General features: G+C 47.3%; 5 protein-coding genes across 11 annotated transcripts; 2 read left to right on the forward strand and 3 right to left on the reverse strand.

Moving 5' to 3' along the window:
- The first annotated feature begins 35,095 nt into the window (after positions 1-35,095).
- On the forward strand, positions 35,096-43,112 carry LOC123122547 (F-box/LRR-repeat protein At3g59190). Of its 3 annotated transcripts, none has more exons than XM_044542748.1 (5): positions 35,096-36,198; positions 36,278-36,412; positions 38,592-38,768; positions 41,562-41,695; positions 42,085-43,104. In XM_044542748.1, exon 1 carries the CDS (start codon positions 35,203-35,205, stop codon positions 35,809-35,811), a length of 609 nt encoding a protein of 202 aa, XP_044398683.1. In that variant the 5' UTR covers positions 35,096-35,202; the 3' UTR covers positions 35,812-36,198; positions 36,278-36,412; positions 38,592-38,768; positions 41,562-41,695; positions 42,085-43,104. The 3 variants fall into 3 exon arrangements, 2 of the variants coding, with proteins under 2 accessions (XP_044398683.1, XP_044398682.1); XR_006460261.1 differs by having other exon boundaries at positions 35,873-36,198; positions 36,278-37,672; positions 42,085-43,108; XM_044542747.1 differs by lacking the exons at positions 35,096-36,198; positions 36,278-36,412; positions 38,592-38,768 and adding an exon at positions 39,950-41,489 and having other exon boundaries at positions 42,085-43,112.
- A 765-nt stretch (positions 43,113-43,877) lies between these two features.
- LOC123120867 (uncharacterized) lies at positions 43,878-46,477 on the reverse strand. Its single transcript, XM_044540846.1, has 3 exons — positions 46,244-46,477; positions 45,029-45,433; positions 43,878-44,936 (listed from the first exon to the last, which is right to left on the reverse strand). Exons 2-3 carry the CDS (start codon positions 45,428-45,430, stop codon positions 43,878-43,880), a joined length of 1,461 nt encoding a protein of 486 aa, XP_044396781.1. The 5' UTR covers positions 45,431-45,433; positions 46,244-46,477.
- Positions 46,478-50,785: 4,308 nt separating this feature from the next.
- Positions 50,786-55,251, reverse strand: LOC123125407 (protein PIN-LIKES 7-like). 2 transcript variants are annotated; one of them, XM_044545905.1, is made up of 10 exons: positions 55,198-55,251; positions 54,909-55,053; positions 54,717-54,796; positions 52,401-52,525; positions 52,117-52,241; positions 51,860-52,027; positions 51,674-51,793; positions 51,484-51,584; positions 51,305-51,357; positions 50,786-51,232 (listed from the first exon to the last, which is right to left on the reverse strand). In XM_044545905.1, the coding sequence occupies exons 2-10, from the start codon at positions 55,041-55,043 to the stop codon at positions 50,922-50,924; spliced, it is 1,218 nt and encodes a 405-aa protein (XP_044401840.1). In that variant the 5' UTR covers positions 55,044-55,053; positions 55,198-55,251; the 3' UTR covers positions 50,786-50,921. The 2 variants fall into 2 exon arrangements, with proteins under 2 accessions (XP_044401840.1, XP_044401839.1); XM_044545904.1 differs by having other exon boundaries at positions 51,674-52,027.
- An 8,224-nt stretch (positions 55,252-63,475) lies between these two features.
- LOC123122548 (uncharacterized) lies at positions 63,476-65,932 on the forward strand. Its single transcript, XM_044542749.1, has 3 exons — positions 63,476-64,589; positions 64,661-64,795; positions 65,185-65,932. Exons 1-3 carry the CDS (start codon positions 63,681-63,683, stop codon positions 65,539-65,541), a joined length of 1,401 nt encoding a protein of 466 aa, XP_044398684.1. The 5' UTR covers positions 63,476-63,680; the 3' UTR covers positions 65,542-65,932.
- Positions 65,913-69,528, reverse strand: LOC123122549 (protein PIN-LIKES 7). 4 transcript variants are annotated; one of them, XM_044542751.1, is made up of 11 exons: positions 69,342-69,478; positions 69,159-69,253; positions 68,204-68,415; positions 68,014-68,093; positions 67,675-67,799; positions 67,453-67,577; positions 67,159-67,362; positions 66,954-67,073; positions 66,757-66,857; positions 66,577-66,629; positions 65,913-66,464 (listed from the first exon to the last, which is right to left on the reverse strand). In XM_044542751.1, the coding sequence occupies exons 3-11, from the start codon at positions 68,336-68,338 to the stop codon at positions 66,154-66,156; spliced, it is 1,254 nt and encodes a 417-aa protein (XP_044398686.1). In that variant the 5' UTR covers positions 68,339-68,415; positions 69,159-69,253; positions 69,342-69,478; the 3' UTR covers positions 65,913-66,153. The 4 variants fall into 4 exon arrangements, with proteins under 4 accessions (XP_044398686.1, XP_044398688.1, XP_044398685.1 ...); XM_044542753.1 differs by lacking the exon at positions 69,159-69,253 and having other exon boundaries at positions 69,342-69,528; XM_044542750.1 differs by lacking the exon at positions 69,342-69,478 and having other exon boundaries at positions 69,159-69,317.
- Positions 69,529-69,978: the final 450 nt, after the last annotated feature.

Below are 69,978 nucleotides of genomic sequence, written 5' to 3' on the forward strand. Positions count from 1 at the left end.
TGAGATACAAATGGAGTACGTACAAGAAGAGAAGAGGCATCTCTTAGTTGTTTGGATTAATTGTTGCGTTTAGAGACAGAAATCAGGGCTTTGATTGGAGGAATGACCGGTCAAGTTTCTCCTTCTCCTCCAATCTGCTTGCACCTTGGTCCCGCTGCACCTTCTAACGTGACTTATTACACCTAGACGGAGGGAGTCGTACGAGATACGGTGGCACACTGACTTAGGTCGAATACAAGTGCCCAAAATTGTGTGCATGTTATAATAAGGATTCACTTAAAATAGTACGTGAGCGAACAGAGGGATCAATTGGACAGTGTTCCCGAGCAGTAGCGAGATGTGTGAGGTAAGATACACCGCTGGCGCTTTTAATTTTTCTTATTAATTTGTTTGTTTCACCCTCTGACTGGTGGGACCCAACGTACTACGTGGAGAGAGGTAAGGTGACTAAGGCTGCATTATTTCTGCACCACTGTGGATAGTCTTACCACCAAAGCCACATGACACGATTATGATTTAAATCCCAATGACTCCCACACACACAAAAAACACGGCATGCTTGTCACACGAATGCAGGAATGTATAAAAGGTTATTTTCCTCTCGTTGAACATAACGGGAGGGTTGTGTAGCTGGTTAGCCTGTTCGCTCATCAAACTTGAGGTCTCGGGTTCGATAACTACACTTGAGCATAATTCGTGCCAGGAGGATTCTTTGACTGGTCAAAATGGATGGATACGGAGCTATACGATCTCGTAGTGACCGTATAATCACCTCATCACGTATAAGCTGCAGCCTCGGCGCTTGTTTTCTAGGGTTTGCACTCTTCACACTCTCTCCAGTATATATATACACGCTGGAGCCTCAGCGCTTGTAGTTGCTCTCTTCACACTCTCTCACCCTCTCCAGATCTAAACAAGACTTCGTTGGCCTCTCTCTCTCCCCTCACTGCTGGTCTGCTTGTAGTTGCTCTCTTCACACTCTCTCACCCTCTCCAGATCTAAACAAGACTTCGCTGGCCTCTCTCTCTCCCCTCACTGCTGGTCAAAGAGCCGTCCGCCGGGAAGGGAAGGAGGCTTAACGCTGTCGCCGTCGGCGAGGGAGGGAATCCACTACCGGCGCAGCTGTTCACTTTCACCCAGCGGCGGCGCGGGAGGGCCTCCGACCCCTTCTTCTTCGCCGCCGTACATAGTGTGGGTCGAACGGCCTCCGGTCGCCCACCGAACCACACCCCAAGAACCTTAAGGTATAATTTACTTATTCCACATGCATTGCTCTAGCTGCATGTGGGCTTTTTCCGCTTCTGCACTCGAATCTAGGTGTTGGATCAAACAGGAAAGTAGTGGGGAAAGTTGTATACCATGAATCTAGGACGTGGTTCAAAGAGGAAAGGAATGGGGGAAAGTAGTGGGAAAAGTTGTATAGCATGAATCTAGGACGTGGTTCAAAAAGGAAAGGAAGGGGGAAAGTAGTGGGGAAAGTTGTATCGCATGAATCTAAGACGTGGTTCAAAGAGGACAGGAATGGGGGAAAGTAGTGGGGAAAGTTGTATAGCATAAATCTAGGACGTGGTTCACAGAGGAAAGGAAGTGGGGAAAGTACTAGTACAGACTGGCTATCCAGCACCTACGTTGGTCGAAAAGGGAAAACAATGACAAACGCAGTACGCACATCTGTAACGAACTGATCTTTTGTTTTGGGGGACAAGGCTGTAGAGTTTGAGCAGGACTAGATTTGCTGCGCTCACATAGGGAAAGGTGTCTAAAGATAACAAAACTGGGACCAACACAAATATGCTCCTTGGTTGTTTGTTCTTTGTTGCAACAGACTGTGCATCACCCCAGTACATCGGTAGATGCACATGGTGCTGGTGCGTCCACTGTCCCGTGCAACTCTTTAGCTGTTGTTAATCTAAGGCCCTGTTTGGTTAAAAACTCCCTAGTCCCTACCTGCTTGGTTCCAGGGACTAAACATGGACTAGAGGTTATTAAATGACATGCTAAAAGACCATGTTACCCCTAGTAGTGAACTAATAGAGACAAGGTGCGATGCGTGGCAGGGGCAACTGTTGGAAAAAGTCCCAAAAAGACTCCCTCGGGGTCTTCTTTCTTTAGTCCCAAATGCCCACTTTTAGTCCCTAAAAGTCCCTCCTGTTTGGTTTAGATGGGACTGACACGGAGTTTTTTTAGTCCCTCCACCAAAATGTCCCTGTAAACAAACACCCTCTAATAATGCCGCTGGAAAATTGATGCAATGCCACAGTTAAAAGCAAATTACATGTTTAACGAATTTTATTGTTAATATAATCTCTCTGTTAATATTAATCAATGCCACCGTTTGAGAAATGCTACTGTCTTGCTTTCTTTCCCATTTAGATAAGGTAGATGCTTCTTTTTGTTGGCTTCTGTGTCATCCACCGTTATTGACCACTAGTTGTTTCCTTTGCACCTCTGTGTAAACAGGGTTATCTACTTCACCTCGTTGCCATTGTGACCTTTTGTTGCACTGCACAAAACACTTTTGTTTTAAGAGTGTTTTGTGCAGTTCAACCAAAATGTCACACCGACAACGTTGCTTGATTGCTTGATCTTAGTGGAACTGCACAAGAGGAGATCTTACTTCCTATCCGTGTTGGCAAATTTGGTTCAGATCTTCTTCTTGTGAGTTGTTTGAATTCCGCGTCATGAGAGGTCAGTACTAGCCTTCTTTCACATGATTCTGCAGTGTGCTTTCATATGTTGTGCTACTTGTACGGTAATGTTGCTTGATTTTAGTGAACTGCACAAATGGAGACAAGACTTCCAATCTGTATGTGCACCGTAATATCCCATTGAGGTAAGATAAGGGTATTTCACAACTGTTGGCCTGTATTTTGCCACTTTCATCAGAAAATTAATGTCATTGTTTAGTGCTATACTTGTGCAACCTAATTGACATGCCAAATCTTACATTGAAGGCGAAGCTTGTCTGTTATTGAACCAAGTGATGAAGGGGAAGAACAAGCGGAAGAAAAACAAAAATCAACTCCTGGTGCTGTAATGAAGCACTGGAACTGTGATGACACAAGTAATGATATAGTTTTGCATCTTAATTTATTGCTATGGCTGGAACGAGCAATTGTTTTGCCACTGATTTGATGCCACTCTTAATGTAATACGTAATTATCTCTACTTGTGCAAACAGGGATCTTCTTTGAAGATACCATATATTTTAGTGGAACTGCACAAGAAGATGTTGGAAACATTAATCTAATCGAGGAGTATATAGTAAGCATGGCCACCACAGTAGATAGCAACAGATGGTTCCGGAGAAGTGCTTCATCTGTATGCTCTACACAATAAGCCTCCTGACAAAGGTTGGTACTCGCCCACTGATTTCATCCATATGATTGAGCTTTGTCATCTCTATTGGTGTTGTGCTACTGTTTAGATGCTGTCATCAAAAAGTGGTATTGTCCTTGAGAAGTGCTTCATCTGTGCTGTTTTAAATATTTCCTTTCCTTTTTTTCGAGCAAACAGGGATGCTAGCATTTAGTTATCCTCTTGTCTTTGCACAACAGGATCATCCTCCTCTGAAGAAGAATATGGAGTACGTGAAGTGACTAGTTCCGATTATGCCAGGATGAAGAAGCCCTGTCTATCTTCTCATCAGAAGGAGCAGTTGAAGGATGGTTACATTACCCCCCACAAGACCAAACTAACTTCAGCTCAGAAGGACTGACAAATCTCCATTTTCTTGCTGTGATGCGCGAGTACAATGTTGTTCTAGGATTCTTTCCGGTGAGTTCCATTTTTGTAAAAGTGTGCTCTACATGGACCATGTAGGTGCCTGTTTAAACTGTCAATTCATAGTACAGTTTGCTTTATACTAATCACTTTTTTTGTATTTGTGCAAACAGGGGTGCTCAGCTTGATTTCAATGGGAACTGCACAAAATGTTCATGAATACATCGAATCATTCATTTCCACCACAAGAAAGGAGGTGCCGATAAGTTCAAGGCGTTGCAACATATAAGGGCGAAATCATACAAGCTACGCGCGAATTTGGTTGATTTTGGTGGAACTGCACAAAAAGAACAGCTGGTTTATTTAGCACGAGGTGCCATGTCAATGTCCGAACTGATGGCAAACCCTGCCCATTCCACAATCGTAGGCATTTGATATTTTGGAATGGGAAAACCTTGTCAAATTTTGCTCATTGATTTTAGCAAGAAGACATGCGTTTGATATTTTCGAATGGGACGCCCTTTGCTGTCAGCAGCGTCGATCCATTTTTTCTTTATTCTTTAGTTGTGAAGTAAATATTGGCTCTGACATGTGAATCGCTGAGATGCATAATCATCGATTGTTTTGAATGTTCTCTATGACATGTGAATCGCTGTGATTGCAATGTACAGGAACGCTAAAAAGCTGCTCAAACTCTTTGTACTCCTTCTGTTCCTTTTTACTTCGCACATTGTCCGGTAGCATACAACTGAAGTGCTCAAGTTCTCTAGCAAATGACTGTATCTCATGAGCTTGCTCAACCACGGAGCGCTCTTCAATCAGCCTGTAATCATAGAATTGCTCCATGATGTACAGCTCAGTGCCAGCAACCGGAGGGTAGCAGCGGTGGCCTTACTTGGACCCGAGCGGCGGCGACCTACCGTGTTCTACTCTTCCTCGTTTTCTGTGTGGCGCGGCCTCGTTGGCAGCGGGGCGGGGCCTCGGCGGAGCCGGCGATGTCCTCTGTCTCGTTGCCGGCGGGCGGCGCCTCGGCGGAGCGGGGGAAAATCCTCCCCCTCGTTGCCGGCAGGGTGGGGCCTCGGCGGAGCCGGCGGTGTCCTCTGCCTCGTTGTTGGCGCCGCGGGGCCTCGGCGGAGCAGGGCCTCGTCGACGCCAGCGGAGCGGGGACTCGTCGGAGCCGGCATTGTCCTCTGCCTCGTCCTCGGTCTCGCCAAACAGCGCCTCGGCCGCTTCATCGCCCTCTTTGTAGGCGGCCGCAGCCTCCGCCACCCGCATGCGGTACCGCCAGCGCTCGAGGCGGCCCTCGCGGGCGGAGCGGTACGAGTCGAGCAGCGCCTCCTGCTCCGCCCGCTCCGCGGCGATCTGCTCCTCCGCCTGCAGGTGCTCCTGGAGGAGATGGTGGTTGTAGGCGGCGTCGGCCTGCGCCTCCCGGAACTGCTCCTCACGCTTCTGCCTCACCGTGTCCATATATTGGGCACGGGCCTCGCCGATGGTCATGGTGCAATGCACCGGCGAGGATGGCGCGGAGGAGGGGGTTGGCGCCGGATCGTCGACTACCATGTTCTCCATTGGGACGTCGTCGTCCTCCGGCTGCCTGCCGGCCAGCCAGTCGGCAGCAATGGCTGCCATCTCCTTGTGGTCCGTCGTCCGCCCGTCCCGAAGAGCGCTGGAGCGCGAGGAAGCCATGGTGGGCAGTAGTGGTGTGGACAGGAGAATAGGAACGGATGCGGATGACTGCGGCTATGGCCGGCGCAGCAGTTTATATAGCAATGGTGGGCGGCGGAGGGACGGACGTGTGGCGCCGGAGTAGCCGCCTCGGCAACCGCGTATCATTAATGTGGGCGGCAGAAGGACGGACGGACGGCACTTGTGTCGTTTGAAGGCGGAGCAATCGCATGCACCGGGAAGCGGGGCGGGCGGCGCTGACCGTTTCGGGCGGAAAGCGCGCGCGGGCGAGGGAGGCGGTCTGGGTGGGCCAGGGCAGTCAGACTCGTGCTTGGCAGCGGGTCGGTCCAGCAGCCGGACATGCTGGCTCGCCAGCTACCTCGCCGAGCTGAGCGACGACAATCAGACGATGGACGTAGCTTCCGACCAGGAGCCGGCGCCACTGTCCAAGCCGGTTCATGCCGTGTTCACCATAGAGCAGGTGCGGCCGCACTTCGACGCCCTAATGGCGGAAGAGCTACCAGCGCAGGAGGACCTGTGCTGCAACCTCCGTCTCCTCAACGAGCACCGGTGAACAAGCGAACGACAATGCCGTCGCGGACATGTGGCCCTATGATCCTGGCTTCCCGAATGAGCAGCGGGCGCTGTATCAGACCATCCGTAGGGCCCGCGAGGCCCTCTCCGTCGTCCTTCGAGTTGTTGCGCTCGCCGTGGCGCCGCCGTCTCGCGTTGTCAACATGGTCAACGGACATGAGGATGAGGAGATGACTTTACTTGGAGAGGATGACAGCAAGTGCCTCCTTATTAGTATATAAAACTATAATTTTTTTGCTTCCTCCTGGTTTCCTGACATCACGGTCCCACACCATTGTGAACCTATGTAGTCAATAAACGAGAGAATTGCACAAGAAGCGGCCGACAGCTGGGACCAAGCAGCTCGAGCAGTATTTGTGTTTTTGAGGTGTGAGCACTGCAGAGTTTTTCTTGAGCGATGTTTAGCCCAGATATTAATTTTTCTCCTCTGAACAACAACGAAAACATCGCTGCAGCTATTAACTGGGCGGGCTGTGGCCCGTCTAGCCCAGGCCAGATATCCAGCCCAGATATTAATTTTTTTCAAGCTGAAAATGGCTAGCCCAGCTATACTTTTTTTAGGAATACCCAGGCAAGGTCAAGTTGTTATTCTCCGCCCCGCTGGGCTGCAAATCTTTCCTAGGAGGGATGCATTAGGCTTAACAAGAAAATGGGCTTTAAGAAATAATAAATGGGATGTAATTATAAAAACTGGGCAGTAACTATAAAAAATGCACCAAACACGTAATTACTTTATAAAATATTATTTTTGGATATTGAAAATTTTAATTTCATTAATTGTTGCGTGCGCAATGTTTCGTTGGATTTTTACGTAATATAAATTTATATTGAAATTGTATTTAATCTGACTAGAAATTTCGGGATAAAAATATTTCGGATCCCATCAAAATGTGGGAAATTTTATTGAATTCTGTTTTGAACGGTTGGTTGAAATGGGCTGTACTTTTAACAAACTGTAAATGGGCTGTAGTAAATTCCATTAGAATTCAAAAATTGGCTGCACATTCTTACAAATCACAAATGGGCTATAAGTTCTCTGCCACACACTTGTGGCCTTACTAAGTTGACGCGTCCCCTAAAAAAAAGAGTTGACGCGTATGCAAGGCTTTGTCAACTTATAGTCAACACACGGTTCTAGCAGCAGTGGCCGTTGGATGTCCATCCAACGGATGCCGTGCTTCTTCTTCAATCTCGGATATTCTAGCTTCACCCGCCCAAAAAATGATTCCTCCCCCTGACATCTGGGGCGCACCGTTTCGGAAGCTGACCTGTGGGCCTACTAAGTTGACGGGGACGGAGTGCTTTGTCAACTTAGTCAATATGAACGATTCTAGCTCCAGTGACCGTACGATGTCCATCCAACGGCCGTAGTGCTTCTTCAACCTCTGGTCTTGTTGCTCCAGCCGCCCAAAGCAGCGCCGGTCGTGCCGCATGCTCCTGCCTCCCGTGGCCGGCTGTGCTGCCGCGGAGGCCTCACCGCCCCCTACTATTCCCACCGCTGGCCAGGCCCTGCGCGACGGCAGCCTCACACCGCAGCCGAACCAGTGAACCCTCGTACTCCTCTCCGCGCGGGCTTCCACTGCCGCGTCTTCCCCGGCTCCGCGTCGTCCCCTTCCTAGGCCTCGCAGTCGTCCACCGCCCTTGTGCTCTCGGCGCGGCGTGGTCAACGTGGTCAAGGAACGACTTCCATCGGAAGAGTACTGTACGTGGAGAGGCTGACAGCTGGGTCCACGGCGGCCGCAAGGAAGTGCCTCCTTATTACGCGCAAAATAATTATTCCTCCACATAACAGCAGGGACCGACCGGATGGGCAACTGTATTTCGCGAAAAAAACGTTTCCCCCTAACTGCTGGGACCTACCAGCTACATCTTCGCACGCAAGGAAGTGCGTCCGGACAAAAAAACGATTCGCCCCCCTGACTGCTGGGACCCACCAGCTACATCTTCGCACGCAAGGAAGTGCCTGACAGTCGGGACCCACCTGGTCGAAGCGTACGTAGTGTTGTCATTCTGGTCGCGAACGTGTACGTACATACTGGTCGATGTAGAGGCGCGCACGTGTCGTAGTAGAGGCGCGCACGTAGCATGTACACGTACGTACAGCGGCCAGTGTGCAAGAAAGAAAATACGGCCACGTACGTACATACGGGCAGGGTCTCGAACGCCTACTCGCGCATACGTATGGCCAGGGCTCGTGTACATGGCTGGGTCGGAACGAAGAAACAGCGTCGTCGTCGTGTTCATGGGGAGCCAACCGGCTGGGTCGGAACGGAATGCGTCGTCTGTTCATCGGGAGGGCTTGGACGGAACAGCCGATGGAAACGAGGCCTGGCGTACCGCAGAACGGAGGAAACGGCCTTGTGTTCGACCGGCCACGTTCGAAACGGGATCCTGTTCATCGGGAGGGGTCTGGCGTACCGCAAAACGGAGGAAGCGGACCTCCTACGGTCGAAACGGGGGTCTTGTTGATCGGGAGGGGTGTGGCATACCGCAAAATGGAGGAAACGGTCTTGTGTTGGAGCGCTACGGTCGAAACGGGGGTCCTGTTCATCGGGAGGGGTGTGGCGTACCGCAAAACGGGACTCCACGGGATACTGTTCATCTCCACCGTCGACCCCCTCCAGCCTCCACGGGCTACTGTTCATCCACCGTCGACCTCCTCCAGCCTCCACCTGCGACTGTTCATCCACGGGCTCCTGTTCATCCAGCCTCCACCGCGCGCTACTCCACCGGCTACTGTTCAACCAGCCCTCTCCACGGGCTCCTGTTCAACCACCCCTCCACGGACTACTATTCATCCAGCCCTCCACCGTCTACTGTTCATCCTGCCCTCCACGGGGTGGTCCTGTTCATCCTGCCCTCCACGGGGTCCTGTTCATCCAGCCCCAACCGGCTCGAACGATCGGGGTCCTGTTCATCCACCCCCACCGGGAACTATTCATCCAAACCCCCCAGCAACGCTCACTGTTCATCCAGAGGCAACGCCACGGGGTCCTGTTCATCCACCCCCACCGGGAACTGTTCATCCAAACCCCCCCAGCAACACTCACTGTTCATCCAGAGGCAGCATCGATCGGCTTCAGTTAGCAGCAGTAGCGAAGGGATCGCTCGATCGGGTTCAGTTAACATCCATCGATCGATCGCTCGGGTTCAGTAACGCGTAGCCTGCAGTGCAATCGCTCGGGTTCAGTTAGAGCCCAACGCCTCGCTCGGGTTCAGTTAGAGCCCAACGCCTCGCACACACGCGCGTACGTATGAGAGAAACACGCGTCGCTCGGCCCCCGACCACCCACCGTAACCGTGGACTCCTCGATATTTTCCGCGCCCTCGCTTCTACCACTATTTTTTCCGTCATGGACGGCCCAAAGAATGTCATGCAGCTGCGTCTCCAGCCCGCCCAGGATGAAAAGCCCATTTTCTGTCATGATTTTTTGTCATAGAAGTAGGACCCCACCACATCTATGATGATACCGTGTTTTGTCACAATTATTGTCATAGAAGTGTCATAAATATGACAGAAAAAATTTCGTTCGGCCCAAAATGTCACGGATGTCTCTTTTTTTGTAGTGAAGTTATCAAAGCAAAGTATTATGCGCATGCTCCTAGGGGGATAGATTGGTAGGAAAAGACCATCGCTCGTCCTCGACCGCCACTCATAAGGAAGACAATCAATAAATAAATCATGCTTCGACTTCATCACATAACGGTTCACCATACGTGCATGCTACGGGAATCACAAACTTTAACACAAGTATTTCTCCAATTCACAACTACTCAACTAGCATGACTCTAATATCACCATCTTCATATCTCAGAACAATTATCAAGCATCAAACTTCTCATAGTATTCAACACACTCATAAGAATGTTTTTTACTGATCTTGGATGCCTATCATAATTAAAGCAAATTACCATGCTGTTTTGTAGGACCCTCAAAATAATATAAGTGAAGCATGATAGAACAATAGTTTCTATAAAACAAATCCACCACCGTGCTCTAAAAGATATAAGTGAAGCACTAGAGCAAAAACTATATAGCTCAAAAGATATAAGTGAAGCACATAGAGTATTCTAATAAATTCCGAATCATGTGTGTCTCTCTCAAAAGGTGTTTACAGCAAGGATGATTGTGGTAAACTAAAAAGCAAAGACTCAAATCATACAAGACGCTCCAAGCAAAACACATATCATGTGGTGAATAAAAATATAGCTCCAAGTAAACTTACCGATGGACGAAGACGAAAGAGGGGATGCCTTCCGGGGCATCCCCAAGCTTTGGCTTTTTGGTGTCCTTAGATTATCTTGGGGTGCCATGGGCATCCCCAAGCTTAGGCTCTTTCCACTCCTTGTTCTATAATCCATCAAATCTTTTACCCAAAACTTGAAAACTTCACAACACAAAACTCAACAGAAAATCTCGTGAGCTCCGTTAGCGAAAGAAAACAAAACACCACTTCAAGGTACTGTATTGAACTCATTCTTTATTTATATTGGTGTTAAACCTACTATATTCCAACTTCTCTATGGTTTATAAACTCTTTTACTAGCCATAGATTCATCAAAATAAGCAAACAACACACGAAAAACAGAATCTGTCAAAAACAGAACAGTCTGTAGTAATCTGTAACTAATGCAAACTTCTGGAACTCAGAAAAATATACCAAAATAGGACGACCTAGAAAATTTGTTTATTGATATACTGCAATTGGAATCAGTATTTTATCACGTTCTGGTGATTTTAAACAATTGTTTTCATGAACAGAAAGTTTCTGGAATTTTCAGCAAGATCAAATAAGTATCATCCAAGAAGATCCTATAGGTTTAACTTGGCACAAACACTAATTAAAACATAAAAAAATCTAACCAGAGGCTAGATCACGTATTTATTCCTAAATAGAAGCAAAAAGCAAAAAACTAAAATAAAATTGGGTTGCCACCCAACAAGCACTATCGTTTAACGCCCCTAGCTGGGCACAAAAGCAAGGATAGATCTAGGTATTGCCATCTTTGGTAGGCAATCCATAAGTAGCTCTCATAATAGATTTATAAGGTAATTTTATTTTCTTTCTAGGGAAGTGTTCCATGTCTTTCCTTAACGGAAATTGGAATCTAATATTCCCTTCCTTCATATCAATAATTGCACCAATCGTTCTAAGGAAAGGTCTACCAAGAATAATAGGACATAAAGGATTGCAATCTATATCAAGAACAATAAAATCTACGGGCACATAGTTCCTATTTGCAACAATAAGAACATCAGTAATTCTTCCCATAGGTTTCTTAATAGTGGAATCCGCAAGGTGCAAGTTTAAAGAGCAATCATCAAATTCGCGGAAACCTAACAAATCACACAAAGTTTTTGGAATCATGGAAACACTAGGACCCAAATCACACAAAGCATAGCATTCATGATCTTTTATTTTAATTTTAATAGTAGGTTCCCACTCATCATAAAGTTTTCTAGGGATAGAAACTTCCAACTCAAGTTTTTCTTCATAAGATTGCATTAAAGCATCAACGATATGTTTGGTAAAAGCTTTATTTTGGCTATAAGCATGAGGAGAATTTAGCACGGATTGCAACAAGGAAATACAATCTATCAAAAAGCAATTATCATAATTAAATTCCTTGAAATCCAAAATAGTGGGTTCATTAATATCTAAAGTTTTAATATCTTGAATCCCACTTTTACCAATTTTTGCATCAAGATCTAAAAACTCCGAATTTTTGGGACGCCTCCTAGGTAAAGGTGACTCATCTCCAGTCCCATCATTATCAAGATTCATATTGCAAAACAAAGATTTAATAGGAGACACACCAATAACGTTTAGATCTTCATCTTTATTTTCATAGAAACTAGAAGAACACGCTTTCACTATGCAATCTTTCTTAGCACGCGTCCTAGCGGTTCTTTCTTTGCACTCATCAATGGAAATTCTCATGGCTTTGAGAGACTCATTGATATCATGCTTAGGTGGAATATATCTAAGTTTCAAAGAATCAACATCAATTGAAATTCTATCAACGTTCCTAGCCAATTCATCAACCTTAAGCAATTTTTCTTCAAGCAAAGCATTGAAATTCTTTTGCGAATTCATAAACTCATTAACACTAGTCTCAAATTCAGAGGGCATCTTATTAAAATTTCCATAAGAATTGTTGTAGGAATTACCATAATTATTAGAGGAATCACTAGGGAACGGCCTAGGATTAAAGTTTCCTCTATACGCGTTGTTACCAAAATTATTCCTACCAACAAAATTCTCATCCATAGATTCATTATTATTATCACTCAAAGTGGACAAAGGCATATCATTAGGATCAAAAGAAACACTTTTAGTAGCAAATAATTTCATAAGTTCATCCATCTTTCCACTCAAAACATTAATTTCTTCTATCGCATGCACTTTTTTCTTAGTAGATCTTTCGGTGTGCCATTGAGAATAATTAACCATAATATTATCTAGGAGTTTAGTAGCTTCTCCTAAGGTGAATTCCATAAAAGTGCCTCCCGCGGCCGAATCTAAAAGATTTCTAGAAGCAAAATTCAATCCGGCATAAAAAATTTGTATAATCATCCAAAGATTCAAAACCATGTGTAGGGCAATTACGTATCATTAATTTCATCCTCTCCCAGCTTGTGCAACATGTTCATGATCAAGTTGCTTAAAATTCATGATATCATTTCTAAGAGAGATGATCTTAGCGGGAGGAAAATACTTAGAGATAAAAACATCTTTGCACTTATTCCATGAATCAATACTATTTTTAGGCAAAGACGAAAACCAAACTTTAGCACGATCTCTAAGCGAAAAAGGAAATAGCTTCAATTTAACAATATCATTGTCCACATCTTTCTTCTTTTGCATATCACACAAATCAACGAAGCTATTCAGATGGGTAGCGGCATCTTCACTAGGAAGGTCGGCGAATTGATCTTTCATGACAAGATTCAACAAAGCAGCATTAATTTCACAAGATTCAGCATCGGTAAGAGGAGCAATTGGAGTGCTAAGAAAATAATTGTTGTTGGTATTGGTAAAGTCACACAATTTAGTATTATCTTGAGCCATCGTGACAAGCAAGCAATCCAACACACGAGCAAACAAGAAGCAAGTGAAAAAGAGGCGAACGGAAAAGAGAGGGCGAATAAAACGGCAAGGGTGAAGTGGGGGAGAGGAAAACAAGAGGCAAATGGCAAATAATGTAGTGCGAGGGATAAGCGTTTGTGATGGGTACTTGGTATGTCTTGACTTGACTTGAATCTCCCCGACAACGGCCCAGAAATCCTTCTTGCTACCTCTTGGGCACTGTGTTGGTTTTCCCTTGAAGAGGAAAGGGTGATGTAGTAAAGTAGCGTAAGTATTTCCCTCAGTTTTTGAGAACCAAGGTATCAATCCAATAGGAGATCACGCACAAGTCCCACGCACCTACACAAACAAATAAGAACCTCACAACCAACGCGATAAAGGGGTTGTCAATCCCTTCACGGTCACTTACGAGAGTGAGATCTGATAGATATGATAAGATAATATTTTTGGTATTTTTATGATAAAGATGCAAAGTAAAATAAACGGCAACAAAAATAGCTAAGTTTTGGAAGATTAATATGATGGAAAATAGACCCGGGGGCCATAGGTTTCACTAGTGGCCTCTCTCAAGAGCATAAGTATTACGGTGGGTAAACGAATTACTGTCGAGCAATTGATAGAATTGAGCATAGTTATGAGAATATCTAGGTATGATCATGTATATAGTCATCACGTCCGCGACAAATAGATCGAAACAATTCTGCATCTACTACTATTACTCCACGCATCGACCGCTATCCAGCATGCATCTAGAGTATTAAGTTCATAAGAACAGAGTAATGCTTTAAGTAAGATGACATGATGTAGAGGGATAAACTCATGCAATATGATATAAGCCCCATCTTTTTATCCTCGATGGCAACAATACAATACGTGCCTTGCTGCCCCTGCTGTCACTAGGAAAGGACACCGCAAGATTGAACCCAAAGCTAAGCACTTCTCCCATTGCAAGAAAGATCAATCTAGTAGGCCAAACCAAACTGATAATTTGAAGAGACTTGCAAAGATAACCAATCATACATAAAAGAATTCAGAGGAGATTCAAATATTAATCATAGATAATCTTGATCATAAACCCACAATTCATCGGATCTCGACAAACACACCGCAAAGGAAGATTACATCGAATAGATCTCCAAGAAGATCGAGGAGAACATTGCATTGCGATCCAAAGAGAGAGAAAAAGCCATCTAGCTAATAACTATGGGCCCGAAGGTTTGAGGTAAACTACTCACACATCATCGGAGAGGCTATGGTGTTGATGTAGAAGCCCTCGGTGATCAATGCCCCCTCCGGCGGAGCGCCGGAAAAGGCCCCAAGATGGGATCTCACGAGTACAGAAGGTTGCGGTGGTGGAAATAGGGTTTTTGCTCCGTATCTGATGTTTCCAGGGTATATAGGTATATATAGGAGGAAGAAGTACATTGGTGGAGCAACGTGGGCCCCACGAGGGTGGAGGGCACGCCTGGGGGGGTAGGCGCGCCCCCTGCCTCATGGTCTCCTCGTTGATTGCTTTACATAGACTCCAAGTCCTCTGGATCACGTTTCTTCCGAAAATCACGTTCCCGAAGGTTTCATTCCGTTTGGACTCCGTTTGATATCCTTTTCCTTCGAAACGCTGAAATAGGCAAAAAACAGCAATTCGGGCTGGGCCTTCGGTTAATAGGTTAGTCCCAAAAATAATATAAAAGTGTATAGTAAAGCCCATTAAACATCCAAAACAGAATATAATATAGCATGGAACAATCAAAAATTATAGATACGTTGGAGACGTATCAACCATCCCCGTTGAATAGCGGAAAATAGAATCGAGGTGGTGGTGGGAATCAGTGGTAGTTTCAGTCCCCAAAGAATGAACTCTCCCCGGTAGAAACCAAGAAGTGTACGTACCCGTGACCGGAGGCGCCCGCGAGGTGTGCTCCCCTGGTGCCAGCCCCCGGTGAGTTGTTGTCCTACTGTGGCCAATGGGCCCACGACCGTCGCCACCAGGAGCTGGTAGGGGCTCCCCCACCCGAGGAAAGGACGCGTCCATCACATGGCCTGGGATCGGCGGCTGGTCCGCCAGTCGGATCGGCGGTGGTTGGAGAAGCAGGGGCGCTTGGTGCTGCGGCTGCGCCTGCGGAAGAAGCGACGCTTGCAAAGGGCCCGACGGCGGAGGAGCGTGCAACGGCACGGATGAGTCTGCCACCTTGCCCTTGTCCAGCAGCTGCGCGCGCAGATCTTCGACCGAGCGCTCGATCGTCGGCCTCCACCCTTGGAACTCGAGGAAGACTGGATGGATGTCGTCGATCTTCACAATCATCGCCGCGATCACCGCCGTCAGGTTGGCCAGCGCCTTGCTGTGCTCCTCCATAGTACTGGCCTTGTTGTGTCTCGTCTGGATGATCGAGGGAAATTGCCCCGCCAGGTTCGATCGATCAGTGGAGTGGGTGGGAGAAGGCTCTGATTACCAAATGTTATGGTCCCTGTTCAATCTAGTACAAGATAGTCCTCTGAATTACACAAATCTGGAGTAGCTAGGGTTCTAGGCCAAGAGGAATTGGGGGAAAGGGAAAGAGATAGCCGCCGCCGTCAAAGCCGTATAGATTCTGCCTGCCTTCCTCCCGTGGCTAGCACCCCTAAGTAGGGATAGGTCACCCACTTGTGGGCTGGGTGGCACTCGCTGGGCCTTCTCACCCTCTTGCCTGGTTCCTGGGCCTTGCTTCCTGATGGGCTCTCCGTAGTTGTACCAGGGTGGGCCGTAACAGATTGACGCTATTTCCTACATGTTCGTAGCATCATCTAATTAAGTACTCCCAAAATGTGCCACCTCAAAATGTCTGATTGTGTTTACCTACCTATTTGAACTCAAAAAAATGGAAGGTTGCATTTAAAACATCTTCAAATGAGTGGAACGCCCAAAGAAGACCACTATAGAAATGGAAGGAGAGGGTGAGAGCAGTTCGAATGTTAACCAAATACACAAAGTATCCTTGTAAGGGCATCTCTAACCGATCCCCTAAAAATAAAAGAGGATCCAGTGGAGTAAACCTTTCGTGGAGTCTTTTTACTTCACTAAGTTTTGGCCGGACCGAGTCGATCCCCTAAATATAACGGAGTAAAAAAATATTCATTTGCATTTAGTTTTTGGGCACCGAAACAAATTTCATTGCTTCTTTATTTCATTGAACGACATTTTGATACATTGGAGTACATAATTCACCAATTCTTTGCTATGAGAACGAAACCAAAGAAAACAAGAACCACAATTAGACACTTGAAAAGATACCGAACTTCCTTAACTGCTCCCACTAGTTGGATTAATAATATATCTTCATTGTTGATTCTTGGCTTCTCGAGGTTGAACACTTCTTTCTTCTTCGATTCCGACAAATTCGATGTTGCTTCGCATCTAGTTTCATCTCTCGTTTCTATTCTAGAAAAAAGAAACTAACAGCTTTCTATAACTATGTGAAAAATTTGAAATGGCTATGGTTGTCATTTAAATTTTGATACACACATTTGCACACCCAAGCTTCACTAGAAGAGGGGCGAATAGTGAATCAGTTTAGTCTCTGTCAGTGTCAGGCTCTCAGTCGTTCTCTCCTTGGGCACCTGCTATTGGGGATCGTAGCAGAAATTAAAATTTTCTACGCATCACCAAGTTCAATCTATGGAGCTTACTAGCAACGAGAGGGGAGGAGTGCATCTACATACCCTTGTAGATCGCGAGCGGAAGCGTTCAAGAGAACGGGGTTGATGGAGTCGTACTCGTCGTGATCCAAATCACCGATGATCCAAGCGCCGAACGGACGGCACCTCCGCGTTCAACACACGTACGGTTGGGAGAAACGTCTCCTCCTTCTTGATCCAGCAAGGGGGGAGGAGAGGTTGATGGAGATCCAGCAGCACGACGGCGTGGTGGTGGAAGCAGCGGGGATCTCGGCAGGGCTTCGCCAAGCTCAGCGAGAGGGAGAGGTGTTACGGGGAAGAGGGAGGCACCAGGGGCTTGGGTGCGCAGCCCTCCCTCCCCCCTCTTTATATAGGGGCCCTGGGGGGCGCCGGCCCCTAGAGATCCAATCTCAAGGGGGGCGGCGGCCAAGGGGAAACTTGCCCCCCAAGTCAGGTGGGGCGCCCCCACCCCCAGGGTTTCCAACCCTAGGCGCAGGGGAAGGCCCATGGGGGGCGCACCAGCCCACCAGGGGCTGGTTCCCTTCCCACTTCAGCCCATGGGGCCCTCCGGGATAGGTCGCCCCACCCGGTGGACCCCCGGGACCCTTCCAGTGGTCCCGATACAATACCGGTGACACCCGAAACTTTCCCGGTGGCCGAAACTGGACTTCCTATATACAAATCTTTACCTCCAGACCATTCCGGAACTCCTCGTGATGTCCGGGATCTCATCCGGGACTCCGAACAACTTTCGGGTTACCGCATACTAATATCTCTACAACCCTAGCGTTACCGAACCTTAAGTGTGTAGACCCTACGGGTTCGGGAGACACGCAGACATGACCGAGACGACCCTCCGGTCAATAACCAACAGCGGGATCTGGATACCCATGTTGGCTCCTGTTGGAAATATGCCCTAGAGGCAATAATAAATTGGTTATTATTATATTTCCTTGTTCGTGATAATCGTTTATTATCCATGCTAGAATTGTATTGATAGGAAACTCAGATACATGTGTGGATACATAGACAACACCATGTCCCTAGTAAGCCTCTAGTTGACTAGCTCGTTGATCAATAGATGGTTACGGTTTCCTGACCATGAACATTGGATGTCGTTGATAACGGGATCACATCATTAGGAGAATGATATGATGGACAAGACCCAATCCTAAGCATAGCACAAAAGATCGTGTAGTTCGTTTGCTAGAGCTTTTCCAATGTCAAGTATCATTTCCTTAGACCATGAGATCGTGCAACTCCCGGATACCGTACGAGTGCTTTGGGTGTACCAAACGTCACAACGTAACTGGGTGACTATAAAGGTGCACTACGGGTATCTCCGAAAGTGTCTGTTGGGTTGGCACGGATCGAGACTGGGATTTGTCACTCCGTATGACGGAGAGGTATCTCTGGGCCCACTCGGTAATGCATCATCATAATGAGCTCAATGTGACTAAGGAGTTAGCCACGGGATCATGCATTATGGTACGAGTAAAGTGACTTGCCAGTAACGAGATTGAACAAGGTATTGGGATACCGACGATCGAATCTCGGGCAAGTAACGTACCGATTGACAAAGGGGATTGTATACGGGATTGATTGAATCCTCGACATCGTTGTTCATCCGATGAGATCATCGTGGAACATGTGGGAGCCAACATGAGTATCCAGATCCCGATGTTGTTTATTGACCGGAGAGGCGTCTCGGTCATGTCTGCATGTCTCCCGAACCCGTAGGGTCTACACACTTAAGGTTCAGTGACGCTAGGGTTATAGAGATATTAGTATGCGGAAACCCGAAAGTTGTTCGGAGTCCCGGATGAGATCCCGGACGTCACGAGGAGTTCCGGAATGGTCCGGAGGTGAAGAATTATATATAGGAAGTCAAGTTTCGGCCACCGGGAAAGTTTCGGGGGTCACCGATATTGTACCGGGACCACCGGAAGGGTCCCGGGGGTCCACCGGGTGGGTCCACCTATCCCGGAGGGCCCCATGGGCTGAAGTGGGAAGGGAACCAGCCCCTAGTGGGCTGGGGCACCCCCCATGGGCCTCCCCCTGCGCCTAGGGTTGGAAACCCTAGGGGTGGGGGGTGCCCCACCTGACTTGGGGGGTAAGTTTCCCCCTGGCCGCCGCCGCCCCTTTGTAGATGGGATCCAGGGCCGGCGCCCCCCCCCAGGGGGCCTATATATAGTGGGGGGAAGGGAGGGCAGCAACATGACAGCCGCTGGCGCCTCCCTCTCCCCCTGCAACACCTCTCCCTCTCGCAGAAGCTTGGCGAAGCCCTGCCGAGATCCCCGCTACTTCCACCACCACGCCGTCGTGCTGCTGGATCTCCATCAACCTCTCCTTCCCCCTTGCTGGATCAAGAAGGAGGAGACGTCGCTGCTCCGTACGTGTGTTGAACGCGGAGGTGTCGTCCGTTCGGCACTCGGTCATCGGTGATTTGGATCACGGCGAGTACGACTCCATCAACCCCGTTCATTGGAACGCTTCCGCTCGCGATCTACAAGGGTATGTAGATGCACTCCTTTCCCCTCGTTGCTAGTATACTCCATAGATGGATCTTGGTGATGCGTAGAAAAAATTTTAAATTCTACTACGATCCCCAACAGTGGCATCATGAGCCAGGCCTATGCGTAGTTACTATGCACGAGTAGAACACAAAGCAGTTGTGGGCGTAGATGTTGCCAATTCTTCTTGCCGTTACTAGTCTTATCTTGATTCGGCGGCATCGTGGGATGAAGCGGCCCGGACCGACCTTACACGTACTCTTACGTGAGCCAGGTTCCACCGACTGACATGCACTAGTTGCATAAGGTGGCTAGCGGGTGTCTGTCTCTCCCACTTTAGTCGGATCGGATTCGATGAAAAGGGTCCTTATGAAGGGTAAATAGAAATTGGCATATCACGTTGTGGCTTTTGCGTAGGTAAGAAACGTTCTTGCTAGAATCCCATAGCAGCCACGTAAAACATGCAACAACAATTAGAGGACGTCTAACTTGTTTTTGCAGGGTATGCTATGTGATGTGATATGGCCAAAAGGATGTGATGAATGATATATGTGATGTATGAGATTGATCATGTTCTTGTAATAGGAATCACGACTTGCATGTCGATGAGTATGACAACCGGCAGGAGCCATAGGAGTTGTCTTAATTTATTGTATGACCTGCGTGTCAATGAAAACGCCATGTAATTACTTTACTTTATTGCTAACCGTTAGCCATAGTAGTAGAAGTAATAGTTGGCGAGACAACTTCATGAAGACACAATGATGGAGATCATGATGATGGAGATCATGGTGTCATGCCGGTGACGAAGGTGATCATGCCGCGCCTCGAAGATGGAGATCAAAGGCGCAGGATGATATTGGTCATATCACGTCACTTTATGATTTGCATGTGATGTTTATCATGTTTACATCTTATTTGCTTAGAACGACGGTAGCATAAATAAGATGATCCCTCACTAAAATTTCAAGAGACGTGTTCCCCCTAACTGTGCACCATTGCGAAGGTTCGTTGTTTCGAAGCACCACGTGATGATCGGGTGTGATAGATTCTAACGTTCGAATACAACGGGTGTTGACGAGCCTAGCATGTACAGACATGGCCTCGGAACACATGCGAAACACTTAGGTTGACTTGACGAGCCTAGCATGTACAGACATGGCCTCGGAACACAAGAGACCGAAAGGTCGAACATGAGTCGTATAGTAGATACGATCAACATGGAGATGTTCACTGATGATGACTAGTCCGTCTCACGTGATGATCGGACACGGCCTAGTTTGACTCGGATCATGTATCACTTAGATAACTAGAGGGATGTCTATCTGAGTGGGAGTTCATTAATCAGATGAACTTAATTATCATGAACATAGTCAAAAGGTCTTTGCAAATTATGTCATAGCTTGCGCTTTAGTTCTACTGGTTAAGATATGTTCCTAGAGAAAATTTAGTTGAAAGTTGATAGTAGCAATTATGCGGACTGGGTCCGTAAACTGAGGATTGTCCTCATTGCTGCACAAAAGGCTTATGTCCTTAATGCACCGCTCGGTGTGCTGAACCTCAGCGTCGTCTGTAGATGTTGCGGAACATCTGACATACACGTTTTGTTGACTACGTGATAGTTCAGTGCGTAATGCTAACAGTTTAGAATTGTGGCACCAAAGACGGTTTTTTTGAAACGTCGCAGAACATATGAGATGTTCCAAAGACTGAAATTGGGATTTCAGACTAGTGCCCACGTCAAGAGGTATGAGACCTCTGACAAGTTTCTTAAGCCTGCAGACTAAGGGAGAAAAGCTCAATCGTTGAGCATGTGCTCAGATTGTCTGAGTGCCACAATCGCTTGAATCGAGTGGGAGTTAATCTTCCAGATGAGATAGTGATGGTTCTCCATAGTCACTACCACCAAGCTATTAGAGCTTCGTGATGAACTATAACATATCAGGGATAGATGATGATCCTTGAGCAACTCGCGATGTTTGACACCGCAAAAGTAGAAATCAAGAAGGAGCATCAATTGTTGATGGTTAGTAAAACCACTAGTTTCTAGAAGGACAAGGGCAAAAGGGATACTTCATGAAACAGCAAATCATTTGCTGCTCTAGTGGAAAATCCCAAGGTTGAACCCAAACCCGAGACTAAGTGCTTCTGTAATGAGGGGAACGGTCACTGAAGCAGAACCACCCTAGATACTTGGTAGATGAGAAGGCAGGCAAGGTCGACAGAAGTATATTGGATATACATTATATGAATGTGTACTTTACTAGTACTCCGAGCAGCACCAGGGTATTAGATACCGGTTCGGTTGCTAAGTGTTAGTAACTCGAAATAAAAGCTGCGGAATAAACGGAGACTAGCTAAAGCTGAGATGACGATATGTGTTGGAAGTGTTTCCAAGGTTGATGTGATCAAGCATCGCATGCTCCCTCTACCATCGAGATTGGTGTTAAACCTAAATAATTGTTATTTGGTGTTGAGCATAAACATGATTGCATTATGTTTATCGCAATACGGTTATTCACTTAAGGAGAATAATGGTTACTCTGTTTATTTGAATAATACCTTCAATGGTCTTGCACCTAAAATGAATCTCGATCGCAGTGATACACATGTTCATGCCAAAAGATATAAAATAGTAATGATAGTACCACATACTTGTGGCACTGCCATTTGAGTCATATTGGTATAGAACGCATGAAGAAGCTCCATGTAGATGGATCTTTGGACTCACTCGTTTTTGAAAAGATTGAGACATGCGAACCATGTCTATTGGTATATATGCATGAAGAAACTCCATGCAGATGGATCGTTTGGACTCACCTGATTTTGAATCACTTGAAACATGCAAATCATACCACATGGGCAAGATGACTGAAAGACCTCGTTTTCAGTAAGATGGAACAAGAGAGCAACTTGTTGGAAGTAATACATTTGATGTGTGCAGTCCAATGAGTGCTGAGGCACGCAGTGGATATCGATATGTTCTTACTTCACAGATGATTTGAGTAGATGCTGAGAATATTTACTTGATGAAAAACAAGTCTGAATTATTGAAAGGTTCAAGTAATTTCAGAGTGAAGTTGAAGATCGTCGTGACAAGAGGATAAAATGTCTATGATATGATCATAGAGATATCTGAGTTACGAGTTTGGCACACAGTTGAGACATTGTGGAAAGTGTTTCACAATTAATACCGCCTGGAACACCACAGTGTGATGGTGTGTCCGAACATCATAACTGCACCCTATTGGATATGGTGCATACCATGATGTCTCTTATGGAATTACCACTATCGTTTATGGTTTAGGCATTAGAGACAACCGCATTCACTTTAAAAGGGGGCACCACGCAATTCCGTTGAGACGACACCGTTTAGAGAAACCTAAGTAGTCGTTTCTTAAAAGTTTGGGGCTGCGATGCTTATGTGAAAAAGTTTCAAGCTGATAAGCTTGAACCCAAAGCGGATAAATGCATCTTCATAGAAAACCCAAAACAGTTGGGTATACCTCCTATTTCAGATCTGGAATCAAAAGTAATTGCTTCTAGAAACGAGTCCTTTCTCGAGGAAAAGTTTCTCTCGAAAGAATTAAGTGGGAGGATGGTGGAGACTTGATGAGGTTATTGAACCATAACTTCAACTGGTGTGTAGCAGGGCACAAGAAGTTGTTCCTGTGGCACCTACACCAATTGAAGTGGAAGCTTATGATAGTGATCATGAAACTTCGGATCAAGTCACTACCAAACCTCGTAGGACGACGAGGATGCGTACTACTTCAGAGTAATGCGTAATCCTGTCTTGGAAGTCATGTTGTTGGACAACGATGAACCTATGAGCTGTGGAGAAGCGATGGTGGGCCCGGATTCCGACGAATGGCTCGAGGCCATGAAATCCGAGATAGAATCCATGTATCAGAACAAAGCATGGACTTTGGTGAACTTGCCCGATGATCGGCAAGCCATTGAGATAAATGGATCTTTAAGAAGAAGACGGACGTGGACGGTAATGTTACCGTCTATGAAGCTCGACTTGTGGCAAAGAGTATTTTCACAAGTTCAAGGAGTTGACTACGATGAGATTTTCTCATCCGTAGCGATGCTTAAGTCCGTCGGAATCATGTTAGCATTAGCTGCATTTATGAAATCTGGCAGATGGATGTCAAAACAAGTTTCCTTACCAGTTTTCGTAAGGAAAGGTTGTATGTGATACAATCAGAAAGGTTTTGTCGATCCTAAGGATGCTAAAAGGTATGCTAGCTCCAGCGATCCTTCCATGGACTAGAGCAAGCATCTCGGAGTCAGAATATACGCTTTGATGGAGTGATCAAAGTTTTTGGGTTTATACAAAGTTTGTTAGAAACTTGTATTTACAATAAAGTGAGTGGGAGCGCTACAACATTTCTGATAAGTATATGTGAATGACATATTGTTGATCCGAAATGATGTAAAATTTCTGGAAAGCATAAAGGGTTGTTTGAAAGGAGTTTTTCAAAGGAAGACCTGGATAAAGCTGCTTACAGATTGGGCATCAAGATCTATAGAGATAGATCAAGACGTCTGATGATTCTTTCAAAGAACGCACACCTTGACATGATTTTGAAAGAGTTCAAAATAGATCAGCAAAGAAGTAGTTCTTGGCTGTGTTACAAGGTGTGAGTATTGAGTAAGACTCTAGACCTGACCACAGCAGAAGAGAGAGAAAGGACGAAGGTCGTCCCCTATGCTTTAGACGTAGGCTCTACAGTATGCTATGCTGTGTACCGCACATGAAGTGTGCCTTGCCATGAGTTGGTCAAGGGGTATAATAGTGATCCGGGAATGGATCACATGACAGCGGTCGAACTTATCCTTAGTATCTAGTAGACTAAGGTATTTTCTCGATTATGGAGGTGATAAGGAGTTCGTCGTAAAGGGTTACGTCGATGCGAACTTTGACACTAATCCGGATGACTCTAAGTAGTAAACCGGATTCGTATAGTAGAGCAGTTATTTGATATGGCTCCAAGTAGCGCGTGGTAGCATCCACAAGATGACATAGATATTCGTAAAGCACACACGGATCTGAAAGGTTCAGACCCGTTGACTAATAACCTCTCTCACAAGCATAACATGATCAAACCAGAACTCATTGAGTGTTAATCACATAATGATGTGAACTAGATTGTTGACTCTAGTAAACTCTTTGGATGTTGGTCACATGGTGATGTGACCTGTGAGTGTTAATCACATGGTGATGTGAACTAGATTATTGACTCTAGTGCAAGTGGGAGACTGTTGGAAATATGCCCTAGAGGAAATAATAAATTGGTTATTATTATTTCCTTGTTCGTGATAATCGTTTATTATCCATGCTAGAATTGTATTGATAGGAAACTCAGATACATGTGTGGATACATAGACAACACCATGTCCCTAGTAAGCCTCTAGTTGACTAGCTCGTTGATCAATAGATGGTTATGGTTTCCTGACCATGGACATTGGATGTCGTTGATAACGGGATCACATCATTAGGAGAATGATGTGATGGACAAGACCCAATCCTAAGCATAGCACAAAAGATCATGTAGTTCGTTTGCTAGAGCTTTTCCAATGTCAAGTATCATTTCCTTAGACCATGAGATCGTGCAACTCCCGGATACCGTACGAGTGCTTTGGGTGTACCAAACGTCACAACGTAACTGGGTGACTATAAAGGTGCACTACGGGTATCTCCGAAAGTGTCTGTTGGGTTGGCACGGATCGAGACTGGGATTTGTCACTCCGTATGACGGAGAGGTATCTCTGGGCCCACTTGGTAATGCATCATCATAATGAGCTCAATGTGACTAAGGAGTTAGCCACGGGATCATGCATTACGGTACGAGTAAAGTGACTTGCCGGTAACGAGATTGAACAAGGTATTGGGATACCGACGATCGAATCTCGGGCAAGTAACGTACCGATTGACAAAGGGAATTGTATACGGGATTGATTGAATCCTCGACATCGTGGTTCATCCGATGAGATCATCATGGAACATGTGGGAGCCAACATGGATATCCAGATCCCGCTGTTGGTTATTGACCGGAGAGGCGTCTCGGTCATGTCTGCATGTCTCCCGAACCCGTAGGGTCTACACACTTAAGGTTCGGTGACGCTAGGGTTGTAGAGATATTAGTATGCGGAAACCCGAAAGTTGTTCGGAGTCCCGGATGAGATCCCGGACGTCACGAGGAGTTCCGGAATGGTCCGGACGTGAAGAATTATATATAGGAAGTCAAGTTTCGGCCACCGGGAAAGTTTCGGGGGTCACCGGTATTGTACCGGGACCACCGGAAGGGTCCCAGGGGTCCACCGGGTGGGGCCACCTATCCCGGAGGGCCCCATGGGCTGAAGTGGGAAGGGAACCAGCCCCTAGTGGGCTGGGGCGTCCCCCATGTGCCTCCCCCTGCGCCTAGGGTTGGAAACCCTAGGGGTGGGGGCGCCCCACCTGACTTGGGGGGTAAGTTTCCCCCCTGGCCGCCGCCCCCCCTTTGTAGATGGGCTCCAGGGCCGGCGCCCCCCCAGGGGGCCTATATATAGTGGGGGGAGGGAGGGCAGCAACATGACAGCCCCTGGCGCCTCCCTCTCCCCCTGCAACACCTCTCCCTCTCGCAGAAACTTGGCGAAGCCCTGCCGAGATCCCCTCTACTTCCACCACCACGCCGTCGTGCTGCTGGATCTCCATCAACCTCTCCTTCCCCCTTGCTGGATCAAGAAGGAGGAGACGTCGCTGCTTCGTACGTGTGTTGAACGCGGAGGTGCCGTCCGTTCGGCACTCGGTCATCGGTGATTTGGATCACGGCGAGTACGACTCCATCAACCCCGTTCATTGGAACGCTTCCGCTCGCGATCTACAAGGGTATGTAGATGCACTCCTTTCCCCTCGTTGCTAGTATACTCCATAGATGGATCTTGGTGATGCGTAGAAAAAAATTTAAATTCTACTACGATCCCCAACAGCTCCCACATGCTCCTCGATGATCTCATCGGATGAACCACGATGTCGAGGATTCAAGTAATCCCGTATACAATTCCCTTTGTCAATCGGTACTTTACTTGCCCGAGATTCGATCGTCGGTATCCCAATACCTCGTTCAATCTCGTTACCGGCAAGTCACTTTACTCGTTCCGTAATGCATGATCCCGTGACTAACTACTTAGTCACATTGAGCTCATTATGATGATGCAATACCGAGTGGGCCCAGAGATACCTCTCCGTCATACGGAGTGACAAATCCCAGTCTCGATCCGAGCCAACCCAACAGACACTTTCGGAGATACCTGTAGTGCACCTTTATAGCCACCCAGTTACGTTGTGACGTTTGGTACACCCAAAGCATTCCTACGGTATCCGGGAGTTGCACGATCTCATGGTCTAAGGTAATGATACTTGACATTAGAAAAGCTTTAGCAAACGAACTACACGATCTAGTGTTATGCTTATGATTGGGTCTTGTCCATCACATCATTCTCCTAATGATGTGATCCCGTTATCATTGACATCCAATGTCCATGGTCAGGGAACAGTAACCATCTATCGATCAACGAGCTAGTCAACTAGAGGCTTACTAGGGACATGTTATGGTCTTTGTATTCACACATGTATTACAATTTCCGGATAACACAATTATAGCATGAACAATAGACAATTATCATGAACAAGGAAATATAATAATAATCATTTTATTATTGCCTCTAGGGCATATTTCCAACACCTGCATGCATAGAGATAGAGATATACCTGGCCATATGTCGGGTCAGGCCGGGCCTAACAAATCCTGTAGCAGAAAACCTAGGCACGGACCCAGCCCGGCTCGGTCGTAGAGCCTAGATCTTAGGCCCAATCCCAGCCCATAGAAAAAGCCAGCCGGGCCTCTTCCCTAAATCGCAAACCCAAGCCCGGCCCCGCCCGGTTGCCGGGCTAGATCTCAGGCTTAGGCCCAACCCGTAGGCAAGATCGGGTCGGGTCGGGCTGGCCGGGCCAGGTATCCCATGGCCAGGTATAGATGGAGAGACTTAGGCTACACGGTGATAAAGTAAAGGGGGAAGTGAACCATAGCTAGCTCCAATCTGTTTTGGCCTATTGGCGTTAAATTGTGATCCAAATTCTACCGTATTGGACTAGACGTAGTACAAACAGTGTGAGCCTTTTAGTTGGTACCAACGCGTACGAGTACAACTCGTTTACTTGTCCTCCAAGAACTCTTATGTATTGCCCTCATATATACCCCCATGTAGTCGCACCTAAAGATGGTTTGTCGTCTCGTGCTTGTAATACCCCTCTATCATAGTGATTGCGTCTTCATGCATCCGTGGTTTTTTCCCGTAAGGGTTTCCACGTAAAAATCTATGTGCTCTCGTGTCTCGTTTTATCTAACAAGTGGTATCAGAGCCAAGTTCGCAGATACGAGACTGAAGCGAGAGATTACGGTTGCAGCGTGTGTGCCGCCGCACGTCCAAGCGATCCGTCGATCCAAGGCGGATCGATTTTCTGCTGCAGCCGAGACGGATCAGATCATCAGCTGTCCGGACATGTTCGAGATTGATTTTCCGCTACAGCTCCATCAATCCAAGGCAAACATCGATAGTACTAGTAGTATGAGTTGGAGGCAGCCAACCTCAGTACTACTTCTGCACGTCCGCCCGAAGAGATCGGTTTGTTTTTCCTGCTTTGTGTCAATTCTACCGAAGCTGCTACTACTACTTGCTCACGTGAAGTCTAGTGCTATTGAGTACTAGTAGATCAGATTTATTTTTCTCATCTGATTGCTACATCCACACGAAGAGCTACCACGTGCTATCTTTTTCAGTTCTTTGCTCCGCATTAATTAATTCTGTCCAGATTTTTTCTACTGGCTTGTACTACTTTGTGCACAGATTTATCTACTCATGGCTTCCATGAAGTACAATCTTCCGCTACTGGACCGTGACACAAGGTTTACTCTATGGCAAGTCAAGATGCGCGCGTTGTTGGCACAGACCGACTATGATGAAGCACTGGATAGTTTTGGGAAGCAAAGGATTCAGGATTGGACTGACGAGGAGAAAAGAAGCGATCATAAGGCTTTGTCACAAATTCAACTAACTTTTCCTAATAGTATTTTAAAGGAAGTTTTGAGCGAGAAAACTGCTGCCGCTCTATGGTTAAAGCTGGAAGGGATTTGCACGACAAAAGTTCTCACCAGCAAGATGCATCTGAAGCAAAAATTATTCCTGCACGGGTTGCCCGAGGGAGGTAATGTTTTGAATCATATTTCAGAACTTAAAGAGATCATATCCAATCTAGCTGCAATGGATGTTAAGTATGAAGAGGAAGATACTGCTTTAATGTTACTTTGTTCACTGCCAAGTTCTTATACCAATTTTAGAGACACCATATTATACAGTCGTGATACTCTCACACTTAATGAAGTTTATAAAGCTTTAAACTCTAAGGAGAAGATGAAACTAATGGTGCCTCATGATGGTTCAAGTTCATCACAAGTCGAGGGATTATCTGTTCATGGCAGAACAAAGGAGAAGAACTCACATAATGGAAACAGAGGCAAAAGTAAAAACGGCTACAGGGGTCGGTCGCAATCCAGAGACAAGAAATATTGTAGATATTGCAAGAGAGACGGGCATGACATCTCAGAGTGTTTCAAGTGCAGAATAAAGAAAACATGAAATGTAACAAACAAGGTGAAAATTCTGCTAATATTGCTCATGATGATATTTCCGACGATGCTCTTGTCGTTATTGCTGGATGCGCTGAGACCAATGATGAGTGAGTACTTGACACCGCATACACTTTTCATATGTGCCCGCATAGTGATTGGTTTACTACATTTGATTCTACTACTGCTGTTGGTTCAGTTTTGGGTCATATAGTTCACCTTGCAAGATTGAAGGCATAAGTTCTGTTTGAATCAAGATGTTTGGCGGCATGATACGTCTCCAACGTATCTATAATTTTTTATTGTTCCATGCTGTTATATTATCAATCTTGGATGTTTTATAATCATTTTATAGTTATTTTATATCATTTTTTGGTACTAACCTATTGACATAGTGTCAGTTGCTATTTTTTCCATGTTTTTTCCATCGCAGAAAATCAATAACATATTGAGTCCAAATGCCACGAAACTCCACGGAGAATTTTTATGGGCCAGAAGGAACACAACGGGCCCTGGCTGCGCCTGGGGGGTACCCCGAGGGAGGCGCAACCCACCAGGGCGCGCCAAGAGGCCTAGGCGCGCCCTGGTGGGTTGTGCCCACCTCGGGTGCCCCCCGGACCGCCTCTTTGCTCTATAAATACCCCAATATTCCAGAAACCCTAGGGGAGTCGACGAAATATTCATCCAGCCGCCGCAGAGTCCAGAACCACCAGATCCAATCTAGACACCATCTCGGCTGGGGTTCACCACCTCCATTGGTGCCTCTCCGATGATGCGTGAGTAGTTCTTTGTAGACCTTCAGGTCCGTAGCTGGTAGCTAGATGGCTTTCTCTCTCTCTCGCTGAATTCTCAGTACAATGGTCTCTTGGAGATCCATATGATGTAAATCTTTTGCGGTGTGTTTGTTGGGATCTGATGAACTTCGAGTTTATGATTAGTTATATCTTTTCATATACATGAAAGTTATTTGAGTTTCTTTGATCTCTTATATGCATGATCTCTTATAGCCTCGTATTTCTTCTCCGATATTTGGGTTTTGTTTGGCCAACTTGATCTATTTATCTTGCAATGGGAGGAGGTGCTTCGTAGTGGGTTCGATCTTACGGTGCTTGATCCCAGTGACAGAAAGGGAACCGACACGTATGTATCGTTGCTACTAAGGATAAAACGATGAGATCTATATCTACGCAATAGATAAACGGATCTTGTCTACATCATGTCATCGTTCTTATTGCATTACTCCGTTTTTCCATGAACTTAATACACTAGATGCATGCTGGATAGCGGTCGATGTGTGGAGTAATAGTAGTAGATGCAGGCAGGAGTCAGTCTACTAATATTGGACGTGATGCCTATATAATGATCATTGCCTGGATATCGCCATGATTATTTGAAGTTCTATCAATTGCCCAATAGTAATTTGTTTACCCACCGTTTGCTATTTTTCTCGAGAGAAACCACTAGTGAAACCTACGGCCCCTGGGTCTTCTTTCTCATATATTTGCTTTGCGATCTATGTTTCCTTGCATTTATTTTCAGATCTATTAAACCAGATTCCCCCGACCCCCTCGGCGTCTCCGGCCCACGTGGCGGCTGCCCGGCGCGGCGTCCTCGTCCTCTCGCAGGTGATGGGTTGTCGGTTGCTCGTGGCTGCCTCGACGCGACGGCGTCCCGAGGTTTCAGATCTGGCCGTGGCGGGCTCGGCCGATCTAGCCCGTAAGCTTCGGCCGGCGGTGAGGTTGGTGGTCATGCGTGGTGATGGCGCCACCGCCGCGCAAGAGGTGCTTGGGCCAGTGGGTTCGCATGCTGGCGGCGCTGGGGTTCCCCCGTCCTCGTCGGGCAGCGTGAGGGTGCGGAGGTAGGGTTGCTCTGGGCGAAAGCCGACGGCGCGGTGTCTGCGGATGTCGCTCTCCTCCTGGGGGCGTTGTGGAGCTCTCCGACCTCCTCCGTTCTCGGGTCACTTTCTTCGGTGCAGGACCAGACGATGGCATGATACGTCGCTTCCCCTCCTGAGGGCGTCGTCTTGAAGATCATGATTCCCTGCGTGCTTTCCCGGAGCTGGACTTGCACGACATCGCGGCAGGTGGCCGGCGATGCGCCCAGAGGTGAAGCGGTGTTTCCTCCTCCGCATCAAAGACGGCGGATCTCGGTGGCGTGGCGCAGCGGAGACTCGGCGCCTGATGCGTGTAGATGGACTCGCGCAGGAGGAGGTGGCTGTCTGGCGTCATGGTGGCGTCGATGGCTGAGTGGCCCGACAAGGTAGAAGCCTCAATATCTGCTTTGAAGACGGACCTGTGGAAGATGGCGGCGATGACACATGTGAGTGCGTCAGACCGGTTTGTGCCCCAGACCCGGTATGTGGCTCGGCTGAGGCTTCCGGCTTTTGATGATAGGTTTAGGTGAGTGGTCTGGGTATTTGGCCCAGCTAGCATCCCTTCATCATATGGATAGGAGTAGTGGCATATGTTGCTAAGATGGCGGATTCAGGCATATTGTTGTAATACTTTGTAAGGTCCTCGAGAATAATCAATAAAGTGGCCGCATGCATCTCCCAGATGTAGGGGCCGGGGGTCATCCTCCTTTTCTAAAAAAAATTAAACCAAAAATACAAAAATACTTTGCTGCACTTTATTTTATTTGTGATCTATTTATTCAATCTATTACAATTTTATCCCGTCCACGCACCGTTTCTGACGCCATTACCCGAAAGGGATTGACAACCCCTTTAACACGTCGGGGTTCGAGGTGTTGTTATTTGTGTGCAGGGGATGTTTATGTTGTGTTGCTTGGTTCTCCTACTGGTTCGATAACCTTGGTTTCATATCTAAGGGAAATACCTACCGCCGCTGTGCTGCATCATCCCTTCCTCTTTGGGAAAATACCGAGTAGCTTCAAGCGACATGATGGCACAATCAGAACTTTGACAGATGTTCGATATATTCCGAAGATGAAGAGAAATCTTATTTCTGTTAGTGCCCTTGATGTAAAGGGGTACAAGTATTCAGGTGGAGATAGTGTTTGGAAGGTCACCAAAGGTTCTTTTATTGTGATGAAAGGTGATTTAAGTTCGACCAATGGTCTTTATTACCTTCGAGGTTCTACCGTTTCAGGTAACGCTACTTCAGTTATTTCAAAGAATTCTGATTGTGATGTTGCTAACCTTTGGCATAGCTTCTTGGACATATGAGTGAACTTGGTTTAGAAGAGTTAAATAAGAGAGGTCTTCTTGAGGGATATGAAACTGACAAATTGAAATTTTGTGAGCATTGTATCTTCGGCAAGCACAAGAGGGTGAAGTTCAACACCTCGGTTCATACAAACTGAAGGTATTCTTGATTATGTTCATTCTGATTTATGGGGACCATCTCGCGGAAAGTCACTAGGTCGTGCTAGTTACATGCTGACTATTATTGATGATTATTCGAGAAAAGTTTGGCCTTATTTCTTGAAGCATAAATACGAAGCATTCTCAGCATGTAAGGAGTGGAAGATTATGATTGAAAGGCAGACTAAAAAGAAGGTAAAGATACTTCGCACTGATAATTGTATGGAATTCTATTCTAAGCAATTTAAAATTATTGCAAGTTAGATGTGGTATTAATAAACCTGACAGGTTAATTGAAGAGTGCAATATCGTTTCTTTTGCATTATCTATTGCAAAAGAAATTGAAGGTAATGATGGGCCTTCTTCATATTCCGAGGCTATTATTTCTGGTGATAGTAATAATTGGATGGCCGCTATGCATGATGAGATGGAATCACTTGAAAAGAATGGCGCTTGGGATTTAGTAAAATTATCTAGAGAGAAGAAACCTACTCGTTGCAAGTGGATTTTCAAGAGGAAATAAGGTGTTTCTCCTAATGATGAGACAAAATATAAAGCAAGGTTAGTTGCTAAAGGTTATAGCTAGATTCGAGGTATTGACTATAATGAAGTATTTTCTCCTGTTGTGAAGCGTAGCTCTATTCGTACTTTACTCAGTATTGTTGCCATGCATGATTTTGAACTTAAACAATTATATGTTAAAACTGCATTTTTACATGGAGAATTAGAAGAGGATATTTATATGGAATAACCTGAAGGTTTTGTTATTCCAGGAAAATAAAAGCTTGTCTGTAAGTTAAAGAAATCTCTTGATGGCTTGAAGCAATCCCCTAGACAGTGGTATAAGAGATTTGACACCTTTATGCTCTCTCAAGGTTTCAAAAGGTCTAATTATGATAGTTGTGTTTATTTGAAAACTGTCGGTGGTTCGGCTATTTATTTGCTCCTTTATGTTGATGATATGCTAATTGCTCAAAGAGTATGTCAGAGATTAATGAACTAAAGAAGCAATTGAGTAATGAATTTGAGATGAAGGATTTGGGTCCAACAATGAAAATACTTGGCATGGAAATATCCAGGGATAGACCGTCTGGAAAAGTGTATCTAAGTCAGAAGGGATATATTGATAAAGTTCTTTGTCATTTTAATATGCATAATGCCAAGCCAGTAAGTACTCCATTAGGCTGCACACTTCAAATTATCATCAGCTTTATGTCCTAAGTCAGATGCAAATATTGAGTACATTTTTAGAGTTCCTTATTCGAGTGCAGTTGGTTCACTTATGTATGCCATGGTTTGTTTTCGTCCGGATTTATCATATGCATTGAGTGTTGTCAGTAGATACATGGCTAATCCTGGAAAAGAGCATTGGAAAGCAGTTTAGTGGATTTTCAGATACCTGCGAGTTACTTCTAATGCTTATTTATAATCTGCGAAGACTGGAAATGGACTTGTTGGTTTTTTATTCTGATTTTGCTGGTGATTTGGATAAGAGAAGATCACTCACAGGTTATGTTTTCACCCATTGGTGGTTGTGTTGTGAGTTGGAAAGCAACTTTGCAGTCTATTGTGGCTTGTTCCACTACTGATGCTGAATATATGGCTATTTCTGAGGCATGCAAAGAAGCTATCTGGTTGAGAGGTTTGTACACTGAGCTTTGTGGAGATTCATCTTGCCCTACCATATTTTCTGACAGTCAAAGTGCCATATGTCTTACAAAGAATCCAATGTATCATGAGAGAACAAAGCACATTGATGTCAGATTTCACTATATTCGAGATGTTATCGCTAAAGGCGATTTGAAAGTATGCAAGATAAGTACTCATGATAATCCTGCTGATATGATAACAAAGTCAGTTCCTACCAATAAGTTTGAATTTTGCTCAGGCGTAGTTGGTATTTCTCTTTAGTCCTATGAACTTTGACGCACAAGGTGTTTATGCTGATTTGAATGGAGTTATTTACTTTTTCGACTACTGGAGGGAATTTGGCTCAAGATGGAGATTGTTAAATTGTGATCCAAATTCTACCGCATTGGACTAGACATAGTACAAACAGTGTGGACCTTTGAGTTGGTACCGACGCGTACGAGTACAACTCGTTTACTTGTCCTCCAAGGACTCTTATGTATTGCCCTCATATATACCTCATGTAGTCGCATCTAAAGACGGTCTGTCGTCTCGTGCTTGTAATACTCCTCCATCATAGTGATTGCGCCTTCGTGCGTCCGTGATTTTTTCTTGCAAGGGTTTCGACGTAAAAATCTGTGTGCTCTCGTGTTTCATTTTATTCTCGTTTTATCTAACAACAGTTGGATGACGATCTAGTGGTTCAGAACAAATGTGACTGATGCAACAACAAAAATCTTGTATATGAGGTATAAGTGCTTCTTTTAATTCGTACTACATGGAACCAGAGAGTTCACTAGGGCCGTCAACGGAGTTGAATTCATCGTAAACTTCTACAAGTATGTACATAAAGCCACTTGTGTACATACTAGTGGGTGTGAACGGGAGTTGCTGCTCACCAAGTCAAGAGACCAGTAGTCGTGGTGGGGTGCCAGATCCGGAGTTTGATGTTATGTCTGGGGTGTTGCCTCGGTCTGATTTGTTCAGCGGCAAGGGCTTCACTTTTGATGAGTCACCTTGGAGGTCCGCAAAGCTGCATATCCGTGATGGAGCCGCGTCGAGCTCGGGTGAGGAGGTGATTCATCATTCTTTTCTTAGGTGGCTGCTATGGTGGTGCCGGAGACAGGTGACATGCGTTGGTGTCAAGCTCAGAAATATTTTGCTATCTTTTCAGTTTTGCCTCTTTACGTGACTTGTACTTTGTTTTTTATGATATGAACGAGACAGGTATACTATGAAAAAAAAAGTCAAGAGACCACAGTGAGTTTAGCTCGAGGCTACTGCTACCAGTCAACAGTCAACACAAATCTTTTGCTATTTCTTTTCCGGCGACGGCCATGGACGATGCGGCGGCGGTCGCATCCGACAAGCGGAGGCGGGAAGAGCCTCCGGCGACGGGGACGGGGGCGGCTTCTGCATCCGAGAAGCGGAGGCGGGACGAGCCGGAACCTCAAGAGCCGCCGGCGAGCATGGATGGCAGCGAGGATGCGGGCCTCGACCTCATCAGCGAGCTCCCCGTCGATCTCCGGGGCGTCATGCTCTCCCGCCTCCCCAGCACCAAGGGCGCCGCGCGGACAGCCATTCTCTCCTCCCGGTGGCGCGACACCTGGCGGTCCACCCCGCTCGACCTCGCCGTCGACGACGACCTCGCCGGGCAAGAGCGCAACCGCACCACCGCCGTCTCCGAGATCCTCGCCGCGCACCGCGGCCCCATCCGCCGCCTCACCCTCGAAACCATACGCCTCGGCCGCAACCGCTACGCCAAATTCGACGGCTGGTTCCGATCCCCCGTCCTCGATGGCCTCGAGGAGCTCCAGTTCTACGGCAACGGCAATCCGCCGGGCCTGCTGCCGCTGCGCCCGCTGCCCCTGCCGCCATCCGCGCTCCGCTTCGCTCCCAGGCTGCGCGCCGCCAGCATCGGCGGCTGCGATCTGCCCCCACATTAATGCCGCCTTCCCCGTGCTGAAGCGGCTCAAGCTCTATGATGTCTGCATCTCGGAGGAGGCCCTCCACCGGCTGCTCGCCGGCTGCATTGTGCTTGAGGCCCTTGAGCTTAGCAGGATCCACGGCTTCAGCAGCGTCCAGATCGTCTCGCCCACTCTCCGGAGTATCAGTGTCTCTCTAGTTCGGCCTTTTATGGAGTCCTACTACTTGGAAGCACAACCAGCGCTTCAGGAGCTTGTCGTCGAGGATGCACCTTGCCAAGATTGATGCAAGTTGGTCCACTGGGTCCAAGCCAAATCAAGATGAACGCAGCGCCAAAACTGACAGTGTTGGGCTACCTGTTTGGCAATATAATCAAATGTTCGTTGCCAGGAATTTTTGCTACTAAGGTATAATAAGTCGTCTTCTGCTTGATTCCCATTTTAGTAAGTTTGGTGTCTTGATGTGGTGTCATGTGTATCGATCCAGGGTATGATCCCCATCCCGTTCACCGGGTCGGTGCATACAGTGAAGATTTTGGTTCTGGAATCCGTCGGCCCCAATCTGGATGCAATTGTCCGATGTCTTAGATGCTTTCCCTGTCTGGAGAAGCTGTACATCCAGGTGAAAACTTTTCTTGTTAGAATGTTAGCAACTCCAGCAAAATGAATTGTAAATATGAAGTTATTCAAAGCTGTTTTAATTTTGCTCAATCATACATCTCTCTCGATGCCTAGTTTGGACTATGGAGATACTATTATTTAGTACTGTCGGTAAAGGTTTCTATTTTTGCTAAATTTCCCAAGAATTTTACGATAACAATCTAGTGGTTAAATCCGCATCTAGGACTTTGAAATCAAAAGGCATGCTTTTTTTTTTAAGTTAAAGAGAGGTGCTCGGAGGGACTACATTGTTTAAACTGAATCCACATATCCTGCAACTAATCGTGATGTGATTAGATATGCCAGCTATTTTATGAAGAAATTATTCTGGCACAAGTGTCCACTATACTTCGTTCTCTTTTGCAGTCATGCCATATGAATGTTCGGCAAAATGGTAAACTCATCGATCCTATCGACTGTCTTGATTTGCATCTCAGAGAAATAGTACTGAACGGCTATCAAGGCAAGAGACGTGAGGTTAGCTTTGCCAGGTTCTTTGTTTTGCATGCAAGGGTTCTCAAGGTAATGAAATTTGGTGTATCTGGTAACTGTGACGAGAAATGGATGGCTAATCAGTGCGAGCAGCTACACCTGGATAACAGAGCTTCTACAGACACGCAGTTTTATTTCGAAAGAGATCGTGTTGAGTCCAGTTTTTACGATAGCAAGCACATCCATGATATGTGGATGCCTGATCCCTTCGATAGCTCATTGTGTAAATGCTGTTAACCAGCTTGATGCCCTTTCAAGAGATACGCTGTTTATCTTTGTCGCCTATTCTATTCGAAACATTATAATTCTAGAGTCTTTGGAAGTGCATGTAAAAGCTACCTCTTGGTTTATCAAACTGTTAGGCAAAACCTGGGAAGATCATCTTATCATCATGTACTGGAAATTTCAGCATTCCCCCCCATGTTCTAGTTTGCCGTGGTGGTGTCCAAAATCTGGGGTTATTATTAGCTTTGATAATGAATTAGTGCTTGGCTGCTTGAAAAACAAAAAACTGGGCAGGCTGGAGATGGTCTAGTATGTAGTATGCAGAAAGATCATGTGCCAATTTTCTGTGGTTCACCACCCGAATTTTTTGTTTGTTTAATTTTTGATATACCCACCCTGATGTGCATATACACATTTATGCTATGTAGTCTTTGTTCCTGAAAAGGAATTCTAAGAAGAAAACGGCAGATTGGCGGGCATCTTACTTTGGTCTCTGAAAGGGCAGGTAAAAGAGTTGCTACAATTGTTTGCTAGACTGCTATGCAAAACCTGGGAATGTTAGCTTACCGTGCATTTACTGGAGACATTTCAGCGTGTCTTGCCCGCATGTTTTAGTTGGACAAAGTGTTGGGGTGTTTTAGTTGTCATTGACGTGAGGTTAGCTTTGCCAGGTTCTTTGTTTTGCATGCAAGGGTTCTCAAGGTAATGAAATTTGGTGTATCTGGTAACTGTGACGAGAAACCTGGGAATTTTAGTTGGACAAAGTGTTGGGGAAACCTGGGAATTTTAGCTTAGGTTTTTGTTGGTTATTGGCTATTTGGCTTAGACAAGTGACAGTGCTTTACCGTAATCGGAAATCCGCCACTAGTGCAGTTTCTTGCAAAAATGGTAGTGGAGTCCTAAAAATGAACTGGAATACATACGGAAAAATGGTGTGAATCGGTACCCACACACTCTTACCTAATACTAACTTTTTGTTACCGTACATCTTTTTGTTACCATAATGAAGTAATGTATGTTTTTTGTTATCTCTATCTTGGTAACTGGTAATTGTTATATTGGAATTCAGAAAGTCTGCAGAACCAGGGGAGTAGCAGGTTCTTGTGCAGTGGACTGGCCTCTTACTTTGGCCTTTCAAAGTGTATGCAAAGGAGTTTGTATTGTTTGTAAAACTGTCTTGCAAAACCTGGGGATATCAGCCTAGCATGTAATGTCCTATGATACATTTCAGTGTTTCCTGGCCAAAGTTTTGCGCAAAATCCGAGATTATATAATGAATCAGTGCCTGGTCATTCCACACAAATCGATCCACTAGTGCAGTCTAAAAGAAAAAAAACAGGACATGCTGAAATTGGACTAGTATGTGTAGAGAAAGAATGGCATGTCTACTACTGTACTTACAATGAATAATGAACTCTCTGCAGATGAAATCTATGCCTGGAACGCGGCGGGAGTTCTTGGCGATCATCCCATACAAAACGCAACCGTGGAGTGGAATGAATCAGGGCACCGAGGCTTGAGGAATAAATCTGAGTCAGGAGGAGAGGATGGACATGAAGACGGTGGACCAGGTGGCCGGTGAGCGCCACGGCGGCATCGAGGTATGTCCACAGGAAGATCACCGAGCACTCCTCCTGCCCGATTCATAGAGCCTTTGGTTCCCTGAGCCGGGGTGCTAAGGCACAACTCCAGCGGCTGCAGCGACACATTGGGGAAGGGTCCGGTGAGCGTGTTTTAGGGTAGACTGATGACGCGGAGGCCAGCGAGGGCGCTCCCCCGGCCAGGCCGATGCGCTCCAGCGGCAGGCCCTGCACGCTGCTGTTGTGGTGACAGGAGACGTCGTACCAGGAGGAGTGGTTGCCTTGGCACGGGCCTAGCATGCCCCAGACCGCAGAAGCGGTTGCGAGGTTATTTTTTAGACAATGCTACGCGTCGGTTGGCTGAACTTTCGAAACGATCGGTCGGGTTGCTAGTCGTTGGATCCACTTCAGGATAGCCGTCCGATCTAGCTGACGAGGATAGCAACAAGGGCCATGTTGGCTCATTCGGATCCAAATGACAATGTTTGCAACATGGATTATGTTGCGCTTGGGATTTGTACGTCACCGCCGTTGTGCAACACCATTGTGTGTTGCGGTCGCAACACCAACGACGTTGCACCCCCGGAGAGCTTGCGGCACTGCCAATCTGTCCTCGCTAGGGACACCGGCGACATTGCAAGCGAGTTGTTCGTCCCTCACAGCGGCGACCCGCAATAGTGGTGATGTTGCAGTCGGAGTGCTTCGTGGTATGCAACACTCTGCGTGTTGCAATCTAGCACCACTGATTGTAGCGACGTGCAACACTGATGATGCTACCCATTGCAACAAGCAATCATGGTGGTGTTGGGCCTTGCAACATGTCTAAAAAAAGTAGTGCACCCGACGCCTTCGCAACAGGCATGGCGAGCTGACCCTCCAGCGAAATCGTCACCCTTGCACGGGAACACATGCAAGAGATGAGCCAGGCGGCTGGTGGCAGGTGCGAACGCAGGGGCCATGCTCTTGCCTCGGATCAAAAGGAAAACAACATGGGGAGTTGGATCCAGGGCGACGCCCGGAGCACTGCTATCAAGGTGATGGTGCGTGTGGTGGCCCCGTGGTCGCAGCATGCGAGGGCTAGGGCGGTGGCTGTGTGTATGGGACGGGGGAGGTGGCCGAGGCCGATGCATTCGATTGTGTGTGTGTGTGTGGGGGGGGGGGGGGTGTTGCGAAACAATGTGGTGGAGTAGGAGGGTCTCGAATGGAAGAGGGAGATAGGGGCTTTGTAGGGAGTAGCAACTCGCTGGAGGGCACATGAATGTGGGTGCTATGCAAGGAGCCAAGTAGAAAGGGAATCGATTCGGTTGAAAACGATGCGATGAGAACGTTTCTAAATCAGAAACAAGGGAGGTGTGTAGGGTCCACAGGACACGTGGAACACGAGAAAGGAGGCCTGAGCATCAGTAGTCGCTATGCAGCACAAGCAGTGTTGCGCTTGAAAGGCTTGCAATAAGGGCCATGTTGCAAACTGGACTACGCGTATTGCTGTCAAAAAAAAAAAAAAACTGGACTACGTGTATGGGTTGCTGTGGACCATTCGATCAACTCAGATCCAAGGCCACGGAGGTGGTCGATGCACGAAGAGTTATCAGCCGGATGAGCCCTAGAGTTTTCTTTATTTTTCTTTCTTATTATAAAAAGAGATTTTTCGTGATATGTATACCTGTGTAAATCGTACATATTCCAAACTCGTTTAAATGGATCGCTCGGGGGTGCACAGAAGGTTCCAACCTAATTCTCGGATTTTTTGGGCGGCGGCGTCCATGAACGATGTGGCTGCTTCCCTATCCAAGAAGCGGAGGCGGGACGATCCGCAATCTCCGGCGAGCAGGGACGTCAGCGGCGGCGATGGTGCGAGCCTCGTCCTCGACCTCATCAGCAGCCTCCCTGACGAGATCCTCGGCACCATCATCTCTCTCTTGCCCACCAAGGACGCCGCGCGGACAACCGCACTCTCTTCTCGGTGGCGCTACCTCTGGCGCTCCGCCCCGCTTAACCTCGCGGTCGACTACCTCGTCGGCCATATCTGGCGCACCGCCTCGTTCAACCGCGACGTCGACTACAAACCTGTTTACCGCCAGCTGAGCGAGCGCATCGCCGTCATCGTCTCCAAGATCCTCGCCGCGCACAACGGCCCCGCTCGCCGCCTCTCCTTCGGTGACCACCACGGCATCCGCCTCAGCCGTGACCTCTGCGCCAAGTTCGACGGCTGGTTCTGGTCCCCCGTCCTTGATGGCCTCGAGGAGCTTGATTTCTACTTGGGCGACAATTCGTGGTGGACGCTGCCGCCGTCCGTGTTCCGCTTCATGCCCACGCTGCGCGTGGTCAGACTGTGCGGTTGTGATTTCCACGAGATTAAAGTTACCCCCCGCACTTCATCTCCCTCGGCTGAAGGAGCTCAAGCTCTGTGGTGTCGCTATCTCGGAGGCGACCCTCCACTGCCTGCTCGCTGCCTGCACTGCGCTAGGGAGCCTTCAGCTTGATAAAATCCAGGGGCCCAGCTCCGTCCGGATCATCTCGTCCACTCTACTGAGTATTGGTGTCGCTGGTTCTTACTCCAACGGTGAAGAGTCCCTTCTTCAGGAGCTTGTCATTGAGGATGCACCTTGCCTTGAGAGATTGATCACACTTGGTCCATCTGGTGGCCCGAGGATAGTCAGAGTCCTTGCGGCGCCGAAATTGATGGTGTTGGGCTGCTTGTCTAGCGAAAATTTCAAAACTGTGAATGGAACAATTGTGCGGGTAAAAAACTTGCATGCATTTCGGTATTTTCTACTTGCAATCTATTGATGTGTGTGTATCTGTTTTTTCCAGGAAATTCTCCCCACTAGCTTGACCGCGTCGGGACGCACAGTGAAGGTTTTGGTTCTAGAATCTATCGGTCCCAATCTGGATGCAGTTGTTGGCTTCCTTAGATGCTTTCCCTGCGTGGAGAAACTATACATCAGGTGAAAATCTTTGTTGTTAAATCTAGTTACATGGTATTTTAACTTTGATCAATTATATATCTCTAGAAGTTTAGTTTGTACGTACTATTTAGTACACTTTTTGTAAAATTAGCCTCCATAGTAAAGATTGTTGGGTAATTTCCCCCTTATTATTGTACAATGAAAAATCTGGTGGTTAAAACTACACGTAGGAGATTTTAAAGTTAAAATGAAGTAAGGGGACTACATTGTTCAGTAATCCCCAATTAATTCAATCATCATGCAAATACAACTAATTCTTATGTGACTAGGTGCCAACTATGTGGAATCATTATTTCCATGCCCACAGTAAGATTACTCCTTTTATCGCGACCTAAGTGGCCACCAGTATCTATTTTGTTCTTTTGCAGTCACGCCATAGGAAGGATATGAAAAATCTATGCCAATATAGCACACTCGATCCCATCGAATGCCTCGAACTCCATCTCAGAGCAATAGTATTGAACACCTATGAAGGCAAGAGAGCAGATGTTAACCTTGCCAAGTTCTTTGTTCTGAACACAAAGGTGCTCAAGGTAATGAAATTTGGCGCCAGTGGTACCTGCAATGATAAATGGGTGGCTAATCAGCGCAGGCGGCTACAACTGGATATCAGTGCTTCCAGAGGTGCAAGATTTTATTTTAAAAGAGATTTTGATATCCCCAGCTTTTGCGATCACTATCACTTTCATGGTATGTGGACAGTTGATCCCTTTGGTAGCTCGTAGTGCAAATGTTGTTATCTGGTATGACGCCCTTTCAGTGGAGTCTCTTGCAAAAAAACAGTAGCCTGAAGTATGCTGAAATTTAGAAGTTTTCAGAGCCAGGGGATATATGTGTCTATGCTCTTTCCATACTGAAATAAATTGTTTCTATCTCTGAAGTATACTGGAATTCAGAAGTCCGCAGAACCAGAGTTCAGAAGTCGACAGGGGATTAAGTAAGCACAAGCTCCTGCCTCAGCCGGTAGAAGGGGAGGGCAGCCTCTTACTTTGGTCTCTGAAAGTTTATGTAAAAGAGTTTGTATTGTTTGCAGAACTGTCTTGCAAGACTATCATGTGATTTGCCACGTTCCATGGTTGGTGGGCCCCTATGACCCGCACTATATAAATAGAGGTGGGGGCCGGGACATGAGTAACGAGGTTAATCGCTGCCACAAACCCACCTCACTCCCTACCGATCTAGGGTTAGCGCGGTGCTCACGGGAAGCTCCACCGCCGCCATCCACTCTCTGCCTTCACCGGCCACTACTTCGCCACGGCCGGCACCGGCTCGAGCTTGTCAGCCAAAGGAGAAGGTAGGTTCACCGGATGATCTAGCCTACTCCGATCCAAGGGATCCAACAAGAGGAAGGCCGATGACCAAGGCAAGTGAACAGGAGATCAGCTTGCTCACTGGCGGCGGCACCGACGCATCTGGTGAAGTGTGTCTCTCAGTCACTGCTGCGGGGATTCTAGATCTTGCAACAAACTAGTTGTTGCGGTGGGAAAGATTGCAACAACACCTCAGTTGCAAATCTGGGCTATGGAAAGAGGCGTCTGATTAAAGACAGATCGACGGCCATGAAGGTGATTAACGCGCGCAGAAAGATCCGTCGGATGAACACAGGCTTTTCCCTATGTTTATACCTGCGTAAATCGCACATGTTCCAAACTCGTTAAATAGATCGCTCGGGGGTGCACAGAAGGTTCCAACCTAATTGCCCGATTTTTTGGGCGGCGGCGGCCATGAACGATGTGGCGGCTTCCCTATCCAAGAAGCGGTGGCGGGACGAGCGGACATCTCCGGCGAGCAGGGATGTCAGCGGTTGCGATGGTGCGAGCCTCGATCTCATCAGCCGCCTCCCTGACGATGTCCTCGGAGGATGAGAAGTTGACAAGTTTATATCCAAAGTTCAATAGTACGAGTTGACATACCTAAAATCCTTCCGGTCGTGCTGAAGGTAGATTCCGAAGACACGGAGGTAGCCGGGATAGTAAGGAACCTCCTGGCTATCTTGGCCATAATTGGGTACCTAGGAGCATTGTCTTTCCACCAACCAAGAAGATCAAGAGCCTTGTTGCGAGGGGCAACCTCATCCTCTAAGTAGTTCCTCAACTCACTCTTTGATATTCTTGTTGAACGAGACGATAAGAAGGACTCGTACCCAGCTTGAACCGGGATACTAGGAATGTTTGCAGAGGAAGATGAACTTTCTCCATTTCCAGCTCGCTTGAGCAACATATTTGTCATACAAGGCCGCCAACTCTTTCTCCACGATTTTGATCTCAGTCCTAAACCTCGTACTTCCTTCTCCATATAGTTCTCCAAAGGCCCACTCTATGTAACCCATCTTGTACCTAGGATCAAAGATGATAGCATTGGAGTGAATTAGAAAGCATACGAGTAAAAACAACAAGCATATGAGTAAAAAACAGCAACCATTGGAGTAAAAACAGCAACCATATGAGTAAAAAACAACAACCATTGGAGTAAAAACAGCAATCATGCACTCGGCTCGTATTGCCTTCCTTCCAATGGGTTTATAATTTGGATTCATGCACTTCATTAGAATGTTGAACCACTCATGTTCAACCATTCTAAATGAATACTCATGCACACATATCATCTTAGCAATAAGCTCCTTGACGATTCCTTGGTCGTACTCAATAGAGGGGTGCATTGTTGGACCACTTGCTGTACTATTGATTCTGCGCAATTCAAGAGTTGTTTGGATGGCATCCCTAGCCATCTTGGACTTGTAACACTTACATTTTAAATGATACCTTCCAATAGATGAGGTGCTAACACCTTGCTTATACGCATACTTCTTGTCGTTACAATAATTACAAACAGCCTTCAACACAATCTCTCCAGTCTTCTCATCTGGCTCCCTGACCTTGTGAAAATGGGCCCAAACATCGGATGACATCCTAACATGAGCATTGGCTCTTGGCCTCTTGTTCTTTTTCCTTTTCCTTTCTCTTGCCTCCTCCTCACTAGAGACAACATGCACAAGTGATTCCTGGGACATAGTGTGACCTTCTAGTTCATCAGCTGATTCCTTATACCCATCTGATGTATCATCATCCGACATATCAGCACCCGCTTGCAATGGAGGAACCACAAACAGATTCTGCTCCTCATATTCCTTGTCCTTGTCCTCATCCATGTCCTCGTCCTCGTCGTCCTCCTCCTTCTCCTCGTCCTCGTCGTCCTCCTCCTTCTCCTCGTCCTCTACCACCTAACACACATGAGCGCACAAATAAGGAAAACAACAACTATATGGTTATATGGAAATATGGCTACATCAAGCATCAAGTAAAGCAATCATACAATAGTAGATGCATGAGGCAGCTCGGAGCCGGTTGCGGAGCCGGAGGCAGCGGCTTCCGCGGCACGCACGCCGGCACCGGTGCGGTCAGGGAGACGCGGAGGAGGTGGAGGGTGTTTTTTTAAGCTACAAATCAACTCTCCCATTGGGGCATTGGGAAAGTCTTTCTCCTTCCTAATCTGCACCTTAGGTTTGCTCTTCTTCCTCGGAACCGGCAGAGGCAGCGACGAATCTTGCCTAATTAGGTAATTCAAACTCTTTTCCTTTGCCTTTGCCTTCCCATTCGCCTTCCCATTCTCCTTACCAGCACCCTTCGCCTTCCCATTCTCCTTACCAGCACCATTCGCCTTCCCATTCTCCTTACCAGCACCCTTTCCCTTCTCATTCCCCTTCTCCTTCACCATTCTCTACAAAAAAACAGCACATAATATCCACAGTCAGTACATCAACCATCAAGTGCAAATAATTCATCTTCTTCTTGTTGTAGCATAGAAAACCTTGTTCGGCACATACTGTCTACTCTCTAGAACTACATCTCCTGACCAAACATGTTAAATCATCTAGTACTAGTGCAAACAAGCATATGGTCATCTAGCAATAGTGCGCAATCAAGCATTTTTTCAGAAACTATTGTCAGTTGTCAGTATAATCTCCTGCCTAAAGTTTGCTGTTGAAACACTACATATGCATATACTGGCATTCTCTTGCACTTGCTAGAATGCATTCAGGCATGCCATTGCCATCAACCGTAACCATACGATTCACTGTCAGTCACCATAGTAGCAAACGCCATCTGAAAATTCATGTTCGTATGTGTTTGTACAGTGATGTTGCCTCTCAAATTACTAGTGTATCAGCGGAGCTTTCCTAGTTGTTCTTCTTTGGTGAATCTACCGCTGGTCTCTAATATGTCATGCACAATGTATAATGCACAGAAATATCCTGCACACTATTTAATTATTATAGCATAGAAAACCTTGTTGAAACACAACATCTCCTGACTAAAGTTTGCTGTTGAAACACTACATCTCCTGAAACTCTTACATTAGTTTAGAAAATTCAAAAACTCTTAGTGGGACAAAAGTTTCTTGTTCAAACACTACATCTCCAGATCTCCTATCTAAGTCTCTAGCACTGAATCATCTCAGTTCGGTAGATTCATCTTCAGAAAATTCAGAAACTCTTAGTGGGACAAAAGTTTCTTGTTCAAACATTACCTCTTCCTCTTCGTGGCGCTCGGCGAGGAACCAGGGAAGGCGGGACCGATGGCGTGCTGGCCTTGCTGCGTCCCCGACGTACACGTGCTCCTCCAGCTCGGACTCGGACGAGATGGCGCTGTCGGTGAAGGGGATAGGCCGCGGGTGACGGCGCCGTTGCCTTAGGGTTAGGGTTAGGGATTGGAGAGGAGGAGGCGCTATGAGGAGAACGAGAAGGGAATCGACCCAGGAGGAGGGGGAATGGAACGAGGGGAGGGGGGTCGCTTGCTCTGTCTAGCCAGATGGCCTTTTCATGGGCCTTGCACCATCGGTCCGCTCGGTCGGCCCGGTTAAAGACCGGACCAGACCGAACTTTTCACGGTCTGTATTTCTGGGCCCGGACCATCATGTTTTTCTACCGGGCCTGGACCGCATGGTCCGGTCCTGAACGGGCCACGAGCGGGCCGCAAAACTTGCTCGTGTGGTCCAGGCTGACCCACCACGTCTGGTTCAGCCGTGGCCTTTGCGCCAAGTTCACTACTAGGAAAAGGGTTATAGACAATATGCACACTAATAGCGCACCAGACATGCGGCGCGCCACTACTATATAGCAGTGGCGCACCGTGTGCTGGTGCGCCATTAGTGTGATAGACACTAATGGCGCACCACAACTATGGTGCGCCACTACTAACAATTTTTTTTCTTTTTTCCAAAAATACTAATGGCGCATCGTGGGGCGGTGCGCCATTAGTGTCTATCACACTAATGGCGCACCACAACCATGGTGCGCCACTACTAACAAATTTTTTTCTTTTATTTTTTCCAAAAATAGTAATGGCGCACCAGTCACCCCGTGCGCTACTACTATCATTTTTTGTTTTTTTTTGCAAAACTACTAATGGCGCACCACCAGCTGGTGCGCCATTAGTAAGCAGAGTTACTAATGGCGCATTTTTTTGGTGGTGCGCCATTACTAACCTGGGACCAGCTAGATATTTTGGACAGCCACCTACACACTCACTTTTCCCACTTCATTCTCTCCACCTCCTCCTCCAAGCTTGTCTCGGGTGCCTCCTCCTCCTCACCTCATTTGCATCATACATTCATCCAAATTAAGTGGTTAAATTACCTTTTTTTTGATAGGTAACTAAGGGGAAAGCTTTTTTTATGTTGTAGATCTACTTTTTCTCCCTCCAACAACGTGCACATGCACTTTTTATGGCCTAGCTAGATCTATGTATGTTTGTGGTGTTGCATATGTTTGTGGTGTTGCATATATGTTTGTGTTTGCAGGTACCGGTATTTGAAATGCGATAGTTGCCAATATTTTGCCAGAATGTTGATTCATTTCCGTTTCGGCGAGAATTTTGGCACTATGCATTCTTTTTGGTCCTATTTTTAGGCAAAGTCATGCCAAATTTTTTCTTGGTTCTAAAATATCGTTTTGCTCTACCCCGCAGGCGATCATGGTCCGCACGATGACCGAAGGCCTGCTAGTGGCGCACCTGTTATGGTCAATATCGTTTTGCCAAATTACAATATCTACAATCAAACTCCTCAACATTATGGTCAATACGTGCCACTAGTGCACGTGTTGAACTACGGTAACTACCATGGAGATACCCTGGTAAGATTTTTTTACTATTACGACATCCGTGCATCTTTTCCATACTTCTAAAACTAGTACATCATTGCTAACTATGAAGTTATTACTATGTTTTTCAACAGAGAATCACAGAGGATTGTGTGCCTCATTTGATGTATCAGAATGGCAGCCTTCATGTTTTGAACATATATCCAGGTCATCCTACGAATCTCAACTATCCATACCGGATTTCTAGAAGAAGTGGAGACATGCTAATCAGAGAATGGAAAAAATGTATGGACAGTCGTAAGGAGGTTCTTGGAAGCAAAAGGAAGCGCCGCGCAAGAATTGGAGACAGGATGATCTCCATTCTTCATAATGGAGAGTCAGGGTCTATATTATTTTATGCTATTTTACCTTAAATAGGGTATTTAGGTCCTGCCTAATACTGATGATCATGTGCTAAAAACAATTAAGTAGGGTTGGTTCGATGACTATCAGGATGATGATCGTATGACTTGTTATTAATAACGAGTAGAAGTGTATGATGATGATTAGTAGGACTTGTTAGGATTAGTATTACTTTCGACAAACTCGCTACCCGCGGTTTCGAGACTTGTAATGTTATAACTTTGTTCGGTATTTGAAATTCGGAGACTAATATGATGAATTGTATTCGGAGCTAATCTTTTATTGTATTCGATAAATCTGTTGTTCATATGTTGTGCTCTTTATATTATGTGCAGTAATATGTTTTGTAAACTGTGCAAAAATCAGAAAAATCCCTAATATTCATACTAATGGCGCACCACTCAGCACACTAATGGCGCACTGCAGAAATGACACTAATGGCGCATCACCCCCAGTACGCCATTAGTATGCTAAGGCACATGGGTAGATATGGCCCCTGGGAGGCATACTAATGGCGCACGGTGGGCTATACCAATGACACGCTGCGTGATGCACCATTAGTATATCAGATACTAATGGCGCACCAGGGATGCGCCATTAGAATTAAATACTAATGGCGCACCAGTAGTGCGTCATTAGTAGGCAAAACTGATGCGCCATTAGCAGGCCTTTTCCTAGTAGTGGTTGGACGGCTGGTTCCGCTCCCCCGCCCTCCACGGCCTTGAGGTGCTCCGTTTCGCGCCTACACTGCGCGTCGTCAGACTGTGCGGCTGTGATTTTCAAGATATTAAAGCTACCCCGGCACTTCGTCTCCCTCGGCTGAAGCAGCTCGAGCTCTCTTGTGTCGCCATCCCGGATGCGACCCTCCACTGCCTGCTCGCTGGCTGCTCTGCGCTAGAGAGCCTTCAGCTTGATAATATCCAGGGGCTCAGCTCCGTCCGGATCATCTCGTCCACTCTAGGGACTATTGATTTCTCTGCTTCTTACTTCAACGTTGAAGAGCCCCTGCTTCAGGAGCTTGTCATTGAGGATGCACCTTGTCTTGAGAGACTGATCGTACATGGTGGCCTGAGGATAGTCAGAGTCCTTGCGGCGCCGAAATTGATGGTGTTGGGCTGCCTGTCTATCAACAATTATAAATCTGTGAATGGAACAATTATGCAGGTAAAACTTGCATGCATTTTGGCATTTTCTACCCGCAATCTATTGATGTGTGTTTATCGGTTTTCTCCAGGAAACTATCCCCATTAGCTTGACTGCGTCCGGACGCGCAGTGAAGGTCTTGATTCTAGAATCTATCGGCCCCAATCTAGATGAGATTGTTGGTTTTCTTAGATGCTTTCCCTGCTTAGAGAAGCTATACATCGAGGTGAAAATCTTTGTTGTTAAATCTAGCCACATGGAATTTAACTTTGATCAACAATATATTTGGACGTCTTGTTTGGACGTAATATTTAGTATACTTTGGGTAAAATAACCTCCACAACAAAGATTGTTGGGTAATTTTCTCCCTAATTGTGCAATGAAAAATCTGATAGTCAAAACTACACGTAGGAGATTTTCAAGTTAAAATGAAGTTAGGGGGCTACATTATTCAATAATCCCCTAATTAATTCAGTCAGCATGCAAATACAACTAATCCTTATGTAACTAGGTGCCAGCGATGAGGAATCATTTTTTTTTAACACGCAGCAAAATTACTCCTTTTATCACGACCTAAGTGGCCACCAATACCGATTTTGTTCTTTTGCAGTCACGCTTTAGGAAGGATATGAAAAATGTGTGCGAATATAACACACTCGATCCCATCGAATGCCTCGAACTCCATCTCAGAGCAATAGTATTGAACACCTATGAAGGCAAGAGACCAGATGTTAACTTTGCCAAGTTCTTTGTTCTGAACGCAAAGGTGCTCAAGGTAATGAAATTTGGTGCCAATGGTACCCGCAATGATAAATGGGTGGTTAAACAACGTAGGCGGCTACAACTGGATAATAGGGCCTCTAGAGGTGCAAGATTTTATTTTAAAAGAGATTTGGATATCCCCAGCTTTTGCAATGACTATCGCTTACATGGTATGTAGACAGTTGATCCCTTTGGTAGCTCGTAGTGCAAATGTTGTTGCCTGGTATGATGCCCTTTCAGTGGACTCTCCCGCAAAAAACAGTAGCCTGAAGTATACTGAAATTTAGAAGTCTGCAAAGCCAGGGGATATAAGTGTCTATGCTCTTTACATACTGAAACAATATGTTTCTATCCATGAACTATACTGGAATTCAGAAGTCTGCAGAACCAGAATTCAGCGAGTTCAGAAGTCGGCAGGGGATTAAGTAACCACAAGCCCTTACTTTGGTCTCTGAAAGTGTATTTAAAAGAGTCTGTATTGTTTGCAAAACTGTCTTGCAAAATATGGCTCAAATTAAGTGTTGTGCAAACTCTGATATCCTTCGATTATGTAATGAATTAGTTCTTGATCATTCCATCACAGAGATCCATCCAGTAGTGCAGTCTGTTGCAAAAGCAGGACAGGCTGAAAATCGGCAAGTATGTTTTTTGATGAAGAATGGAGTATTATTTTTAGTATACAGAAAGAATGGCGTATCTACTTACAATTACACGCTCTGTAATGAACACTTTATAACTGAAATCTAAGGGAATTCTCCCTGACCCCTTACAAAATTGAAATGTTCATGGTTGCCTGCTTCAGGAGAGAATGGACATGAAGACGGTGGACCAGGTGGTGAGCGCCACGGTGGCGACGAGGTACGTCCACATGTAGATCACTGAGCATTCCTCCTGCGCCACGTCGAACAGCTGTGCCATGGTACCGATGTTCATAGCGGGCGGCAGTGCGAACTGCAACATCAGCACGTACCGGTAGAGAGGGTCATGGGGAAGGAACCCAACCCCGTGCGCCGCGCGGACGACGGCGATCCCCATCATTGGCATTGCCACGTAGCGGATGCAAACGATCGCCACGATCACCGCGCGCTTCAGCACCGACTTCCGCAGCCCTGCACAGTAATTTTCAGGGTGAGTTCAGAGAATTGTTTTCGGGGATCGACACTGTGCGGACGAACTGCCACCTTGTATCAGGTTTCCTCCCAGAATGAGGGTGATGCAGGGAATAGTGCCATTGCTGCAAAGGGAAGTACTTGGTCATTGGAGTGAGACTGAATGAACACTGAGTAAGTTCAGATCTTTCGAAATGAATACGGGAAAAATTATCATCTGCAGGTAGAAAGAGAGGGATGAAGATTCGTACCCCATCAAATCGAGGGAATCCTGGATGACTCTGAGAGGGGCGCCGTCGCCGATGATCAGCGACTTGAGCCATGGCACTAGCCCAACGACGAATCCAATTATCTGTCAGGATGCAGTTGACACCATATTCAGTCAAAACCCCCTTTCCCCTTGAAAGGATAAATGTTGTAGTTTTTTAGGGAGAGACATACCGCGGATATTGTCGGCGGCGTCATGAGCTCCTGGACGAGCTGGTGCAAGGCCTCCGCCAGGTTCGTGCAGAATCCTTTGTTGTCGGCGATGTCGCTCTTGCCCGATAATAGTGGAGCTTCCTGCATTTCTGCCTCGGTCAGTTCCTCTGAAGATGCCAACCAACATGGACGATCATGAGCACTTACAATTTGGTTCATCTCATTGCGTTCCTCGTCGCCGGCATTGAATCCCTCGAGATGTTCCTCATCGCTGTCAGCCGGGCGCTGGACGCACTTGGACTGCATCTTGTGGTACAGCGTCCCTGACTTGTGCATCAGGCTGTAGGTGTACGTCCATATGAACAGGCCACCAAGCTGCATGCACACAGGGTCAGAGTGAGATTCAAAGTCTGAACTCTTGCCGTCAGAGAGCAGTAAGTGTACTAGAAGCAAGCTGTGCTTACAGCCATGGACAGCGAAGAGTAGGGTAGCCCTCGCGAGCGGCACTGGCTCCGATCGTTCCCGAACGGGTTGCCATCTTCATCGCAGACAGCCGGGACGATGATCAACAGCAGGTTGCCGAGATTTCCTGCGATATTTGGTCGACACTGTTAGGATCAACAAATTAAATAGTACTCCCTCTGACATCTGTAAACAGATATAAGACGTTTTATGTCACTAAAATAGTGACTACTTCGTACGTACAAAGGATGTGTGTGGCAATTCAAAAGTCTGAAACTGTGTGTACCTGTTGAGCAGAAGGCGGTGATCAAGTCTTGGAAATGCGGCGGTGGTTTCAGGATCTTGCACGCTATCCAAGAAAGGGCGCTACCCACTAGGAATGTGATTGCTATGTTCACCGGCATGAACCACCTGCAATGCATAGCGAGCACAAAAATAAAATCGGCCCAGTCGCATCCAAGCAAGAGCATCTCCAGCCGAGCCCTCAACACGCCCTTCCCAGGCGATTTTCTTGCGCCGGCGCACAAAAATCGGCCCAGACGCCCAATTTTCGCCGGCTCGGGCCGAATTCGGCGCCGGCGGATCCAGGCCGAACCCGGCGCGCTGGGGGGCGATCGGGGGCGCCGGGCGAAATGGTTTTGGCGCGAAAGAGCCGCGGGCCCGCCGAGTCAGCGACACTCACCTCCTCGTCCTGCGAACGCCTCGGTTTCCCGCGGGGAGTCAATGCCAAGGATGCCCGCATTGATTCCCCGCGGCGGCTCTTCACGGGCGGCGCGGCGCCGCCTCACTCCCCGCCCCGCGTACACACGCCTCCCCGGCGGCTATAAAAAGCGTCGCCCCCCCCCCCCTCCCGCCATTGGCCACAGACACCGTGCTCTCTGTCTCTCTCTCCGCCGCCGACGAACCTCTCCGTCTCTCTCTTCGCCGCCGACGAACCTCTCCTCTCTCCCAGCCCCATCCACGACAATGTGCGAGCGGTTCCCCCGCGACGGAGCGGCGGCCTACGGCTTCGGCCGCCGCTCACTGCAGACGTGGGAGGTGCACCTGCTTTTTGAGGCGAACATTCCGGCGCCTCCAGACATACGCGCTGGGCCGACAGGATGGAGGCTCAGCGCCGGAGGCGTCCCCATCCCCCCCTGCCAGATGTCGTCGCGCGCCCCGATTACTTCGCCGGCGAGGTCGACAGCGTTCGGTCGTCGCTGATCGAGGAGCAGCGCGCCTCCCCGCAGTACGCCGCTGACAAGCACGAGGCGTGGGCGGCGTACTTCCAGCGCCGTCAGGAGCAACGCCTCGCCTCCACTAACGGGGCACCGGTGGTGGCGGGCGGCCGGTGGAACAGAGAGGGGCGACACCTGTGGTGGTCCGTCCCCGGCCGGACGCTCCGCGAGGTTCTCGCGCACCTTGAGGGCGGCAACAACCCGCCGCTCACATACCCTCGAGGACCGGTCGTCGCTCCGGTGCCCCGCCGCGGCGCCGGGCAATGGATGCCAAGGAGGTTTGTCTCTGGCTCGTCGTCCTCATCCCGTTCCTCCTGCCACTCCTCTTCCCACTGCTCCGGCTCTCCGGCGGTGTTCGGCGTCAAGGCCGAGCCCGCAGCGGAGACCCCGCTCGGCCGACATCGTCGTCAACGAAGGCGGCCGCCGCGCCTCGTCCTCAGCTCCTCCCCGACTCGTCAAGCCGAAGACGGAGCCAGGGCTCACCATCGTGAAGACGGAGCCCGGGCTCGCTGGCGGCGCCAAGGAGGAGGCGCTCGACGACGAAGCGGCCCTCAAATGGGCGCGCGACGACTGGCTGCAGACGGAGAGGGAGCGCCAGTACGCCGCCCTCGCGCGTTTTGAAGCTCGTCGCCGTGGTCGGGACGAGGGAGGCGTCGTCGTCCTCGACGATAGCGACGACGACGCACCGCCACCGCCTGTCCGCCATGGAGCCGCCGGGCAGGGGTCCAGCACGGGCGGCCGCGCCATCAAGAAGGAGAAGGCCGACGACGACGGCGGCGACGTCGGCGACTACGCCGCGCTGATCGGCTTCTTCGCCCCTTAGATTGCTTTTTTTAAAATAATTTATGTAAAACACGGAACATGTTTAATATGAATACCAAATTTGCCGAATTTTAGCCGAACTTTCCTGAATTCAATTTTTTTAAAATAAAAATAAACGCGTCTAGGGGGCGACCCTGGAGCGAGCGGCTGGAAACCCGCTCGCCCCCGCGCCGATTTTAGCGCCGGCTCGCCCCCAGGGGCGCGTAAAATCGCCGCCTGGGGGGCCAACGGCTGGAGATGCTCTAATACTGTAGAAAGTTACTCCGGAGTAGTAACGGCATGAACCACCTGCAATGCATAGTGAGTAATACTGTAGAAAGTTACTCCGTTGTAGTAAGTGTTTTTCAGACAAAAACATGTGCAAAGTTGACAGTCAGCAAAATGTTGCTCCCTATAATCATTGTCGTGGTTGAATCTAGCTTTGTGTGGCATATATTCGTATTTCGTTGGCCAAATTGACGATTGCATGGGCCTCATAAACCGGGAGAGAGGAAGTAGTAATTATATCTGCACATTTCTTGGCTCTTGGAAACTCCGATCCGGAAACTGATGATTCCACTTACCAAGAGATGACGTCGGAGAGGGTGACGGTCTTGGCGAGGCTAGCGAACATAAGAGCAGGGGTGAAGACAGTGAAAACAACCTGTGAGAGTGAGAAATGGTGAGCTAAGGTCGTCTCAAACAGTATAGTATAGTAGTAGCTGAATTTTGTCCAAAAGAAAAAAGAGAGGGTATAGTAGCTGAACTTGGGTCACCTTGTTCATGTCCCTGTGGGCGCTGGCGGTGAGAACGTTGCTGTACCCTGATGCGAGGAAGGCTCCGATGACGCCGACGAGCAGGACCTGGACGATCGGCATGGAAGCCACCGCGAGCAGCGACAAGAAGCCCATCGTCCTGGCCCTGCAGATGTAATCAAATTGCCATGGCCGAGAAGAAAAGAAGGAAAGAAGGGAACGCGGCAGGTAGGAGATGAATCTCCCAGTCCCAGTCCCAGAGCCAGAAGAAAGAGAAGCAAACTCGATTGTATTAGTTAAGCTCAATCACCTGATCCTGAAGAATGCGCGGCGGGGCAACGGAGTGGTCCACCGGAGCGGCTCCAAGACTGCTCGGTGCCGTGGACGCCGTGGAGACAAGTGGTTTAAATAGCCATCGTCGATCGAGACACGTACGTAGGCAGGCAGGCAGGCGGCCTGGGACGGAGAAGAGATGGCGCCTACACCGCATCAACCGCCGCAAACACATACGTACGTCCATCTGTAGCTACCTAGCGACTCACCACCCTCCTTCCTGCTAATCGGCCCCTCCACTTACTTAAAACGCACATGGTCGGTTTGGTTATCTGTCTGCCCGATCAGCCGATGATTGTCTCACGTCTGGTGTCCCCTCTTGCTTACGCACGAGCTAGAGGAAAATTGGACTCAACTCAGCGTTGGGCATCTCCATATGGCGCACATGAGCAGCCTGACAACGGGGCGTCGAGGATGGGTGGGTTCAGTGACCATGGGAATGCTGGGCGCGGTCGCAGCGCACAGGGCGTCGGACAGCAGCCGTCCGCGGCGTCGCACACGCGCACGACGGCGCACAGGGCGTCGACCAGCAGCCATCCGCGGTGTGGCATACGTGCACGTCGTCGCACAGGCCGTCAGCTAGCAGCCTTCCGCGGCGTGGCGCACGTGCAGCACGTGCAGAAGCCACATGAGCACCGGCGGGAGCAGCTGCCACTGTTCGGTCATGGACAGTACAGGTAGTGCATGCTAGGTGTTCAATGATATGGCCGTGTAAGGCAATGTGAGAAGGAAGAGGCAAGATAGAGAAATACCGCTACGTGCACGAAGACCGATCAAAACCGTGCTGATTCACCAGTAATACCAGGTCAGCTGAGATAAGGGACTAAAGTTTTCTGGTTTTCACGAGTTAGAGGTGCAAGTTGTCCGGTTTTAAAGTTGAGAGACTAAATCTAGACTTCGTCAAGAGTTGAGGGACTAAAAGTATTCTTTTCTCTATAGGAAATACATATATGTTTTTTTCTTGCGATGAAAACTTCCGATCTATTCATCAATTGTCAGGGGAGTACAAAGAACACCAACGATGACTACAAGCACTGTAGCGAGCCGAAGACGTGCCGCCTCGCCCGTGGTCGTCGAAGCCGGGCAAATCTTGTTGTAGTAGATAGCGGAAAAGTCATCGTGCTAAGGCGTCATGGGACCGGCGCACTAGAACAGCAGCCGTCGCCAATGAAGAGAAGCGTATATCAAAATGAGCAAATATGTAGACACATAAACTCAAACGAACGAACAACGGATCCACGTGGATCCACCGAAGACAAACGCCGACCGAATACCACGAGATCAGTCGGACAAACCTCCACACACCATCCGACGATGCTAAAATCACCACCAGAATGGGGAGCTAGGCAGGGAGGAGTTTATTCTATCTGCAAAGAGCAGTCGCCGCCTCGCACCTGTAAGCAGGACACAAACCTAATAATACTAAAAAAAATTGATAGCAAGTTTCTTACAAAATGTTCATCATCGCATCACCGGACATAAAATGTTTTTTTATGATAATTACCGGACACAATATGTTCATCAACAGGACCAAGCCTAAAGGATAGGAGTAGAATATAAACTATTTACATTAACGAGAAATCTATCTGTCAAACCACGTGGGTTTTGCAAGAGTACCGACGACCCAGCTGCCGTCCAATCTTCATCATGCGGTCGCATGCAGCTGGTCCCCGCTCGTCCTGAGCCGTCGCGATACGAGTCTCTGTCTCCCGCATGTACATGGGGCGAGCGAAAGGACATAGGACGTACCTCCATGAGTGTGACGGGGAGCTGTCGCACGGCCTCATTTATCTAACATTGTGGATGTTCCATCATTGACAATATTTATCTAACGTTATGGACGCGTTCTGTTTCAAGCCAATATTGTTAGCAAGCATGTAGCCATAGGCACCATACGTCCATACATATAGTTATTTTGAAGCTTAGGTAGTGCAAGTATGTTGGTAACAGTCGCTTCTTATTTCATGTTTGTAGGTACATGATTGTGTATGAAAAATAGTAAAACTCTGTAGTTAGAGAAGAACAAAAATGGCAATCACATGTATCACTCAGGTACAGATCGATCGCATCAGATACACACTTGGGAACAACATACCTGCAATGAACGGGAATTTGGCCTATCCATGGTTCTTTTTTCATATGCTTATTTTTCATCCGGTTTATTTTTGTCTCACCTCCCATCATCCCTCCCACGTTAATTTCTTCTTCTTAGCACTTAAAAACGAATCGCGTCTAATACTTCTTTCATTTATTCGTGCTTGCTTTACAGGTGTATTCAATTCAATCATGTAAATATTTGGTAATTAAAAATTTAGAAGTAATATCATATACATGAGATCACCTTCCAAACAGATCACCTCCCTCTCCGATTTATTTCTTTCATCGATCCCCTTCCATACTTAGCTCCATTATGAAAAAAAAAAACAACTGTCGAAGCTACGCCCTCACGTGATCACGTATCACAATGAGAAAGTTTCTTATATTGTTTCCTTATTTAAATGTATTTCTCTACTTCTAATGGACAACTTGGTAGCCTCCATTTCGTCCGGGTTTTTTTTGTCTCAACCTCCCATCTTTGTTTGGTTTTCTTTTTCCGTCCCTCCTCACACCCCCTCCGTAACACCCCCCTACCTAACAAGAAAAAATCGTACGTCAACCACGTAAAGAGGCCCCTCGCACAAAAAGACGGACGAAGACCATGTATCGATACCTCCTCGCACGAAAAAAAAGGACGAACCGGGAGCTAGGTCCTCGATCTATTCGATACAAGGATGGGAACCACGCCCCAGCCGCCATCAGGGATCCCTTCGCCGTCGCTGATCTATACGCTACGTCGACGAAAACCACGCCCTAGCCGCCATCGCGGATGCCTTTGGCGGCACCGAGGTCATGGACGAGCCACGACAGAGGTTCTAGAGGAGACGCCGCCACCTTCATTGCAGACCTCCAGGTCGCCGTCGGGACACCGCTGCCGAGGGCCGCTCATCTGACACCCTTGAGCCGCTCTTCTTTCTGAGGCCATGGCGGGGAGGCCCGTGCGCTTACGCGTGCTCGTGTACGACCAGCACTCCCGTGGGCAGGCCACGTGGCGTGCGCCGCCGGTGTCCCGATGGCCGCGCTCTTCTCGCAACTCTGCTTGGTGGACGCCATCTACGGGGAGGTCTACGCGGGCCGCTTCTACCCGTCGGCCATGGAAGGGGGCGCGTTGCGGGGCCTGCTGAGCGATGGATGTGCCGTCAGTTTGTGGCATCGCTGGAGTCGTACCGGTAGACGACGTCTTTGTCAACTCGTTCCATGAGCTCGAGATCAAGGTGATGTTCAATTCAAAGATGAAAGATCATCTTATTTATCAAAGCCCCGTTTGTTTTGTTTTCTGCACAAACTCTATATTATGATTGACTTTACCATTGCTGCTCACTTCCACATTTGCTGTGATTGACTATTTTCCTCCCAATATGATTTTACAACTAGCTTTTCTGTTCCCTTGTAAATCTGCAGCAGAGGGAGTTCAGTTCAGATTGTTTCAGTTTTCTCCAGTAATAAAATAGTCTTCCTTTTTGCTCCTGGTTGCAGAAAGTCGATCTGTTGGGGCAAACATGGGAACAATGTGATTGCTGAATTAATTCAAGATCATGTATGTAGATCTTCCATATGTCATATATGAAATTTCATAACCCTATGTTTCCCTTCAGGCACCAACACACCAATAGAGCTATCAATTATTTTGTATCCAGATGACATAATGAGTGAAAATTGGTGCTCTTCTGACCTCTGTTGGAATCAACATTGGTGTGTGTATACTTTTTCTGTCATTCTATTCCATTCTGAGGAAGCAGCCACTAAATGTTAAGGTCTATTTTGGGAGAAGGATTGCTGAACAACATAATAGGCTCCAAGGGGCTTTTATTTTGGAGATATTTGTTTCGTCCCACATAGGAGCAGCTGCTGGAATAGAAATCAATTGCTTCTATACAGGTAAGGCATTGTTTGTACTCTTCTTACATGGAAGATACCTACTTGGTCTCATACTTGAGTGCATTTGCTTGGTGGTGTGCTTCTCTTTTTTCTTGTAGTGATCCAGAAGGGTCATCAATTCTTTCGTGTGATGCATTAGCCTTTTTTCTTTTGTTTTTGGGATAGGCTATACTTGTCTAAACAACTGTGATGGGTTTACATATTTGCAAAAAATTTATTTCTACATGTGTAGCTATACCGGCACAAAGAAAAAGGGGTGTCCCTAACATATTATCGAGTACAAATCTTCTACTATATTATATGTATATTCAGTCTGATTGCTAATTCAGAAGTCTTCTAGGGAACAAGATGCCCCACTCGTTATCATGTTGTGTGGGTTAAAAAAAAATTTACCACTGATGGTGCCTATAAAGGTTGGCCGAAATTTGTTTGTAAATGATATTCTTCAGATAACTTTCAGTAGTTGTAATCCCCTTAATTTCCAACTAACTGAATTGGTACTTATATGCAATACGAGGTGAATTATTTTGAATCCATATCTGTATTTATTCCTGATGATTGGGCATCTCCAATGTATGTCGGGTACATTCCCTACAAGATTGCAAAGTGATGTCTACTACGCAACCTTCTTCTTGTAGACTCGTGTTGGGCCTCCAAGCGCAGTGTTTTGTAGGACAGTTGTAAATTTTCCTCAAGTGGATAACCTAAGGTTTATCAATCTGTGGGAGGCATAGGATGAAGATGGTCTCTCTCAAACAACCATGCAACCAAATAATAAAGAGTCTCTTGTGTCCCCAACATATCCAATACAATGGTAAATTGTATACGTGTACTAGTTCAGCGAAGAGATGATGATACAAGTGTAATATGGATAGTAGATATAGATTTTTGTAATCTGAAAATATAAAACAGCAAGGTAACTAGTGGTAAAAGTAAGTGAAAACGGTATTGCAATCCTTGGAAACAAGGCCTAGGGTTCATACTTTCACTAGTGCAAGTTCTATCAACAATAATAACATAACTAAATCATATGGCAATTCCTCAACGCGCAACAAAAGTCAATCAAAGTTCCTATCGCGGATAAGATAAGATGAAATTGCTTGTAGGGGTACGAAACCACCTCAAAGTTATTCTTTCCGATCAATCCATTGAGCTATTCCTATAAGTGTCACAAACAGCCCTAGAGTTTGTAGTAAAATAACATCATATGACACACATCAATCAACCCTAATGTCACCTAGACACTCCAAGTCACCACAAGTATCCGTGGGTCAATTATACGATATGCATCAAACAACTTCAGATTCATAATATTCAATCCAACATAAAGAACCTCAAAGAGTGTCTCAAGATTTCTACCGGAGAAACAAGGACGAAAACGTGCATCAACCCCTCTGCATAGATTACCCCAATGTCACCTCGGGAATCCGTGAGTTGAGTGCCAAAACATACATCAAGTGAATCAATTAATAGAACACCCCATTGTCACTACGGGTATCCCACGCAAGACATACATCAAGTGTTCTCAAATCCATAATAGTATTCAATCCGATAATAGTGAAACCTCAAGGTAAAACTCAATTCATCACAAGAAGGTAAAGGGGGAAAACACGATATGATTCAACTATAATAACAAAGCTCGCGGTACATTAAGATCGTGCCATGTCAAGAACGCGTGCGAGAGATCGATCAAACACATAACTACTGGTACATACCCTCAGCCCCGAGGGTGAACTACTCCCCCCTCGTCATGGAGACCGCCGAGATGATGAAGATGGCCACCAATGATGGTTTCCCCCTTCGGCAGGGTGCCGGAACAGGCTCCCGATTGGTTTTTCGTGGCTACAGAGGCTTGCGGTGGCGGAACTCCCGATCTAGATTTTGTTCCTGGGGTTTCTGGATTTATAGGATTTTTTGGCGTCGGTTTCACGTCAGGGGGGTCCATGAGTCAGCGACAAGGCAGGGGGCGTGCCTAGGGGGGTGGGCGCCCCCTCCACCCTTGTCGTTGACTCGGGACTCTTCTGGGCCAACTCTTTTGCTTTGGGGGCTTCTTTTGGTCCATAAAAAATCACCGTAAATTTTCAGCTCATTTGGACTCCGTTTGATATTCCTTTTCTGCGAAACTCAAAAAGAAGGAAAAAACAGAAACTCGCACTATGCTCTAGGTTAATAGGCTAGTCCCAAAAATAATATAAAATAGCATATAAATGCATATAAAACATCCAAGATAAATAATATAATATTATGGAACAATAAAAAATTATAGATACGTTGGAGACGTATCACAAAAGCACCTTCGTAGTCTTCCTATCAAGTGAAATCGACATCTCCAATGTATATTCATCCGGGGTGGATCAATACATTTTCTATGCAAATTGCAAAGAAGCAATTCCTTTCCATCTTGACCCTTTTCTGCACCACTTGATGTATACTTCTTGAGTAAGGTATCACCCCTTTTTTTCTGGCAACTCTTTATTACATTTTTCATACAGTTGGCAGAGTGATCACAAGTCCTTTGCTGCAAGGTTTATGGCTGAGTAAGTTTGCATGCTATAGTCTTTGTGAGGCCTCCACAATTTTTGGTCGATAGCAACCCACGGACATTTAGTTCTCACCAGTATGATTCTTACCAGGGAGAGACCTTACATAGTTGACCTGGTCTAGGAAATCCTTGGCTTTTCCCTTGTTGACACCGACCTCATGTACATGGTTAAATGTGGGCCAGATGGAATCTTTGCCAAAGGATAAATTCTGCCATTTGGACCCATAGCACTGAGCCCGTCTGCTAGATGGACAGGTTTGTTTCATACATGTGGTGAAATAGGAACCTGTAGCAATAATAACATGTGAAATATGCAGCATTCTTGGATGTCCTCAAGGACAGTTGTTGTTTTGGTGTGTAGGAATTGTTTGACAGCCTAAAGCATATAGGAAAACTGATGGGTCTGTCCTATTATTTCGTCCGGAGGAGAATGACATTAGGATGAAAAAAAAATCAGATAGGATGTGCATGCCCGCACCAACTGTTCAGCAATTCATGGATGCAGTTAAGCAAACCGTTTTATAGCAATTAGAAGATTGGTAAGTGATTTTTATGTCTCCTGATTATAGTCATTTCTTTGGGCTCTGTATGTTGGGAATCGTTGCATGGAAAACAAAAAAAAATCTACACACACGCAATGATACGTCTCCGTCTCCGTCGTATCTACTTTTCCTAACGCTTTTCTTCTTGTTAGGGACTCTAATTTGCATGATTTGAATGAAACTAATCCGGACTGACGCTATTTTCAGCAGAACTATCATGGTGTTGTTTTTGTGTAGAAATAAAAGTTCTCGGATTGGAACAAAACTTTGCGAGGATTTTTTATACAATAGCGACATTGCAACGAGTTGTTCGTCGCTCATAGCGGCGACCCACAACAGTGCGAAAGTTGCAGTTACAGTGCTTCGCAGTATGCAACACCATGCGGGTTGCAATCTAGCACCACCGATGGTAGCCACGTGCAACACCAACGATGCTCCCCATTGCAACAAGCAATTGTGGTGGCGGCCGTGCCTTGCAACATGTCTAACAAAAGTAGTGCCCCCGACACCTTCGCAGCAGGCATGGGGGGCTGACCCCTCCAGCGAAATCCCCACCCTTGCACGGGACCACATGCAAGAGATGAGCCAGGCGGCTGGTGCCAGGTCCGCACGCAAGGATTGAGCTCTTGCCTCGGATCCGAAGGAAACAACATGGCGTGTTGGATCCAGGGCGACACCCATGGCGGTCACCCTTGGCGGAGTGCAACTGGCAACGCGATGGTGCATGTGGTGGCCCCATAGTCGCAGCATGAGAGTGTTCGGGGCGGTGGCTGTGTGTAGGGGACGCGGGCGGTGGCCAAGGACGATGCACATTCGATTGGGTGTGGGGGGAGGGGGTTGCAGAACAATGCGGTGGAGCTCGAGGTCACGACTCTCGAGTGGAAGAGGGCAGGGGAGAGAGGCTCTCTTGGGAGCAGCAACTCACCGGAGGGCACATGAATGTGGGTGTTATGCAAGGAGCCAAGGAGAAAGGGGACCGATTCGGTTGAAAACGATGTGATGAGAATGCTTCCAAATCAGAGACAAGATAGGTGTGTAGGGTCGGACACATGCACGTGAGAAAGGAGGCCTAGGCATGCGTAGTCGCTCTGCAACATAGCCAGTGTTGCGCTCGAAAGGGTTGCAACAAGGACCATGTTGCAAGCTGGAATAGTGTATGGGTTGCTGCGGACCATTCGATCAACTTAGATACAAGGCCACAGAGATGGTCGTTGCACGAAGAGTTATATAATGCGGATGCGTTTTCTTTATTTTTCTTTCTTATAAAAAGAGAGATTTTTTTGTGATATGTATACCTGTATAAGTCGTACATATTCCAAACTGGTTAAATAGGTCGCTCGGGGGTGAACAGAAGGTTCCAGCCTAATTGCCGGATATTTTGGGCGGCGGCGTCCATGAACGATGTGGCGGCTTCCCGATCCAAGAAGCGGAGGCGGGACCTCATCAGCAACCTCCCTGACGAGATCCTCGGCACCATCATCTCTCTTGCCCACCAAAGACGCCGCGCGGACAACCGTTCTCTCCTCTCGGTGGCGCCACCTCTGGCACTCCGCCCCGCTTAACCTCGCGGTCGAGCACCTCGCCCGCTCAATCTGGCTCACCGGCTCGTTCCTCCGCGACATCCACTACAAACCTGTTTACCGCCGGGTGAGCGAGCACATCGACGTCACCCTCTCCAAGATCCTCACCGTGCACACCGGCCCCGCTCGCCGCCTCTCCTTGGGTGACCGCCACGGCATCCGCCTCAACCGCGGCTTCTGCACTAAGTTCGACGGCTGGTTCTGCTCCACCGCCCTCGATGGCCTCGAGGAGCTCGATTTCTACTTGGGCGGCGAGCCGGGGTGGACGCTGCCGACCTCCGTGCTCCGCTTCGCGCCCACGCTGCGCGTCGCGAGACTGTGCGGCTGTGATTTCCACGAGATTAAAGCTACCCCCGCACTTCGTCTCCCTCGGCTGAAGGAGCTCAAGCTCTGTGGTCGTGCCACTATCTCGGATGCGACCCTCCACTGCCTACTCGCTGGCTGCACTGCGCTAGAGATCCTTCAGCTTGATAACATCCAGGGGCTCAGCTCCGTCCGGATCATCTCGTCCACTCTACGTAGTATCGGTGTCTCTGGTTCTGACTTCAACATTGAAGAGTCCCAGATTCAGGAGCTTGTCATTGAGGATGCACCTTGCCTCGAGAGATTGATCACACTTGGTCCATGTGGTGGCCCGAGGATAGTCAAAGTCCTTGCGACGCCGAACTTGATGGTGTTGGGCTGCCTGTATGGCGAAAATTTCAAAACTGTGAATGGAACAATTGTGAAGGTAAAACTTGCATGCATTTGGGCATTTTTCTACTTGCAATCTATTGATGTGTGTGTATCTGTTTTCTCCAGGAAATTGTCCCCACTAGCTTGTCTGCATCGGGACGCACAGTGAAGGTCTTGATTCTAGAATCTATCGGCCCCAATCTAAAAGCAGTTGTTGGCTTCCTTAGATGCTTTCCCTGCTTGGAGAAGCTATACATCCAGGTGAAAATCTTTGTTGTTAAATCTAGTCATATGGTATTTTAACTTTGATCAATTGTATATCTCTGGAAGTCTAGTTTGGACGTAATATTTAGTACACTTTTGGTAAAATTACCCTCCACAGTAAAGATTGTTGGGTAATTTTTCCCCTATAATTGTACAATGAAAAATCTCGTAGTCAAAACTACACATAGGAGATCTTAAAGTTAAAATGAACTAAGGGGACTACATTGTTCAGTAATCCCCAATTAATTCAATCATCATGCAAATACAACTAATCCTTATGTAACTAGGTGCCAACTATGTGGAATCATTGTTTCCCTGCCCACAGTAAAATTACTCCTTTTATCGCGACCTAAGTGGCCACCAATATCTATTTTGTTCTTTTGCAGTCACGCCTTAGGAAGGATATGAAAAATGTGTGCCAATATAGCACACTCGATCCCATCGAATGCCTTGAACTTCATCTCAGAGCAATAGTATTGAACACCTATGAAGGCAAGAGAGCAGATGTTGACTTTGCCAAGTTCTTTGTTCTGAATGCAAAGGTGCTCAAGGTAATGAAATTTGGTGCCAGTGGTACCTGCAATGATAAATGGGTGGCTAATCAGCGCAGGCGGCTACAACTGGGTAACAGAGCTTCTAGAGATGCGCGATTTGATTTTGAAAGAGATTTTGATATCCCCAGCCTTTGCGATGACTATCACCTGTATGGTATGTGGACAGTTGATCCCTTTGGTAGCTCTTAGTGCAAATGTTGTTGTCTGCTATGATGCCCTTTCAGTGGAGTCTTCTTGCAAAAAAAAAAAAAAAAAAAAGTAGCCTGAAGTATACTGAAATTTAGAAGTCTGCAGAGCCAGGGGATATGTTTGTCTATGCTCTTTCCATATACTAGTGAAATAATATGTTTCTATCCATGAAGTAGACTGGAATTCCAAAGTCTGCGGAACCAGAATTCAGAAGTCCGCAGGGGGATTAAGTAACCGGTGGAAGGGCAGGGTAGCTTCTTACTTTGGTCTCTGAAAGTGTATGTAAAAGAGTTTGTATTGTTTGCAAAACTGTCTTGCAAAATCTGGGTCAAATTAAGTGTTAGTTTAAACTCTGATATCCTTCGATTATATAATGAACTAGTGCTTGATCGTTCCATCACAGGGATCCTTCCACTAGTGCAGTCTGTTGCAAAAGCAGGACAGGCTGAAAATGGACTAGTATGTGTTTTTCCATAAAAAATGGACTAGTATTTAGTATACAGAAAGAATGGCGTGTCTACTTACAAACTCTGTAATGAACACTTTACAAATGGAATCTACGGGAGTTCTCCCTGGCCCATTACAAAATTGAACTGTTAATGGTTGCCTGCTTCAGGAGAGAATGGACATGAAGACGGTGGACCATGTGGTGAGCGCGACCGCAGCAACTAGGTACGTCCACAGGAAGATCACCGAGCACTCCTCCTGCCCGACGTCGAACAGCTGCGCCATGGTCCCGATGTTCATAGCGGGCGGCAGCGCGAACTGCAACATCAGCACGTACCGGTAGAGAGGGTCATGGGGAAGGAACCCGACCCCGTGCGCCGCGCGGACGACGGCGATCCCGATCACCGGCATAGCCACGTAGCGGATAAACACGATCGCCACGATCACCATGCGCTTCAGCACCGACTTCCGCAGCCCTACAGAAGAATTTTCAGAGTTCAGGGAATTGTTTTCGGGCACGACACTGTGTGGATGAACTGCTACCAAATGATCTTGACGATCGGAACGGAAAGGTTGTCAGATCCCTACCTTGTGTCAGGTTTCCTCCCAGGATGAGGGTGATGCAGGGTATGGTGCCATTGCTGCAAAGGCAATTTCTTAGTCATTGAAGTGAGACTGAATGAGCACTGAATTAAGTTCAGAGCTTTCAAAATGAAAGCAGGAAAAATTATCATCTGCAAGTAGACAGACACTGATGTTGCTTCTTACCCCATCAACTCCAGAGAATCCTGGATAACTCTGAAAGGGGCGCCTTCGCCGATGATCAGCGACTTCAGCCATGGCACTAGCCCAACAACGAATCCAATCATCTGCCAGGATGCAGTTAAAACCGAATTCAGTCAAAAAAAAGAAGAACCTTTCCCCTAGAAATGATAAATGTTGCAGTTTGTTTGGCAGAGACATACCGCGGATATGGTCGGCGGCGCCATGAGCTCCTCGACGAGCTGGTGCACGGCCTCCTTCAGGTTTACCCAGAACCCTTTGTTGTTGGCGACATCGCTCTCACACGACAGTAGTGGAGCCTCCTGCATTTCTCTCCGAGTCAGTTTCTTTGAAATCTGGAGATGCCCCCAAGAACCAACCAACCAACATGGACAATTCTGAACTTACAATCTGGCTCCCCTCGTTGTGTTCGTCATCGGGTCCAGCCGATGCGGGGAGAGCCGCTTCCTCGTCGCCGGCTTTGAATCCCTGGAGATGCTCCTCGTCGCTGTCGGCGGGGCACTGGACGCTCTTGGACTGCATCTTGTGGTACAGTTTGCCGGACTTCTGCATCAAGCTGTAGGTGTACGTCCATATGAAGAGGCCACCGAGCTGCAGACATCCTCAGAGTGAATTAGCAGCCTGATCTCTCAGCGTCGTCAGAGGGACGAGCAACTGGTACTGGTGGCAAATTATGCTTACAGCCATGGACAGCGACGAGTAGGAGAGGCCGCGCGAGCGGCACTGGCTCCGGTCGTTCCCAAACGGGTTGCCGTCTTCGTCGCAGACGGCCGGGACGACGATCAGCAGCAGGTTGCCGAGGTTTCCTGTGGTATTTTTGGTCGATGCCGGACGCGGTTAGCATCATGATATGGATACCAACATCATCATGGCGACTCAAAGTCTGAAATTGTGTGTGTGTACCTGCTGAGCAGAAGGCCATGATGAGGCCACGGAAATGCGGCGGCGGTTTCAGGATCTTGCACGCTAGCCAGCCTAGAGCACTGCCAACCAGGAATGTGATTGCTATGTTCACCGGCATGAACCACCTGTATGATGTAAAGCTTGCTCGTGTCAGTCCACTTGAGTTGGATGTTTATGCCTGAACGTTCTGTCACTTGAGCTGGATGTCTTGTTTGACATTCAGAGAACTTGTTAAGGGGAACATGGTGCTAACTCTGGGACATGTTCACCGAATTGCAGCACCTATTTAACTGATTGCCTTGTTGGAAACTATGAAACCTGATGAAGCCGCTGACTCACCAGGAGATGACGTCGGACAGTGTGACCGTCTTGGCGAGGTTGGCGAAGATGAGAGACGGGGTGAAGACTGTAAAAACAACCTGCCCGGGAAGAAAATCAAGTAATGGGATTAGCCGATAACAAAGGAAGTACTATTATGCTCAGGGTGAAACATTGGATGTTTATAGTGTGCCAATGGAAGCTGGATGACCTTGTTCATGTCCCTGCGAGCGCTGGCGGTGAGAACCTTGCTGTACCCCGAGGCGAGGAAGGCTCCGATGACGCCGATGAGCAGGACCTGGACGATGGGCATGGAAGCCACGACGAGCAGTGACAGGAAACCCATCTTCCCAGTCCTGATGTCGGTAGGATCAAGTCTCCTCCTTAGTCCCCTGCTGATCTCCTGCTTAGCTTCTCCCTGTACTATGATGTCAAGTATGGTTTTCAGACACGTCTCCTGACAAATTCAAATAAGAGAGTTTTTCGCAACAACCACACAAAAAAAATCAAATAAGAGAGAGAGAGAGAGAGAGAGAGAGAGAGAGAGAGAGAGATCAAAATGGCTGAATGATCCAGGGAACCGCTGGTAGCCGCAATATGTCTGGATGGCATTGCTCCATGGAGCTAAGCTTTTATCTGCTGTATTTACAAAATCTTTGTTGCTGCTGCTAGGCTGGTAGCTTCTGGTATATGCTACTTGTACTGTGATCCGAAAGAGACGGGTCCTCTCCTCATGGCAGCAGCAAGTTGCAAGGGGTATGCCTGCCTTGTCAGCATACATGTGGAGGAGGCGAAGGCGTAAAGCACTTGTGCGTTTAAACAGGCAGCACCAGCGTTTTGAGGAAAAGAAAACACGAGCTAGCCTGCCGGCGACGATACAAACGGACGGACGGACGGACGGACGCAAAATTCTCCAAGACTCTCGGAACTTACTACTATTCCCCAAGGTTGAAGAAGAAGAAGAAGAAGAAGAAGAAGAAGAAGAAGAAGAAGAAAAAAAGCATGGAACGCAGCAGCAGGTAGGAGATGGACGGATGGAGCTCCCAGAAGAAGGAGAAGCAAATAAAGACGGCGGTGGGTACTGGTGCCAACGCCCACGCCACGGAGCTGCCGGCTGCATGCTCGATCGCGGACGCAGGAGCGAAGTAGTTAAGCTTAATAATTACCTGAAGAATGCGCGGCGGGGCGGAGGAGCGAGGAGGATCCGCCGGAGTTGGTCGTTGCCGGAGACGGGAGAGAAGGAGGCGTACGGTGGCCAGCCCTGGATGGATGGATGGATGCGATGCAGACAGAGTCGAGAGAGGAGGAGGAGGAGGAGGTTTAAATAGGATAGCGACGGAGACACGTACGTACACAGTCAGGCGGACTGGGCCGGAGAAGAGATGGCGCCTACACCGCATCCACCTATTCCGTCCCGTGCAGGCAGCCGCCGCCAACACAGACGTCCGCCCGTCCGTCTGTCGCTAGCTACCTACTCGCTTCCCTCCTCCTTCCTCTGCTAGTGCTAATCCCGTCCGTCCCGTGCAGCCAGGCTAAAACGCACATGGACATGGTTGGTTATCTGTTTGCCCGATCAGCTAGCCGATCGGCTCGCGTCTCCATCTCTTTGACCGCGCACGCGCATCCAGTGTCAAGTGATCTCCCCTTGTTTACGCAAGATCGAGACCAAGTTGGGCTCGCCCCGCGAGCAATAATAATTAAACGACGCGACTAACTTCCGGACGGCAGGATTTTAACGACAGATGCGAACGATCGCGCGCATCCTTCTCAGCTCGATCCCACCACTTCTCCCACTTTCTTTTTATTTTCTAGCGCGGTAAATAAAATACAAGAGGTAGGAGTCGAACTCACTACCTGTTGTCCCATTATCGCTTCTCAGATCCACCTAGTCTAGTTTCAAGTAGCGATTACAAAAAAGATCGATAAATATTTGTACTGCTATATACACGATCAGAAAAACAAGCCCTCTCTCTTTCTCTCTCTTTT

The sequence above is a fragment of the Triticum aestivum genome, chromosome 5D (assembly GCF_018294505.1).
Source record: "Triticum aestivum cultivar Chinese Spring chromosome 5D, IWGSC CS RefSeq v2.1, whole genome shotgun sequence".
Lineage (NCBI taxonomy): Eukaryota > Viridiplantae > Streptophyta > Magnoliopsida > Poales > Poaceae > Triticum > Triticum aestivum.

Coding starts and splice junctions, on each gene's coding strand:
- LOC123122547 (XM_044542747.1), top strand. CDS start 40,445: ATGGATCGCTCGGGGGTGCACAGAAGGTTCCAACCTAATTCTCGGATT.
- LOC123120867 (XM_044540846.1), bottom strand. CDS start 45,430: ATGGTGAAGGAGAAGGGGAATGAGAAGGGAAAGGGTGCTGGTAAGGAG. Junction 44,937..45,028: donor TGCCTCATGCATCTACTATT/GTATGATTGCTT, acceptor CATGTGTGTTAG/GTGGTAGAGGACGAGGAGAA.
- LOC123125407 (XM_044545904.1), bottom strand. CDS start 55,043: ATGGGCTTCTTGTCGCTGCTCGCGGTGGCTTCCATGCCGATCGTCCAG. Junction 52,242..52,400: donor CACCGCCTTCTGCTCAACAG/GTACACACAGTT, acceptor CAAATATCGCAG/GAAATCTCGGCAACCTGCTG. Junction 52,028..52,116: donor ACTCTTCGCTGTCCATGGCT/GTAAGCACAGCT, acceptor GTGTGCATGCAG/CTTGGTGGCCTGTTCATATG.
- LOC123122548 (XM_044542749.1), top strand. CDS start 63,681: ATGTGGCGGCTTCCCGATCCAAGAAGCGGAGGCGGGACCTCATCAGCA. Junction 64,590..64,660: donor TGAATGGAACAATTGTGAAG/GTAAAACTTGCA, acceptor TGTTTTCTCCAG/GAAATTGTCCCCACTAGCTT. Junction 64,796..65,184: donor TGGAGAAGCTATACATCCAG/GTGAAAATCTTT, acceptor GTTCTTTTGCAG/TCACGCCTTAGGAAGGATAT.
- LOC123122549 (XM_044542753.1), bottom strand. CDS start 68,338: ATGGGTTTCCTGTCACTGCTCGTCGTGGCTTCCATGCCCATCGTCCAG. Junction 67,363..67,452: donor ACTCGTCGCTGTCCATGGCT/GTAAGCATAATT, acceptor GGATGTCTGCAG/CTCGGTGGCCTCTTCATATG. Junction 66,630..66,756: donor GATTCTCTGGAGTTGATGGG/GTAAGAAGCAAC, acceptor TTGCCTTTGCAG/CAATGGCACCATACCCTGCA.